Below are 72,089 nucleotides of genomic sequence, written 5' to 3'. Positions count from 1 at the left end.
GTCTTTTGCAGGTACCTCCCTCCATCAAGAGTAGAATCGAACGGCCTCCAAAGTCCAACCGAGCAGTATATGCAACTCAAGCATTGGAAAGCAGGAAGATTACGACAGAAAGGTACGTCTCTCGGTCCTACAAAAATCCCTACCGAAACATTTTGACGCTCACCGTGGGGCCGAGCGGCATTTACACAACATGGGTCATCATCTCTACATGAAATATCATCAACAAGATAAGTTTTTTGAAATATGAATATTTCATATGAAAAATAAGAAATCTGCCTGAATATTATTTTATAGCATTGTTTGAGTCTTATGATAAACTACAGTAAAACCTAAATATCTGATTGATAGTAGATATTATAATAACTATTTTATATAGATATTAAAGATATTAAATAGCGACTTTGATGTCTTATTTATTATATATGATATATTATATATAATATAATATATAACTATAAATATAGTTATCTAATTGTTGTAACCGAAACAAAAACAAAAGAAAATTCAAAAACAAAGCCTAAGAGATGGTTGGTATTGACACGAGTTGCCTTTAATTGATAGGTTGTGTAGAGCTAGTGGGTTGATCACAAGTTCTTATAAGGGAATGTCTGGGTGGTCATGGTATTGCTTGTTATAGTCTTACTATTTGCTTATGTTATTTGATGTTGATGACTGAAGGCTTGAGCGGAATCGGAGGATGACGTGAAATCTGGACTTGATCGAACTGAAGATCCGGGAAGCAACGAAAGAAACAGATTTATTCAAGAACCCTAGGATTTGGAGTCAAATATGAACAGCGATGAACAAACCATAAATTCGAGGTTTGTTCGGTTGAAAACCTAGGGTTTGAAACGGAAGCGGATTTGAACGGTGGAGAAGTGATTTTAATCGGCCAGAGATGTGAAGTTCTGTGATGACAATGTGGCTCGTGGTGGAGGAGCTCTCTCTCGAGAGTGAAGTAGATGGAGACTTAGCGAAATGAAGATGTGATGTGGTGTTGAGGGAAGCTCGCGAGGGAATAAGCTTGCGTGGCAGCGATGGTGTAAGCAATCCACGCGGCTGAGGCAGAGTGGAATAAAAATGATTACATGGATGTAAGAGATATCTGAAGTGTGAATGGAAAATGAAAGATGAAACGTGAATGGAAGGTGGCTAGAGGAGATCCTTTGGGATTCTCTAGCTTGACTTTCAAGGGAATTAAATTCTGGAGTTCTCTCTACAGAAAGTTTAATTCATTATTCTCAAAAGTGTCTTACAAGAGGTGGTGACATGTCTATATATAGGACTAAAAATCTCTCCTATCTAGCACATGCCTAACACCTTTTACACATGCTTTTAATAAAAATAAAGAAATCCTACACTTAACTAATAGGGCTTGGGCCCAAGTCATCATCCCCTCCCCCTTGGAAAGGATTTGTCCTCAAATCTGATGGTGCTTCTGAAGACTTATTTTTGTTAGTATCATAAGGGTTCCTCCTGGGTCAAATATCCATCTGCAATACGCATCAAACATATCTCTAGTTAGTTTTCTTTGACCCAATAAGATATATAAAAGAATATGTGTAGAAGAAGGTTTCCTAATTTTGAAATTTTTAATTTTAATATAACAAAGAAACCTTTCTTCATGTGAAATTTTATTTGTATCTTGAGTTATTGGTAACCATAAAGGTAACCATAACCCAAGTTGGGACTTTGCATGTGTTGAAAGTGATAACATTTTTAAAGATTGAGTGACAATTTCTTTGAAAAAAAAGTGAAATTTGGGAAATTCAAATATAAATGGAGAAAAGTGAGAGGATAGAAAACCTCTCCTTAAGAATCTAGCTTCTAGGATAGGATGAGATGTTGCTATTAGTTGCTTTTTCTTTTCTTCCATTTCCATTCTTTCATCTTCTTCCTTTTCTCTTCTTTCAACTTCTTCCTTTTCTCTTCTTTGTGCTTCTTTTCTCTCTTCCTCTCTTCTTTTCTCTTCTTCTCTTCTTTTTCTTTCTTCCTCGTCTCTTCTCTCTCTTTCTTCTTGCTTTTGTTTTTCTCTTTTTAATCTCTCAATTCTATATTTGCTTGTCTCTTCCCATAGCCTCTTAAGTTTTTCTAGAAACTCACTTTCCCTACGAGAGTACCCACTTATATTTTGAATGAATGACTCACCTTTTCTAATAAGCTCTCTCATAAGTTCTAAGTTTCTTTCAAGTTCTCGAGGCACAAACTTTCTTTTCATACAAGCTTTCAATTCATTCCAATCATGAATGGGATAATTTCTACCTATCTTAACATGATATTGCCTATCATCCCACCACTCTTTTGCATGCTTTTTAAAACTAGAAGTGTAAAGACTAAGAATATAAGATTCATTATCTCTAGAATATTCAGATTTACTTTTGCTCACCATGAATGAATGCATGTCATCAATTTCCTTTTCCCAAGCTAGGTATGTTAATGCACCAATATCATCACCAAAGAATGGAATGTTTTCACTAGCTTGTTTATACAAATCATCTTCAATCCTATCAAATTCATAAGATGAACAAGACTTCCTTCTAGCTTTATCATGTTCTCTTTTGATGCTTTTGTAAGTAAGTTGCTTATCAAAATTAAAATTCCTCTCATAAGTTCTAAGTTTCTTTCAAGTTCTCGAGGCACAAACTTTCTTTTCATACAAGCTTTCAATTCATTCCAATCATGAATGGGATAATTTCTACCTATCTTAACATGATATTGCCTATCATCCCACCACTCTTTTGCATGCTTTTTAAAACTAGAAGTGTAAAGACTAAGAATATAAGATTCATTATCTCTAGAATATTCAGATTTACTTTTGCTCACCATGAATGAATGCATGTCATCAATTTCCTTTTCCCAAGCTAGGTATGTTAATGCACCAATATCATCACCAAAGAATGGAATGTTTTCACTAGCTTGTTTATACAAATCATCTTCAATCCTATCAAATTCATAAGATGAACAAGACTTCCTTCTAGCTTTATCATGTTCTCTTTTGATGCTTTTGTAAGTAAGTTGCTTATCAAAATTAAAATTCCTAGAAGACCTATATGAATAACAAGACATCTTTGTTTCTAAAAGTTTTTCTAGTGTAAAAGATATACAAGATTCACACTTAGACAATTCCCAAGTAAGAGAGGTGAGTCATGAAGACTGCTTAAGTACCAAGTCTTGCCTTGCCAGAAATGTCTTAGGTTACTACTAGTTACCCTTTAAACAAAGATCACTTTTAAAATCAAAGGACACAACTCACAAACAATCACAACAATTAAACACTAAAAGACGAGACTCTTCGGACTCTAATGTGACAAGGTTTAGAGTTTAATCCCTTTTAGCCTAAATCACCCCTAAACGTAAGACACAAAAATTAAACACAAACAAGAAAAGTTTTGCCAAGAGTTGAAAGAGCACCAAGGACTCTTCCAAGACACTTGGACTTTGAATGGCCTTTTACAATGAAATTAAGAAAACTAACAATAGAGCCTATTACAAAACCAGATGAACTTAAATCAATTACAAATAAAGACAGCTGCTACGGTCCTGGTCCACTTCTTGTGCTCAACGAATACACTCTTGTTGTTGTTAACCAGCCTTGGATCTCCTAGCTTTTGTCTACTCTTCCCTTTCACTCGGTCTTTTGCAAATGAGACATTGAATAATTCCTATTTGCTCTCAAACTGTTCCAAGTATTCTGCACAGTTAATTTTCAACCAAAATCAGCAGGATATTCATTCAATATTATCACTTACATCACTTACAAGCTAAAACAGAATATCAATTCACAACAAAGGGTAAGTTAGACAACTTCCCTGTTTGAATGTTTGTTTCTAGCCTGTTCCAAACTCCACACTGAGGTGTTTCTGGACAACTTTGGAGTCTCCTAGCTCTTGGGTTCAACTCTTTCTTGGGCTTGTACACTTGATGCAGAGAAAGGTTCCTATTGACTGTCCATTACAATGTGTTGCACAGAGAAAATCTGCACAGATATTCAGACCAACATCAACAATTCACACATTACAAGTAATTACAAACCATAACAAGAACAGTTTAATCAAAGCAGAAGCCATTTAAGGTCAAAGAAACTCCCTTCAGTTCAAAGCTTCCACATGAAATGCTTAGGTTGTTGTTTTCTCAGTAAACATCTGCTGCAACTAAATTCTCAAACATCAGCTCTGCACACATAAATCTCAACAAAATCCAGCAAGTGCAGATGGACAGTGAATTAAATTCAGATTGGATGTAATTCAATGCAGAAACTAACCACCTAATTAACTCAACCGCCAAGTCAGAACTGGAATTTAGGTGCTTTAATCACTTCTTAAAACTGGAGGATGCATTGGCAATTAAAAACAATTTGATGCACAACTGATTATGACAAGAGCAGCCCTTTCAGCAAATCAATGAATTACACTCGGCAGAAACAATGGACCAAACCAGTCAAGAACAATGTCCTAAACTAATTCAGAAATCAGTGGACCATGCTAATCAAGTCAATGGACAAAGAGTAATGTGAGGCAAATCAGAAATTGGCAGTTTTAAAACAGTGTTGTTGCACTTCCAGAAATGCTCATAAAACAATCAGCACATTATTTGCAAACCCTATGTATCTTATCAAGTTCCCATAGATCTTATCAAATCAGAAACAGCATTCAACATGCCCAATTAAACCATGAAATCAACAATTCATTTTCAAAACAGTGATTACAACAATGAATTCAGCAAGCAATGTTGGAACTAAAATGAATGCAATGACAGTTTAAAGATTCACAAGCACAAATAGCATCTCCAGGAAATCAATAATCAATTAAAACAACATTGATTGCAGTTGCAGTTGCAACAAATCACAGCTGCTCCAATCTAATTACTCCAATTTCTTTTCCTGCACAATGAACACAATCAACAAATGGTAAAATGAAACTGAACTCTCTTGCAAATGCCAAGGAATTTAGGCTAAATTAGCCTTACTAAGCTCACATCACTGAGGTTTCTCTTTAAAAATTTAAAACACTCAAATGAAAAGTTTAAAAGAGAAATTTTCAGTCTAGGCCAGAGAATCTTGTGGATCACCACCACCTAATATGCTACCATTCACACTTACCTTCTTTCAAATCCCAAAAACCAGAATGGAATCAGATTTCTCAAATCAGGAAAAATGGTTAGGCTAAGGCAAAGTGATGGACAAACAGGACAACCACTCAAACAGCAGAGTAGACTCTAACCCAGGAAACTCTAGACCAGATGAAATAAGCAATTAAAAGCTTCAATTAAAGATTGGCAGAATAGATTTCACATGCATTGCAGACAAAACCAGATAACCAACAAAGACAAGCAAGAAACAAAGCTATCAAAAAGGAAAGTACTCAAAAATGAACCTAAGAATTGCTCTAGAAGGGATTAAGAAAGCAAGAAAAACAAGCAAGTTAGGGCAGAAACAGTTAAATGACTCCAGTACTGAATTTTACAAAAGCGTTTGATAAAATGCCCCAACAAAATTAGTTCATAACTGACAATGTTTTCAGTTTCTGATTTTGGAGCTTCACTTATTTGGATTGTACAAGGTCTGAATGCTTTTTAAACTTGTATAGATATTCTTTTTCACCTGTTTTGATTTCATTCAACAGACCCTAGCTCTTACTACAATCCAACTGAATCATAAAGGCACAAATCAAAATTTCAGTACTGCACTATACTTGCTTCATAAAAAAAATTGACTTAAAATGGTGGTTTCAAAGGTGAAAAACGCACAAAGGCTGATATAACTCGAATTAACTATCTCAACATGTTTAAAACATCAAAACAAACTTGTTTTGCATTAAAATTGGATGCAAAACATAGTAATTCGAAAATTGAACTTGCAATAGCCAATTATGCAATCAAACAGGTCAACCACACCACCAGTTTTAAGTTTCATTGAGTCAATTGACAAATTATTGATGAAAATGACTTTTAAACAGCAATTGGAAACTTGAACAAGACACGAGGAAGTTAATGCAAGATTTCCAGCAAGATCTATATGCCAAACAGATTTTAAACACATAAAATGATTCAAACAAAGATAATGCAGATCGGCCAACTGCAATTTGAACTCTGCTGGAGTTTTCTCAGTGCAACCAAGCATTGCCTAAGCAAGTCATTACTTATATGGTATGCACATGGTACTTGCTCAAATGTCTCACAGAGTTCAACTCTCGTTCACTTGCAAATGAACACAAAGGTAATTATAATACTGCAAAATAAATGAAGGCTGAATCTGATGTCATCCATCATGCACTCGAGCTCTAAGTGAGTTTGTCATAGCTCATATGGGGTGCAGATAAGGAACATTCAATCAGATTGTTCAGCTCAATCAAAACACGGTTTCAACCCAGAATTTATGACAAATAAGCAACTGAACATGACTTTGACAAAAACAGAATATGATGCTCAAATAAAATGACTCAAACAACCGATTAAGATGAGGAACAATAATCAAAGTAAAGTTGGCACATACAAATAGACTCAACCAGAACCTACTGTAAGCAGCAATTGATGTACAGAAACCAAACAATGAACAAGACAAAGTAAAATACTCAAGACATTGCACACGGAAAATTTGAAAACAACCAAACGCACAGATTGAATCTCAAGAATAGAGAACAGATCGAGACCGAAAATTGGAGAATCGACGAAGAGTAAAACTCAGATCAGAGAAAAAAAAACGAGATACTTAGCTTTCGAAGCGCGGAAGAACCTGAGCTCTGATTACCACATGATGACTGAAGGCTTGAGCGGAATCAGAGGATGACGTGAAATCTGGACTTGATCGAACTGAAGATCCGGGAAGCAGCGGAAGAAACAGATTTATTCAAGAACCCTAGGATTTGGAGTCAAAGATGAACAGCGATGAACAAACCATAAATTCGAGGTTTGTTCGGTTGAAAACCTAGGGTTTGAAACGGAAGCGGATTTGAACGGTGGAGAAGTGATTTTAATCGGCGAGAGATGTGAAGTTCTGTGATGACAATGTGGCTCGTGGTGGAGGAGCTCTCTCTCGAGAGTGAAGTAGATGGAGACTTAGCGAAATGAAGATGTGATGTGGTGCTGAGGGAAGCTCGCGAGGGAATAAGCTCGCGTGGCAGCGATGGTGTAAGCAATCCACGCGGCTGAGGCAGAGTGGAATAAAAATGATTACATGGATGTAAGAGATATCTGAAGTGTGAATGGAAAATGAAAGATGAAGCGTGAATGGAAGGTGGCTAGAGGAGATCCTTTGGGATTCTCTAGCTTGACTTTCAAGGGAATTAAATTCTGGAGTTCTCTCTACAAAAAGTTTAATTCATTATTCTCAAAAGTGTCTTACAAGAGGTGGTGACATGTCTATATATAGGACTAAAAATCTCTCCTATCTAGCACATGCCTAACACCTTTTACACATGCTTTTAATAAAAGTAAAGAAATCCTACACTTAACTAATAGGGCTTGGGCCCAAGTCATCAGATGTGATAAGATTGTGGTGAGAACTTAACATCTGAGATATAAGTGTTGTATTGGTGTTTTGCTGTTTAATTTGTTAGCTCACCCATACTTGTTTTTTGTGGTGGTTTATTGTTACTGCGATGGAACAAATGTGAATGTAGGGGCTTATGGATCTGAGTTGGCTATGTGAGAAGGGAATTAGCTATGGGGATTTGAAGAAAAAAAGTTTCATGGTTGTATGTTTTAATCAGTGTATTTAACACTTTACATTGCTTTGGATTATGACAAAACTTTTGACTATGAAGGTTATTTGTAATAATTAAATTTTACTTCACAATTTTATTTAAGTTGTTTTCGAAAATTCTTATTTGTTACACTTAAGTGGCTCTCAAAATTGAGGCGTTACATATCAAACTTCTTTGACATTAGTTGATTCTTCGTATTGGAAGAATATTGAAGAATCATTTCTAGAATTTTAGTGTATGTAAAGCTAAGAAACTTGAGAATTGGACTACCTGTATATGACATTAATTCTTAAGGTAACTTATGTAGTAAACATAGTTCATGTCTAATTTTATTCATCATTTATAGTCTGTCTCATTGGTTATGCATGAAAAGAAAATATAGTTATCTATGATTCTTTCAGGATCCCAATAATCAAGAAATGATATATGTCTAACTCAATCCCTTGATTGATGATAAAAAGGTTGTTGCATGAAACATGAATAGATGCCTTTGACATATGTTGTGAAGATAATTTTAAGTTGCATGCAATGCAATGTTATTTTGCACAATAAATTAATTTTCAATATATGAAAACTTGAGTGATTATAATAGAAGAATAGTTATGCATTACATAAATATGAAAAATACATGTTATATACAATTGAAGCATCAACAAAAGACTATGTACAATCAATATTACAAATTTTTTATTTGTAGTCATCAATATCCACTAGTGCAGAACGGGCTATAAACGTCCGTTCTGTGGGCCTTTTGACGTTCGACCTCCAACGGACGTCTATGCGGGTGACATCTATGTAGACGTCCGTTGTGCAAGGTCGGACGTTTATATAAACGTCCGTTGTGTCAGGCCGGACGTCTATATAAACGTCCGCTATGTCAGGTCGGACGTTTATATAGATGTCTGTTGTGTCAGGCCGGACGTCTATATAGACGTCCATATAGACGTCCGGCGCCTCGACCCTTGACGTCTACTTGGCTGTATTGTTAGTGATAGGGGCTGAGGGGTTGGACGTCCGTTTGTGCACTGCCGGAACGGCCTAAGAATGTAGCCCAAAAACAGTCAAAGGGAGGGAAATCGAGGAGGGAACGACATAAAACGTAGCTCAAAAACAGTCAAAGAATCCACCCAAGAACACACAAGAGACTGCAAAAAAACATACCGAAAATGATTTTTAATCGGTTCAAATCAAAGGTATTTCATCACAGAGCAATGTAATAGGATTGAAAGTCAATTTAAACGGTCCAAAAGAGAGAAAACGCACCTGGAAAATCAATGGCGCAGACAGCGTTCGCGGGGGGAAGACGAGCGTAACTGCTCGCGGGTTCGCGTTTGCAATATTAATACTGTTATAGACGTCCGCGCCCTCCCAGGACGGACGTTCAAGTGGCTGACATGGGGAGTTGAAACGTACAGTGTTCAGCCTAGTGAACGTCCGCCCCCCTCCCACGAACGTCTATAATATTATAGACGTCCGCGCCCTCCCAGGACGGATGTTCAAGTGGCTGACATGGGGAGTTGAAACGAGCCAATTCTGCAGTAGTGAACGTCCGCACCCCTCCCACGGACGTCTATAATACTATAAACGTCCGCGCCCTCCCAGGACGGACGTTCAACTGGCTGACATGGGGAGTTGAAACGTTCAGTGTTCAGCCTAGTGAACGTCTGCCCCCCTCCCACGGACGTCTATAATATTATAAACGTCTGCGCCCTCCTAGGACGGACGTTCAGGTGGCTGACATGGGGAGTTGAAACGAGCCAATTCTGCACTAGTGAACGTCCGCCCCCCTCCCACGGACATCTACAATATTATAAACGTCCGCGCCCTCCTAGGACGGACGTTCAAGTGGCTGACATGGGGAGTTCAAAAGGCTGAATCAATCAACTCTTCAACTCCACCAGTCAGCCTCTTGAACGTCCGTCCTGGAGGGGGACGGACGTCTATATATAGTAAACGTCCGGCCCCCTCCAGGACGGACGTTCAAGAGGCTGACAGGTGGAGTTGAAGAGTTGATTGATTCAGCCTTTTGAACGTCCGTGCTGGAGGGGGCCGGACATCTATATATAGTAAACGTCCGGCCCCCTCAAGGACGGACGTTCAAAAGACTGACGGGTTCAATTACCCTGTCAGCCTCTTGAACGTCCGTCCTGGAGGGGGACGGATGTCTATATATAGTAGACGTCCGTCCCCCTCAAGGACGGACGTTTAAAAGACTGACGGGTTCAACTATCCTGTCAGCCTCTTGAACGTCCGTCCTGGAGGGGGACGGACGTCTACTATATATAGACGTCCGTCCTGGAGGGGGACAGACGTCTACTATATATAGACATCCGTCCCCCTCCAGGACGGACGTTCAAGAGGCTGACAGGGTAGTTGAACCCGTCAGTCTTTTGAACGTCCGTCCTTGAGGGGGCCGGACGTTTACTATATATAGACGTCCGGCCCCCTCCAGGACGGACGTTCAAAAGGCTGAATCTTCAACCCTTCCGTCAGCCTTTTGAACGTCCGTTAGAGGGGTCGGACGTCTACTATATTATAGACGTCCGGCCCCCTCCAGGATGGACGTCTCCACACTCAATTATTTTCATTTATGCCACCGGTCAATTATTTACGTTGGGGTTTTGGTGGACGGACGTCTATGGGGTGACGTTAAAGATCAATTCTGCACTAGGGATCATATGTTAAACAAAATATTTAATGGATGTCACGATAATAAAGTTGCACTAACATCACACAATTGTAAAAAATTATATAAATAAATAAAAAACATTAACCATATATTTAAAAAAACACAACAGAAGTTCATTAAAAACTACATTTGGAAGAAACAATCCATTTTTCTTTAATCTTCTTTATTAGAAGTTAAAAAAGGTATTCCTTTAATATTTTCTTCGTTTATTTGGACTCACTGTCTAATTGTAAGTTTGATTCAATCTTTCTTAAACATTAAAGATTGTAAAGAGAATTTTCCCTTCAAATCTATAAATGTATTAATTGAATTATTAAAAATTAAATTAAATTTAAAAATTATTTAAAAAATTGATGTAAATTGTATAATAATTTAACTAAATTGAATTCTATCATGACACGAGTGAACTAAATAAAATTTAGTTAGTAAAATTGAACTAAACTATAACCTAATTTTAAGGTTTGATAATTATGTATCGATCAATGTAAAAATTTGTACAGTATCAACTAAACTAAGATTTACCATTGCAAAAATAATTATTGATATAAGTTTTAAGATATTGTAAAAGGCAACAAACTTATCATAATAAATATATTTCCATCTTTTGTTTATTAATGTTTTGTAAAATTAGTTTATCGTTAAAAATTGTTTAACTTGTAGTTTCTCCGTTTAAGTCATCTTGTATTATGAGATGATATGTTGCATTTCACTATATCCTCAACAATTTATTAATCTAAGAATATATCGATATACCATATGGATTTGTAAAAACATGTCATCCCACTTAAAAATAAAACTATCATTTTTAAAACGAAAAATAAATTCAAAAATTTATTTTAAATTATATTATATATTTTAAAAAATAGAGTGGATGAAAATTAAGTTTTATATTTAAAAATTAAAACATCCACACTATCCACAAAATATAATGAATAAAAAAACATGTTACGTCAAAAAAATTCTCAAGTAAATAGTTCATTCAGTACGATAAATATTGAAATATTTTATTGTTACATAATACCAAATTAAATTGTTACATCTTTTTTTACCTCTCTCAAAGGTGTGTTTATATATGCATGTAAAACCTACAATTTTTTTTATGGCACATAATGAATTGACTTTTGCACCATCAATTACTTAATTGAATGTTCAAAATTTTACCTTTGAATTCCACCGTCTATTCATTATGTTAACAGTGACAAAACCTAGTCAATTAGCCTCAATCAGACGTTTCTTATAAAACCTCTTAATACGTCACATATATATTCAATGCATATGTAACTACCATCTAATTTCATAACATACTTTTCAAATTAACATTCTTCTTTTAAAATATTAAAAACAAAAAAATAACATTTTTTTTATATTAAGATAGTGTATGGAAAAAAAAAACTTTTTCTAAAACCTTTTTCAAACTCGAATCTTAAATTGTACTTCCTAAGACATTTTTGAAAAGTATTTTCTATAAGAGTCTTGGAAGTTATTTTATGAAACTCTTTTTCACTATACTTGTAAAATGATAAAAAAAATCTCATATATATATATATATATATATATATATATATATATATATATATATATATTGTACACACAATATCAATAATTTCATAAAGATATTTCATACAAAGAAAATAAATTAAAACAATGAAATTAAAGAGTAATATTTCACTAGTGCAAAAATAGCGTATAATGTCATGTGTTCAGCGTTTAACTACCAATATTAAAAATGACCGGTGTCATTTTTGTAAATAAATGAAATTGTAGAATGTCGAAGCCTCATTCAATTCGACGTTCTATGGTGGTGTCATTCTCTCTCTTCTTTCAAGAGTCACCTTTTTTATTTTTCTTTTAAACAACAAATAATACGTAGAATTGTGTAAGGGATAACGGGTATTATTTGTCAGTCAGAAGCCAAAAAGTATCATTTTTTAATTCTTTTTTTCTTTTTTCTTTTAAACCACATATAATACATCGACTTTTGTAGGAGCTTCGACGTATTATTTGTCAGCCAAAAGTTTTTCCTTTTTAATTTGAGCGGGAGATTGAAAATTCATTCACTTTATCTTAGCGCGTGAGACCCTCTTCTCTTCTCAAACTTTTCTCGAACGAAGTTTGACGACCATCGCATGTAATTTTTCTTTCATTTGATACAAATGCATGTTAATTAACTACTTTATATATAATTTTCATTTGTTTTGACCGATTATTTTCGTGTTCTTGTCCTTCATAGGCGCATTCTGCTTTCTCTCTCACGGGTGGAAACACTTTATTTCGATGAACCCACCTTTTGAAGGTTAGTTAAAGGTTATTTTTTGTTTTGAAGAACTTATTTGTTGAACTTGTTTGTTGTTCTTTTTTGTTGAACTTTTTTGTTGTTGTTATGTGGTTGAACTTGTTTGTTATTGTTGTTTGATTAAACTTGTTTGTTGTTTCTTATTGTTGTTTGTTGTTGATACTATACTATATGTTCATAGTTCATACTTTATAAAATACCAAAAATTGAAATTTGTTGTATTTCTACTTTTCAGTTCTCGTAAAATTGTAAAAAAAGAATACAATTAATTAAAAAAAATTGTTTAACATCGAATATTAACAAAATTCTATGTCAAGTTGATTAACGTCAAATTTTTTAAATTCGACGTCAATTTAATGTCTTCCGATATGACGTCGACCTCGAATTCGATGTAAAAGGTCAAAAAAGGCATTATACGATATTTTTGTACTAGTGTTTGCCTACTTGTGATAAACTAAAAGAAAATGGTAGAAAAGATTAAGGATATTTTTATAATGTTACTACAATTCGAATATTTATTTTTGTTATCCCTCTATTTGCTTAAAAATTATCTAAACTTAACTCAAATTCAAATTTTCTACTAGATTTTTTATGTTACTCTTATATTGTATTTTTAAAATATATTTTAATATATTAAAAAGTTAAAAAAAAACACATATATCACTTATCTTCATAAATTCATTAAAAAAACAAGATTTGAAAATAAAATATTTTTATGTACTAAAATGACTTCCAAATCTCTCTCTCTCTCTCTTTCTCTCTCTCTCTCTCTAAAAAAAAGGGAGTAAAAATATATTTCGTATATATTATAAATAGGTATAAATATGAAGCTAGAACTAAAACATGTATAAAGGTGAACACTACCAACATTGATAATATTATTTGGTATCATTTTATAGATAGTTTATAATCCACGCCAAAATATTTTATTAGAGATCAATTTAAATTTCAATTTATGATTTAATTCTAACTTTTTATTTATAATAAAAAATATTTTAAATACTAATAAATTTTAGTATATAAATTAATATTAAATTAGTCATTATAATAATTAATTATTTTTTATCTTTAAAACTAGGTGTTAATGCATTATTTATCTCTTTAAATAATTCTAACTAAAATTCATATTGGAGTATACAAATAAAATGAAAATAATTTTGTATAAAAAAAAAGTAGGTTTGGTATTAAATGTACAATAGGTCCAATATTTTCTATAAGATGGTTCTCCTTTTCCAGCAGCCACTAATTATTTCAAAAATAAATTTAACATTTGTAAATAATAAAATTGGTGATAATGGAATATAAAACGTGGCATCTAAGTTCTGACCTATTCCAAGGGATACAAGGCCATTTAATTAAATAGACTTCCCAATACACAGAAGACTGAAATTGAATATGTGACCTAATGAGGTTTTAAGAAGTTTCCTTCGTGAAGACTAGTATGCAGAAATTACTACTATTAGTTTTCTGAATATCAATATTATACTATTCAGTTAGTTCTTAAAATATTATTACTTATAATTAAAGTTTTTATAATAAAATTGTATATATTTTTGTCATATTTAAAAATGAAATATATTAATATTTGTTGAGTAATAATATTATATGGAGAAAAAAAAGTGTTGATAATATGTTTGAATTCCAATTAATATGCATGGCCGAAATTAGTGGTAGATAATTGAAGGAATTTGAAGAGTGAAGAAGTGATTGAAGGGGCTAAAGTCAAATATTTTGTTTGATTGGTAATAAGCACTATGGTGGTGTGCATATAAATAGAGGTTAGGCAAGAGAAAAATATACAAAAGTTGTGTTACAAATTCATTCGTTTCTTGGAACCAACACAAAAATGTCTGCCATATTGGTGTTTCTTCTTCTTGGAATATTATCTTCCATTACAGGTCTGTATGCTCCTCTTTCATGTTTTTCCTCTTTTAAATAAATATTCTTGAGTATATAAATGTAAGTTTAACTAACGTATTAATACAAAATATTAATTAATATTTTTTTTACCAAGAATTCAACCATTATTCACATTGTAATAAATACATTTTAAATTTTAACATAAAATTAAAATTCGTATTTGTCTTAAACTGTGATATATATTCTCAAACTTTTGCAATAAATAAATATATAATTTTCTTAATGCAACTTAGTTAAATTTGCTTAACATATAGCCTTGCCTGTTCAAACTCAAATGTCAAGTAATATCGTTGACTATATATAAAATATTAATATTATATTAAATTAAAATGATTATATCAATTCTTAAATTTGTTAATTTTCTAATTGTGTGAAGTTAAAATTTGTTATTTCTTTTAATTTCATTTAATTATTTTATTTGGTTTTAGAATTTACAATGTTGGCCTTTTATTTTTTTAAATGTCAAATTGAGTTTTCTATCTTAAAATAGTCTCCTATTTTAAAAATAAAAAATAGTAACACTAACATGATTTTTTATATTTTTTGAAATTTTTCCTATAGACTGTTTTAAAAAGATCACAAGAAATAAGATTTTCTTTTTACATATTGTTGCTGTAAATTATGTAAAGTTCCATAATCTTTTAAAAAAAAACTATAAATATGGAAATTTTTCACTATATAATTTTAAATTAACCGCTGAAATTGAGATATTAATTGATAAACTTTTAACGATCTCATAATGTAAGTCATAGCTGATTAAATTATTTATTTCTTTTAAGGTAACTATGATTATTTTAATATTAGAGCGGATAAATTAAAGAACTGAAGTATTGATATAAATCAAATAATAGTTGTCTAAACTAAATTAAAAATTAGTTAAAATAAATTGAACTAAACTATTTTTTATTTTATCAAATTATATTATACTTTGTGTTTTTAAAAACCTTGAAACAAAATATATTCTTTTTATCAATTTTTATATAATAATATGATATTGTTGTATAAAAAGTGATAATAAAATATATTAATTATTTAAAGAATTAGATGAACTAATCCATTTAAAAATAGAAATTTATCGATTAAAAAAAATAATATACAAGATTTATCATTTAATATGTTCCGTGTAGATAAAGTATAAAAGTATAGTAATATTATAAGTTATATACAATACATAACATTCTATTTAATTATTATAAAAAAATCTACAACTGAATGTTCTTATGATATAAATCGCATATTTAGCATATTATATCTATGAATATAAAATCGCATATCAAACTTTATAAACACTATAAATATATGTACGTATATATATTATAAACAGTATAAAATCACCATTAACACCGATTCCAACTTTGTTACATGAATATCTAGCGATGGGGTACCTTCGTTCCAAGAAAACTACGCCATGGTTGTCTTTATCTTCTTCCAATGATTTAACTTTGTTAAACACAATGCAGCTGCAGAATCCATAGGAGTTTGCTATGGAGTACTTGGCGATTCTCTACCATCAAAGCAAGAAGTTGTTGATCTATACGAAAGCAATGGCATAGGTAAAATGCGTATATATTTTCCAGAAGCAGACACACTGGAAGCTCTAAAAGGTTCAGGAATTGAGTTGATCATGGACGTGGCAAGGGAATCTCTTCAATCTCTCACAGACCAAAACGCTGCCATGGATTGGGTGAACACAAACGTGGTACCCTATGCACAAGAAGTCAATATAAAGTACATTTCAGTAGGAAACGAAATTCGTGCAGATTACAACGAGGCTCAGTACATTTTGCCTGCCATGACCAACATTCACAATGCAATTTCATCAGTCAATTTGCAAGGTCAAATCAAAGTCTCCACAGCAATAGACTCAACCCTAATTTCCAACTCCTACCCACCTAATGATGGAGTTTTCAATTCAGAGTCATACATAAAACCCATTGTTGAGTTCTTGAAGAACACCGGAGCCCCACTTCTTGCAAACATTTACCCTTACTTTGCTTACATTGGTGATAAAGAAAACATTCCTCTTGAATATGCTCTTTTCACCCAACAGGGGGAGAACAGTGTTGGGTACCAGAACCTGTTTGATGCAATGCTTGATTCAGTATATGCTGCACTTGAGAAAGCGGGAGCAGGTGATGTGGAGATTGTTGTTTCTGAGAGTGGGTGGCCATCTGCAGGTGGAGATGGAGCTTCAGCAGAAAATGCAGCCACTTACTATGCCAATTTGATTGCTCATGCAAAGAGTGGAAGTGGAACTCCGAAGCGACCAGGTGGGTCTATAGAGACTTACTTGTTTGCAATGTTTGATGAAAGTAACAAGCAGGGTGAGGAATCTGAGAAGCATTTTGGTCTCTTCACTCCTGATAAATCACCTAAATACCAACTCAGTTTCAATTAGTTCAAATTCAGACAGATTTATATACATAATCTTCTTCTTTAGTTTCAATAAGTGTGGGGTCTTCCCATCTACTCAAATGTGTTTCTACCCTTAAATTAACAATGTCAGAGATCATCTTTTGTTTTGTAATATTTTTACTTAGTTTGCTTAAATAAATATCAACCAAATTTATGTTGGTTTATTTCAATCAAAACATACTTTAAGATTTGAATAGTTTATGATGTCATTTTGTTCACTTTTCTTTATATATATATATATATATATATATATATATATATATATATATATATATATATATATATATATATATATATATAGTATTTTGTGTCTTGAGTTTTTTTTTATTATTAATTTAAAATTGGTGATGAATTTTGATGATTTTTAGATGATGGTATAAAGATATCAGTTAGAGTGATAATAATATGATTTTGTGAATGTAGTGTGAATATCATTAATAAAATTAAATATTGAGACTTTATTTATGATTTAAATAACGTAATGAAGAGGTAATTAAGGAAATGAAAAGTCAATAGGGGTTCTTATATATGTAATTTTGTGGAATAAGTGTGTAAGGAATTATACTAATTTAATGTTTACTTTCAATTGGGATAAAAAGAATTGCTTTTTTTTTTTTGCTTTGATGGTAAGTATGTTAGCATGTTAAAAGTATTTAATGTCACAAAAGTTTACTAAAGTTGTGGATGATTTTGTTTGACTTTTAGTGTCTTTCATGATAAAATAAAAAATATATTTATTAACTTTGATGAGACAATGACAGAATATGTTATAAGGTTTCTTATAATTAATAAATTGATTTAATTATAATTTACTTTGTTTATTATATTTTTTTTTACAGTACGTATTAATTGAATGTTGATCACTAAAAGATAATGTTGCACATACAAGTAGGGAATATAACATAATAGATTAATCATTCCATCGCGTATAAATTCATTCTTATTTGATCAGTATGAATTGTTTCATCTTCACTTAAGGATATATATGTACCCGCATTCGTATTTGTCTATTCATTATTTCAAATATAAATAATTTTTTATAAAAAATAACAACAATAAAATTTAAGTATTCAATGTTAAAAAAGACGTATTTTTTTATCTAATGTATAATATCAAGTAATAATAAATTATAATTATATGAATATCAAATAAATGTATCAAATAGATAAATATCTAATAATTATATAAGAGAATAAAAGTGATTAAATATATGTCTTAGAAATAAATTACAAAAAATGAAAAACCAAATAAAAATTAATATAATTTTTTAGATGATCTAATAAATTAAATATAGTGTAGTAACTTAAAATCGAGACAAAATGAGCATTTAATTTTAGTAAATTAAATGTATTTTAGTTACTTAAAATGGAATTTAAAATATTTATAGTAAAGATATTTTCATGTGGTGCACGCTTTTTGTCTTCAAAATTTTTTACTTTGAAATCAAAACAAAATATAGGATTGTCAATGATGAAATTAAATCATTTTTAAGATGGTATTTAAAAATACTTATTCTATTGAGAGATAATAATTATTTTTACCAACTTAGATACTTTTTTCTTGTTAAAGGTATATAAATGAGTTCAAAACTATGAGCGAACTCCATTGATCACGTATATAAATCTAGTTGAGTTGAAAAATTATATTTTTTAAAAATATGATCAAAGTAAACTCAATTCAATTTATTTGTGGATTAAATTGTTCAACCAGATTGGTCATGAGTTAACCCTATAACCTACCAATAATTATCATTTATTATTTTTTTTTCATGAGTTCCCATATTATTGTTTACCACTTTTAATCATATAAGTTGACAATTTAATATCTCTAATAATACTAAAATTTTGTTTAATAATATTTGAATGGTTTAGATACTTAATTAATTTGTTTGCTTAATTATATAATTACACACTTTGATTTTCATTAACTATCTTTAACAATACTCAATGATAAAATAGATGTTTTAATTATTGCTATAAATAAATAAAGTGGGTGAATTCATTTTATTATATTATAGTAAAATATATAAAAGGATAAATTATTAACTCACATTACAAGAAAAATTGTATTTATATACAGAATTTTATATACGGATTTTTATCCGTATATAATGTGAATTTTACATACGGTTTTTTTATATGGATCTGAACAATGGCAGTACATACGGATTTTCCGTATGTAATTGGGGAAAGTTTTATATATGGATTATCCCTTTGTAATATTGGTATGTAATATTGGCGTGTTTAGGCACGAATTTTTCCAAAGATTGATCCGTATATAAGGTCGTATGTAAGTGAAACATAATATTATCTGTTGATTTTAAATACGGATAATGAGTTAATAGTAATTAAAAAAGAACATTTAGTAATTAAAAAATCACTTTTAGTTCAGCATGTGCACTGTGGACTGTTCTCACTCTGGACTCTTCTCAGTCTCGATTCTTCTCACTCTCGGGCCCTAACCTTCTCCCCCTTAATCTTCTCACTCTGGAGCCCTAACATTCTCCATGCACTCTCTTTTTCCCTCACACTCATTCTTCGTGACCTAAATCAGTTTGCAACTCTGTTGGTCCGTGAGCTCACACTCGTTCTCCTTCACTGAAACGGTAACCTTGCAGTCATTCTCCGTCGTGGGACGGGAACCCTCTTTTTCCTTCTGCCGAACCATAGTGTGGCATTGGAGGCATCGTTTTCCCTGAGTCGAACCGTATTTGTCCTCGTACTCGAACCCCAGTAAGTAGTTGAAGCTTTGAGGTTCTTTTTTTTTTTCGTTTTGCTTTGATTGTTGTTACATTGACCTATTTTTGGTCATTGTTGTTTGGAGGTTTGAAATTGCGATTAAGGAAACATAGGTTGGTTTCGTCGATCTAGAAGATATAAGCTTGAGCTGACATTCTCTTCTACACCTGGTAAGTTTCAATTGTTTAGATTTAGGCTTGTCTTAAACCTTGAGTGTTATTGAAAATGGGTGTTCAGGGAGGGGATGGGATGGGATGTTGATGGAGATGAGTTTTTGTGTTGAGGAGGTTGAAAAATGCATGAAAGTGTGTATTCCATTTGTGTGTTTACTTCTGCATCCTGAAATAAGTGGTAATTAAAAGATTTCATAACCGTCACATTGTTTTGAAGTTATCGGTGTTTTCATCCTTTAAGGTGCAAATGTTTGAAAACAACTAGCTTCTTTTGTTATCAGTAATAGGACAAGTGATGAAAATGTAAAATCATTTTCTTTACTAAGCAAACCCTTAATTACTTAAGCATTGTTCTTGTTATCATACAACTCTTGTGCAAGTGTTAGGATAATAATGTTGTAGCCGTTGTAATCTTCTTTCATGTTTTGAAGCTAGAAGATTATTATTTTATCTAGTTGCATGATATTCTTGCAGATTGCAGAATTTGTGTTTGGAATGCATTTGACGGAAGCTTAGTACATTCATTGACTGGGCATACTGAGTCTGTAAGTGTTTAAGGTTGGTTTTGGTTTCTCTTCTTACTTTGGTTTGATATCATTTTCTTCTTTTGTAAATATAATGTATGATGTCAGATTCTGGCTTTTTATGTGATATGTAACTGAAGCATCTTATCTGATGGCAAGTGTTGTGTTTAAGATTTTGTTTAAGAAGTTGGTTAGGATTTAGAGTATAATTTGATTAATGTTTGAAATGATTGATAGAGTCCAACATTAAACCAATACACAAACAACTTGTGGTCCATTTCATGGTAGCAAGTTTGTTTGGTGAGACAGTAGAGTGATCTTCAATTAATGAGTATACTTTTCATACTGCAAATTGCTCTAACTGCAGTTCCATTATGGCATTCAACACGCTTTCATTGCTTTGCAGCAACAAGCATCGTTTTCCACTTAAAAGATGAATCATTAACTAAGTTTTCTCTTTGTATTCTTGTGTTTTCAACTACCAAGAGTTTATAACTGAGTTAGAGTAGGGAAGTTATAATATAGTTTTTGGAGATTTAAAATAACCAAAGCATAAAAAACTAATACGTATTTATTTATAGACTAATAACATAACATGATCATTTAGATCTTCTAATATCTTGCATAATCCTCAATTATCTTATCCAATATTCATCTTTTTTGTCAACAGAGAAAGGTTTCATGGAGGACTAACCATGAAGAAAAGGTAAAAAAAAATTTCCACACCAAAGCATCTCATAGATCATCTGAGATGTTTAATAAAGCTCGAACACAAGGAAAAAAAACCTGATTGGATGGGGGATATTGTTTGGAATGGTCTTCTAGAGAAGTGGAACATGCCACTTTATAGACAAAAGTGTGAAACGACCAAGAAGAGCAAGACATATGACAAGGGTGGTTGTTTGCACATTGGGGATCCATTAGCGTGCATGAGCATGCTATTCGTCTGGTATGATGACATATCAATTTATTTTTACATTTCTACTCAAACTTTACAAATATTTGTTGTTATTAACTTACATCTTCTTTTCTTGCAGTAACAGGAGCTTGGTCGGTCAGTGCATGTCAATGAAATATTTCAGCAGACACATATTCGAGCATCAACAGGAGAATTTGTCGATGAAAGGTCTAGGCGGACACATGTTAGTTTCTACTAATTCTATTATACTCTTTATTAGGTTCTAAATCTTAGGTCTACCTATTTAACGATAATCATGTATTCATTTAACAGGAAGAATTTCAAGCAAGATTTTCTCAAATAAGATCTGAGACTGCATCTGTTGGTGCTTCAGCATGTGCTCCCCTAGACCCTGTAGACGAGGAAAGATTGAGGAACCAATGTTGGTTGGACGTTGCTGGTGGAAGGTACAAGGGATGCGTATACGACATTGGAAATGTCAGTGCTCACGATGACTGTGTCGATAGTTACATACAACAGACACATGCATCTTCTTCTCAGCAACCGATTGTAGAGGACATTTTTAACCTCCAAACACGAGTATCAACCCATGATGACCAACTTCGACAGATGAACTCTCAATTGCAAGGCTTTATTGGCGTCATAATGCAATACCTTCCGCCTCCTGCAGTCGCAATTGCACAACAATTTATTCAATCCCAAAATCAGCCACAAACTAATGTTCAACCACAACAACCACATCAACCACAACAACCACAACAACCCCAACAACCACAACAACCAACAGATCAACCACAAGATGGAAATGTTTATGGAGATTACTAGTTATGTTTTTAGAAGTAGTGTAACATCCCAAATTCTCATATTAATGTAACATCCCAACTTTTCACATTAATGTAACATCCCAAATTTTCACACTTGATAATTAACATTACATTTACGGTAACATTCCGTAATCTCACCCTTTAAAATTTCCTAGTTGATATAAGTCTATACATGTAAAAAGATTCTAATTATATTTCTTCTACTCCTCCCTTTCCTTGGTACTATGTGAGGCGACATTCCTTCATCTGCTCCCGTATAACGAATTATACGATCATCGCACATACCCAAACACAAAACACAAACAAGTAGGGTGAGCTAACATGCAACAAATCATTTATAAGACATGCATAATTACTTCGATACAAACATCATATAATAATTATGTCAAACACCCTCATACCATCGTACCACAATTCCTATTAGACACTCGTCCCACAATACCCAATAAATACCATAATACTCAATAGACATTCATTCCATAATACCCAATAAACACTCATCCCACAATACCCAATAAACACTCATTCCACAATACCCAATAAACACTCATCCCACAATACTTAACACTCATTCCACAATACCCAATAGGCACTTATCCCCACGATATTCAATAGGCACTTATCCCAACGATATTCAATAGGTACTTATCCCAACAATATGTTGATGAGCGATACAACGGAAGGTTTTTCACTTGTGATGTCATTCTTAGTCCCCTCACTATGTCCAAAACCGGCACATAGACCAGGACATTCTGCCCTCCATACCATTCATAAGGTTAGTCCCCTCACTATGTCCTAAACCGGCACATAGACCAGGACATTCTGCCCTCCATACCATTCACAAGGTTAGTCCCCTCACTATGTCCTAAACCGGCACATAGACCAGGACCTCCTGCCCCTCTCACCACATAATTCATCATTCTCTACTTGAGACTGAATGATTATTAGAGTATCAGGATAACCTCCAACTTCATGACCCTCAACATCAACATATACGCACATACCATGTCATTACAGAATCTCTCCACGAAACTCATACAATGCTCACATTCCTTAACTCATATTATACCATTACGAAATCTACCCATAATCCTCATACACATACCATGACATTACAGAATCTCTCCGCGAGACTCATACCATACTCACATTCCTCGACTCATATTATACCCTTACGACATTTCCCCGTAATACTCATACATGTTCAGATGCATAAATTCAAATCAAATAAACTTCAATCATTTCAGAAATCATACAAACTGAATATATTCCTACAAGATATATTACATGATAATTTAACAGTACATAATCTGTACACAAGATTTAAGTTAAAAACCTGTCGAGTAGACTTCCAGGAAAGAGAGGTGCGTCACAATGGACAACTTAAGTACCAAGTCTTTCCTTAGCCAAAGTGTTCCTCAACTAGTTTTTAACAAATTTCTTATTAACAGATTCAAAACAACAGCATATAATATTTACACCGAATATCAATATAGATAAACATACAGTAAGCATTAACAATATTCATACATAATTTCAAGACATGAATAATAATAAAACAGCACTAAATCATAATATAAAAGCTTAGAAAAGTTAGCTCCCCTACCTCTATTCCAGACTTAATCTCCTGCTCCGAATTTGTTTCCCCTGAAACCCTTCAGAACCTCTACTCTTCTTGCAACTAAAAATTTCTCCCTAACTCTCTCTTCTCTATTTCTCAAGCTCTCACTTGATTCCTCTTTTCTTGGTGCCAAATACCCTTCCCTCCCATGGCTATTTATAGTAAAAAAAAATTTACTATTCCTTAATATTTTAATATTATTTATTATTTTAATATTATTTAAAAATAATATTTCAATCACTTTCTCACCAAATCTGATCCTAATTTCTACCTACTACTTTCTTCCATGCTAAGGAATCCAAATGCTGAAAATTTATTTTTACTATTTACTTTTTACTATTTACTATTTACTTTTTACTATTTACTTTTTACTATTTACTATTCACTATTCACTTTTTACTATTCGATTTTCTTAAAAATAAATACTAAATAAGTTATCAAAAATTTTAACCTCTCCTTATAAAATTACTATAATTTTATATCCAAAATTTATATTTTTCTATCCATTAAAATTATTATTACTAATAAAATACTAAAATTTACTATAAATATTTTTCATGGGTCTTACATTCTCCCCAACAACAAAAATTTTCGTCCTCGAAAATTCGAAAATTTGACATAAAAAATAAAGTTATGATTATTTCACCTTATCTTCTAGTTTCCTTGTAAACTCATTTACTCTACTTATTTTGTGCATAAAATTTCTAGCATCTCAAATTGAAATGCACTCACGAAAAATTTAAAATCATAAACCTTCAAAACACTCTTACTTGTCACTTCTAGCCTCGTCAAAACCACCATTAAACATACCCCACTAGTCTCAAAATAATCCATTAATGTTTTAAAAGAACTCATTACTCATAAACTATTAATCACAAAATTCCAGAAAACTTTTTATTCCTACTATAACCAGAAAGTGATTCTCCTTATAGATCCCTATTTAAGACTTTCATGTCCCTGTAAAACTCTAAGAATCATTCTTTTTCTGTAACAACCTTCCATTATATTTTCTCAACACAATTTCTACTCCTAGAAATTGTACACCTCTAAAAGCCACTTATGTTTACCAAAATTATACTAGATTGTTCCACCTTACCCTCTACTTCTATTCTCCGTAAAATTTATAATTACTCTGATGATTTCACGGAGTCCAAAACACTATTACTAAATAATTCATCCTTATGTTTTCTTTTCTATACCCATTTATCAAGAACTTGTCCAAAAGTAATACCTAATTTGAGTATGCTTTATAACATCCATAGAAACCCTTCCACACTTAAGATCATGCATCATTTCCTTCACTCGTCCTTGATGAACTTATCTGACTCTTGGTAATATTGCCTTCACCCTTAACCACACTTAATGTTCAACAATCAACTCACAATTCTTGAAGACCATAAACTTCTAAAAACATATTGGAACATGACCAAACCATCCTTTCGATCATACCCTAAACTATAATATCTATCATTCACTTGCATTGGTCAGATATCCCTAAAATACTGATCCTCATCCTTTATTTAACCTACACTAAATGTTGAACCACTATTTTCTTCACCTGATAAACACTTCCGAAATACTTAACAAAACTAGAATAATCAAACTTCTTTCGAGATTATACTCCAAATTACCTCAACCTTCATGTAATTATTTTCCTAGCAAACATTACTAGCCTGACTTAAAACATTCTTCAAGAATTAACTTATAAACTCTAAATCTTAGGAATATAAACCTTGTCCTCAAAATACCTTCCCACATCCTAAGCTAATATGAATTCACAAATTTAATGTTGTCTCTAATCCAATACCTAACAATTGTATATCTCTGATAAGACTCAACAGATCACTCAATCAACAATGTTATAAATTCTGAAACCACTTATTTTAATCTCAATAAGGTCGAATTTAAAACTAACTAGATTCCTTATCAGTACTGCACCTACTCGTTTAAATAAACCACTTATGCCACATAAGTTAAATGATCTAGAGAGATTATCAAGGCAATCAACCACAACCAACCTCAATTATAACATGCTTCCCTAGATCAAAACCATATCCCCAGGATATTTAGTGTTAACTAAATCTAAATTTTTTATCTTATGCGAACTAAAAGTAAGTATCAACAAGTTCACTCACACACATCACTGGATAGAGATCAAGGTGCGACATATAAATCTTTACCCATCCTTTACATCACCATTGAGGTTTGAATACTACCATATAACTATGCCTGATGAAATTGCTCCAATCACAACCTACAACTTCTTAATTATTCCTAATTCCCTAATCACATTAGTATTGCAACCCTCCTTTTTATCTATTTCCAAACTCTTCTTCTTCCTTATCTTGCCATATTCATAATATTAATTCAACTTACACTACCTCTACTAACTTTAATATTCCAAAATCAATAAAATTTTCAACCATAAATCATGACTCTTTAATCCTCCCATAAAAATACCAAAACTTTGCATAAGCTGAAAGCCAAAATTTTCGTACCTGGATTTTCTCTACCACTCATCATACCAAAATCACATACTCTCAAATTTTATCTCTAATACATTTACTGGAAAAATCTAACCATCTCTTTTTGATCATCCATTTAGCTTAGAATTCATTCAATACTTCATTCTTCTCTAAAGACCTCGTGTTCTCTTAACTTACAAATTTCTCCTCCTATTAAACTTTCTCTCAATCCTCTTTATGCCTTATACCACTTCTCTTCTACTCTTCTTCGTCTAATATTTGATTTATCCTTAATCTACTTTAGTATTCCTATCCCTTTTTATTTTAAACTTTATCTTCAAATCTTCCACCATTTTCTTTCTTCAGATTCCAACCATCACTGATACATCGATCCATGTTACCAATCTCACACAATGCCACTCTGTTTCTCACCAACACTTCCCTCTCTTCTGACTTCTAACATTACTGATATACTAAACCAAACTGATTTCTCAAACCTTGCTACATTCATGCTTATCCAAAGCTTCTCTTAATCTAGCCTTTGAACTTAACTCCTTTTTGTGAAACGTAAGATATCTAATCTCCTGATTTTGTCCTGCAAACATCTTAAAACATAACTTCTAAACACCAACATCTTCACTTATCCTTTGAAACTCAAATTCTAGTATTATATCTCCCTATGAAGGCTTTAACTAATTCTAATATCTTTCATAAACCTTGAGAATTAAGAAAGGAAAATCATCTCTCGTAAAAGTCATGAGTAGTTAGACACAATAATCTACTATCTAGACTTGGAGAAAATGGTAAGTATACCATTTAGACTCAATTCTTCATAGAGAAGACACGACAGACCTACGACACAAAGGTCATCCTAAGGACGAACTGCTCTGATACCATTAATGTAACATCCCAAATTCTCATATTAATGTAACATCCCAACTTTTCACATTAATGTAACATCCCAAATTTTCACACTTGATAATTAACATTACATTTACGGTAACATTCCGTAATCTCACCCTTTAAAATTTCCTAGTTGATATAAGTCTATACATGTAAAAAGATTCTAATTATATTTCTTCTACTCCTCCCTTTCCTTGGTACTATGTGAGGCGACATTCCTTCATCTGCTCCCGTATAACGAATTATACGATCATCGCACATACCCAAACACAAAACACAAACAAGTAGGGTGAGCTAACATGCAACAAATCATTTATAAGACATGCATAATTACTTCGATACAAACATCATATAATAATTATGTCAAACACCCTTATACCATCGTACCACAATTCCTATTAGACACTCGTCCCACAATACCCAATAAATACCATAATACTCAATAGACATTCATTCCATAATACCCAATAAACACTCATCCCACAATACCCAATAAACACTCATTCCACAATACCCAATAAACACTCATCCCACAATACTTAACACTCATTCCACAATACCCAATAGGCACTTATCCCCACGATATTCAATAGGCACTTATCCCAACGATATTCAATAGGTACTTATCCCAACGATATGTTGATGAGCGATACAACGGAAGGTTTTTCACTTGTGATGTCATTCTTAGTCCCCTCACTATGTCCAAAACCGGCACATAGACCAGGACATTCTGCCCTCCATACCATTCATAAGGTTAGTCCCCTCACTATGTCCTAAACCGGCACATAGACCAGGACATTCTGTCCTCCATACCATTCACAAGGTTAGTCCCCTCACTATGTCCTAAACCGGCACATAGACCAGGACCTCCTGCCCCTCTCACCACATAATTCATCATTCTCTACTTGAGACTGAATGATTATTAGAGTATCAGGATAACCTCCAACTTCATGACCCTCAACATCAACATATACGCACATACCATGTCATTACAGAATCTCTCCACGAAACTCATACAATGCTCACATTCCTTAACTCATATTATAACATTACGAAATCTACCCATAATCCTCATACACATACCATGACATTACAGAATCTCTCCGCGAGACTCATACCATACTCACATTCCTCGACTCATATTATACCCTTACGACATTTCCCCGTAATACTCATACATGTTCAGATGCATAAATTCAAATCAAATAAACTTCAATCATTTCAGAAATCATACAAACTGAATATATTCCTACAAGATATATTACATGATAATTTAACAGTACATAATCTGTACACAAGATTTAAGTTAAAAACCTGTCGAGTAGACTTCCAGGAAAGAGAGGTGCGTCACAATGGACAACTTAAGTACCAAGTCTTTCCTTAGCCAAAGTGTTCCTCAACTAGTTTTTAACAAATTTCTTATTAACAGATTCAAAACAACAGCATATAATATTTACACCGAATATCAATATAGATAAACATACAGTAAGCATTAACAATATTCATACATAATTTCAAGACATGAATAATAATAAAACAGCACTAAATCATAATATAAAAGCTTAGAAAAGTTAGCTCCCCTACCTCTATTCCAGACTTAATCTCCTGCTCCGAATTTGTTTCCCCCGAAACCCTTCAGAACCTCTACTCTTCTTGCAACTAAAAATTTCTCCCTAACTCTCTCTTCTCTATTTCTCAAGCTCTCACTTGATTCCTCTTTTCTTGGTGCCAAATACCCTTCCCTCCCATGGCTATTTATAGTAAAAAAAAATTTACTATTCCTTAATATTTTAATATTATTTATTATTTTAATATTATTTAAAAATAATATTTCAATCACTTTCTCACCAAATCTGATCCTAATTTCTACCTACTACTTTCTTCCATGCTAAGGAATCCAAATGCTGAAAATTTATTTTTACTATTTACTTTTTACTATTTACTATTTACTTTTTACTATTTACTATTCACTATTCACTTTTTACTATTCGATTTTCTTAAAAAAAATACTAAATAAGTTATCAAAAATTTTAACCTCTCCTTATAAAATTACTATAATTTTATATCCAAAATTTATATTTTTCTATCCATTAAAATTATTATTACTAATAAAATACTAAAATTTACTATAAATATTTTTCATGGGTCTTACAAGTAGGGCATCTATGACTCAAACTTATTCCCTCAAGAACTTATTTCATGTTATTTGAACTTATTATAATTAACAATTATGTAAACTTTCCTATTATGATTAATGTTAAATGCTTGTTTGTAGGTTTTAAAACTTAATTTATATGTCAAATGTTTGAATGGATATAATGGGCAGGTCTTGTGAATTGTTTGTTTGGATATAGGCAGGTCTTATGAATTGTCTGTTTGGATATGAGCAAGTATGGTATTCACGTGAATTGGTAAAAAACTGTATAACACTTATATACGGATAATCTGTATATAAGTTATATATGGATAATCCGTATATAAGTTATATACGGATATCCGTATATAAGTTATATATGGATATCCATATATAAGTTATATACGAATTATCCCTATATAACTTATATACATATTATCCGTATATAATGTTATCTACACTATATTTATATACAAATTTTTTGCCGTATGTAATCCGTATATAATACCACTTTTTATACAGATTTTGGAGGTTATATACGAATTTCAGCTGTATAATTGCGATTTTCTTGTAGTGTCAATACAACAAGTATTAACATATTTTACTTTTAATACAATAAGAAAAAAAATTACATATTAGTATAAAAAATTTAATTTCTTTAATTTTGTTTGAACTCTATTAATAATTGAGGTACTAGAAGATATATTTTGTCTTTAGTAATTTTCACATGTGTTTATTAAAGGAAAAAGAAGTAAATTATGTTTTTAAACTCTAATGGGAAATTAGAATTTGTCTTACCTTCATACTTTAATACAATTTGATTTTCAAACTTTTAAAATGAATAGATATAATTTTCTTAACTTAATTGCATCAATTTCTTTTGTCATGTCAAGTGAAATTTCGAACTGACGTTTAAAATTGTTTAACATATTTTAGTTCAAATGTTAGTTTGAAAAGTCATTTAACACATAAAAAAAAGTTAATATTATTAGGTTAAAATGATTATATTTATTAATTTTTAATGTTTGGGACAAAGATATATCAAAATTATGGACATAAATAAATTTTAATTTTGTGTTCAAGTTTAGGAATTAAAAACATATTTAACAAAAGAAAAAATTAACATTATTGTACAATTATCGTTGGAAGGATTATTATTCTTTGCTTTTTGCATAAATTTAAAATTCTTAGTAGTTAATTCAAAGTTAATTATATATTAACATTAATTTTTCCTTTAATAAACACATTTAACACCTATTCAAAAGAAACGTGTATTCAACTCCATTAACAATTAATGAAGATTAAAAAAAATATAAGTTATTGTAATAATACTATAGTATTTTTATTGTAAAAAAATTAAATATGTCAATATACTTGTTGCATTGAACTCATTATTTATGCAACATAAAATAAGTAGGAAGAACAAAATATGTTTAAGTAATTCAATCCACCTAACATATATTCATGATGAATTGTATTGAGTTGTAAAATTTTTGACTTACAAAAAATGATTAGGTTAAATTGACTCATTTTTAATTCAGTTCATAATGAGTCAGCATGTGGAAACGAAATTAACTCACTTTAACACTTTTATTTTTTATCCATACAAAGCTTTACATCGATTAAGAAACATGATTCTCATTGAATAATATTCTTCAATTAGAAAAGAATTATCAATTTTGTAACTAACTTATTTCAAAAAAGTATTTTTAAGATGGTATTTTAAAATTATTGATAAATGATAATTTATCATCAACATGATACTTATTATCCATACATTGCTTAAGATTGTTTAGCTAAGAATATTCATAAAAATAGTGTTTTTTTAATTTATTTCATTTTCCAATTTTTTTCTACATATAGTACTCATTTGACCTTTATTTTCGTTACACCATATTGTTTATTAGATTGTTTTTTTTCCTCACTTTCTACACTAAAAAATTGACTACCTCTAAGAGTTTTACATTGTTCATAAGTGATCTTATAAGTCTAGATAGGGTAAAACACGGATGTTAAAAAAGTTTCATGTTTTTTATAATAAAATATGCAATAGATGTTAAACGAATACTTTTAATGGATACATGTAATACAAATACAAGTATTTGTGCACAAATATCATGATATTTAATTTATGGATACATATTATCCATGGTTAATTATTTTTATTTTGTTTTTTTTTAAATCAACTTACAAAATAAAGTTAATAATAAGAGAAACATTAACCTGTAAAACTTAATTTAGTATTAAATTCTACAAATTTATGTTTTTTTTTAATAATGAAACTAAAGTTGTTTATGTAAGACCCATATTTTTGGGACATGGTGGGGACATGGTGGTTACCCACCTTTTTCATTATTGGAAACAATTATTGGAGGTGCATTTACGGGGAAGCTTAGCAAGGGAGGCTTTCATTTTTGGCATGTGAGAAAGAGAGAGAGAGAGAGAGAGAGAGAGCAGCATGAACCCTTCCTTCCTTCCATTTCCAGCCGTCCAAGAGCACCCATGGCAAGCTGTACCAACTTCAGAAGGGCTGAGAGGTGGATCTGGGTTGGGCATCTGGTGAGAGGAGAGTCCTTGCAGCAAGATCTGGGAGAGGAAGTGAAGAATTGTTGAGGTTGCAAGGAGATCTGGATCTACACATCTAGGAGTAGATAGATCCCAAAATTTACAAGGAAGTCTTCAAGAGGTAAGGGGAGTTTGATTTATTTCATTAATTGTTGAAATAATTTGTATTTGATACAAATTTGGGGAAAAAGGGGTTGAAAATGGGGTTTATCTGGAAGCTGGTGCGATTCTGCAGAATGCGCGTACGTCCAATTTTGGTGAGTCAAAATTGGACGTTCGTTCCAACGGTGCTTAACCATGGAGTTCTTATGGGCTAGGCTACCGAAAAGCAAATGCATTTTGGTGATATGAGTAGTCAAATCAATTCCTTTAAGCTATCCTTCAACTGTATAGTCCCATACCTACACAGTCTCCAGATCCCTCTCATTCCGGTGTATGTCTGATTCGTCCATGTACCCCTTCCACCCGAAGCTGCCAGGAGCCGCTCCTTGTCTGTGCCCCCTGCACCATGCTTCTTGCACCGGCGTCACTCCCCGCCCTCGTCTTCGTGCCCGGGTGTCACATGCCCACCAGCTTTTGCTCTGGTTCGTCCTCGAACCACACCGTACTGGGAGAGGCTAGGCTCTGATACCATCTGTAACGCCCCGGCAACTCACAGGGACCATCGACTGCCCCCACAGATCACCACCAGGCTTTCCAGTGTGCTTTGTCCTCACTCGCACACTTTCCGGGAAAACTTCCCAGAAGGTCACCCATCCCAGAATTGCTCCAAGCTAAGCACGCTTAACCATGGAGTTCTTATGGGCTAGGCTACCGAAAAGCAAATGCATTTTGGTGATATGAGTAGCCAAATCAATTCCTTTAAGCTATCCTTCAACTGTATAGTCCCATACCTACACAGTCTCTAGATCCCTCTCATTCCGGTGTATGTCCGATTCGTCCATGTACCCCTTCCACCCGAAGCTGCCAGGAGCCGCTCCTTGTCTGTGCCCCCTCCACCACGCTTCTTGCACCGGCGTCACTCCCCGCCCTCGTCTCCGTGCCCGGGTGTCACATTCTGTAACGCCCCGGCAACTCACAGGGACCATCGACTGCCCCCACAGATCACCACCAGGCTTTCCAGTGTGCTTTGTCCTCACTCGCACACTTTCTGGGAAAACTTCCCAGAAGGTCACCCATCCCAGAATTACTCCAAGTTAAGCACGCTGCTTAACTATGGAGTTCTTATGAGTCAGGCTACCGAAAAGCAAATGCATTTTGGTGATATATAGTCCCATACCTATACAGTCTCCAGATCCCTCTCATTCCGGTGTATGTTTGATTCGTCCATGTACCCCTTCCACCCGAAGCTGCCAGGAGCCGCTCCTTGTCTGTGCCCCCTGCACCATGCTTCTTGCACCGGCGTCACTCCCCGCCCTCGTCTCCGTGCCCGGGTGTCACATGCCCACCAGCTTTTGCTCTGGTTCGTCGTCGAACCACACCGTACTGGGAGAGGCTAGGCTCTGATACCATCTGTAACGTCCCGGCAACTCACAGGGACCATCGACTGCCCCCACAAATCACCACCAGGCTTTCCAGTGTGCTTTGTCCTCACTCGCACACTTTCCGGGAAAACTTCCCAGAAGGTCTCCCATCCCAGAATTACTCCAAGTTAAGCACGCTTAACTATGGAGTTCTTATGAGTCAGGCTACCGAAAAGCAAATGCATTTTGGTGATATGAGTAGTCAAATCAATTCCTTTAAGATATCCTTCAACTGTATAGTCCCATACCTATACAGTCTCCAGATCCCTCTCATTCCGGTGTATGTTCGATTCGTCCATGTACCCCTTCCACCCGAAGCTGCCAGGAGCCGCTCCTTGTCTGTGCCCCCTGCACCATGCTTCTTGCACCGGCGTCACTCCCCGCCCTCGTCTCCGTGCCCGGGTGTCACATAGTGTAAGGGTATAGTCAATGCAGGTGTGCAGGTGTGCAGGTGTGCAGGTGTGCAGGTGTGCAGGTGTGCAGTGTGCAGTGTGCAGTGTGCAGTGTGCAGTGTGCAGTGTGCAGTGTGCAGTGTGCAGTGTGCAAGGTGCAGGGAGCAGGGAGCAGGGTGCAGGGTGCAGGGTGCAGGGAGCAGGGAGCAGGGTGCAGGAATGGATGTTTGGTTATAGGAGGAAAATGCAGTCAATTGGGTACAAAAGGTTTTAAGAAACAAAATTTATTAAATAACCAAGTAATTTAATTAAGGGTATATTAAGAAATTTGAGGTGCAGATGAAATAATTGGAGGTGAAGCATGAAACCCTCTCATTCCCGTTTTTTGGATGGGACTTTGGTTCAGCCCAAACGAAAACAGTTGGCTCAACATCACTGCGCGATCGTAAGCAGCTTCAATTCAACGTCTGAAATTCTCGCTCAGTTACTGCAACTGTAAAGTTGACCGAAAAAGTAGAGGAGAGAAGAATGTCAGGGTTAAAGGAATTGCTTAAGAAAGGGTTAGGTTTAGGAGACATGGCGTTCAACGCCGGCGGAGGAGCTATCAACTGGTTCCCTGGCCACATGGCCGCCGCCAGACGAGCCATCCGCCAACGTCTCAAACTCTCCAACCTCGTCATCGAAGTCCGAGATGCTTGACTTTCTCTCTCCTCCGCCAACGTCGATCTCCAACCACACCTCTCCGCAAAACGACGTGTCGTCGCACTCAAAAAAGATCTTGCCAACCCTAACATCATGCATGTAAAATCATCACCATCGTCAGTATCCTGGTCATTGTCGTTTACCGTTAAGTTATTCACGCGGCGTGTTGTTACTGTAGAAATGGGCGCATTATTTCGAAACTTGCAAGTAGGATTACATTGCAATAAACGCTCACAGTCAGAGTTCCGTGAGGAAGCTTCTGGAGTTAGTGGAGTTCAAGCTGAAAGAAGTAATTTTCCGGGAACCGACGCTACTTGTGATGGTGGTCGGTGTTCCCAACGTTAGCAAGTCTGCTTTGATTAACTTTATTCATCAGACTGCAAAGTCTCGCTTTCCTGGTATTAATTTCGCTAATTCGTGAAACCATTGATTTGAATGAATTGGATGAGTTTTTTTTTTTTGCTTGTTTGGAATTGAAGTGGTGTTCTTTGATAGCGCAGGAGAAGCTGAAGCGTGCTGCTGCGGGTCCGTTACCTGGTGTTACTCAAGACATAGCAGGATTTAAGGTCTGGTTGACAAACATAAACATGAACATAAAATTAAACCAAATGTTCAAGTTATAATGGTGAAAAAATATATTATTATGTCCTATTTAGATAAATTTATTCAATAAGAAAATAAGATACAACGAACTTCTCGTGTAAGCTAAAATGAACATATGTAATTCACTTTTATATTGTCTGTCTCATTAAACTTTCTCAAAAGCTGAGACAAATAAGTAGATTGTGCCTTCGTTTTTTCTTTTCTTATTCCTTGCATATTAATACTTAAGGAGAATTTTATGTAATGAGGACCTTAAGGTTGTTGTTTTGATATAGGCTGCGCAGGTTCAACCACTTCAAATGAAATAAAAGATAGCAGATCTTTATTTCCCAAGTGACTAAGTATTAGTATTATGCGTACTTTGTATATCTCTAGTTGTTGCTTTAGGTTTAAAACTTAATTTCTACAAATGATATAAATGATTATTGTTTTTCTTGTCTCTAGTTTCTAGTTCTGTTGCCTCCACGTGCAAACATATTATTTTATCTGCTGCAGACTACAATTCTTTTTTATTCCACTGTGATTCGTCGGAATCAAGGCATAGGTTTATGTTAGAGACAATGCTTCCCTCGTTCTGTTTCATGTATTAATGCTTTTCCTTGAGTGTGTGTTTTTGAATAGCATATTTGAAGGGTTTTACTTTGTGTTTTTTGGAAGCTCCTTGAGAAAAACAGATGATTATCTTCAAAAATAAATTGAAACAGACATCATTGAGTTACATGAATCAAATTTAGATTCATGTGTCTATTAACAATATTTTCATTCATTTTGTTAGAATTATTACATCTATGTATCATCATTAAGCCTAAGTAGGATGTAGTGTGCTAGATAATTTATTAGTTGTACCTATAGTCGTACCTAGTTTTGCACTGAAGTGTCTAGTATAGTCCCTTAATTTTCCATGTACTCTTGTATCAGTTTTTCATTATAAATAGAAGATTAGGAGAGGGATCTCTCAAGCCCTCCAAAATATATTTCTCTGTTTTGAATCTCAAGTCATTTGAATCATGGATTCTTGTTGTAGTGGTTGTTATTTTAGTACACATTCATATTTTGAAGTGAAGTACTGGTTTTGTTCTCACCTATAGCATCCGATGTTCCAACTATTATCTAATTGTGTACTTTTGCAATCTAGATCAATAGGGTAAACATTCCTAATTGTTGCAAGGGGCAACATGGTCCCTGTAAGACAAGTGAAGAGGGATCATGGAAGAAAATAGTATGAAAGGCAAGCAATACGTTATTGCCTAGGCTGAAGCTTTTGGAATAGTCAACAAAAACGTGCTGGGGAGAAAAGGGGATGATAAACAACTTTATGAAATATTGTTTTAATCTTTGGTTGATAAAATGAAAGAAAATGTGATATTTTCCATGTTTTTTGTGATCGAAGAAGTGGTAAGAGTCCCCAAATTAGATGCACTAATGATTTGAATCAGTTTCAGAACACAATTAATTATTTTCTTTCTCACACACAAAACATGAAAGCTTAAAGAAGTAAATCTAGGAATTTCAAGAGTATATATGATTTGGACAATTTTTTTTAGGAAAAGAAATTTATATTAGTGAGCCATACGATCAAAATATCGTACCTACAAAGTATACCCTTATGTACTGCATATATAGTGTGTATTGTACTACATATTGGTTAGTTACCCTTCCTTGAAAATATTGGAAACCTGCTAACTGTTTCAGAAATAGGTTTTATTTTTTGTTTTGTCAAGATATTTTTGAGAGATTATTATTCTCTTTCATTCCTAATTCCTGAAAGTTTTTAATGTTGGCTTGATTATTTATTATTTGCCATATAAACGAAGAAAGTATTTGCAAACGAAAAGGTAGAAGGAAATCAATGCATATTCTATTTTTCTCTTGCATTTTGTTTTATTATCTGTCACTGATTCTATTTTTAGTTGGTGGTTCCATAATTAAACAATGACTTTGACCCAATGTTTCAGATAGCACATAAACCAAGTATATATGTCTTGGATTCCCCTGGGGTACTGGTTCCGAGTATCTCGGACATAAAGACAGGGTTAAAGCTGGCTCTGGCAGGTACTATGTCTTTTAAAATTTATCTTAAATATTTCTGTCATTCGTAAAATTTTACATTATTATCGGTGGTAAAATTTGACATATTATTTATATCGGAGCATGACTTTGTTGACTAAAACTATGTTCTGAAATTACATTTGTTTATCCCCAACATGTTTGATTCCTGTGGATTTATTCAAAGCCTTTTCTGGGAACTATGTTTGCTTACAGGAATATGAATAAAAGCTTTAATTTGATTTTTTTTTCTTCCTGCCAGTTTTCATTGTGTCTACAAGTTAGATTGCAAATTGTAAAAGCGGGAAATTACCTTGTGGAGTTATACTAGGACGGTTTTGTTGTGAAGAAACTTGTAATTGTTGCTGTTATTTCTATACATAGAATACAAACAAGACTTCTTACTGATGTTTTGGTTAGCCAATTGTTTTAAAGTAAAATAAGGAGAGTGTTTAAATTTATAAACAGCAGTCTTCTTTTATATGATTCAGTGTCTATGTGGTCTCTTATATTCTTATGTTTTACTTGCAAACCACATTGCATGTTTATTATTTTATTGCATTTAATCAATTGAAGTGGATGCCTTGGTGGGACAGTAGCAGAGGACAAATTAGTGATTTGTTTTGTCTATTTATTGGGTTGAATTTAATTTTCAGTACAATCCTTTAATTTTACGGGCCTATAATTTTGAATCTTCTTGTCCCTTCAATGGTCAAGATCCTATCTCTTATTATCTCATTCCTTAGTTATTAGCAATTCTTAGAATTGCAAAGCTGTCAGTATTCCATCAGGGCAATCATTTGCGTTAGTTTGAGAACATGCTCTGTCAAGGATGGGTATGCTTCTCTTGATTCACTATGGGTTATAAGGAGGATTCTTAGTATTCCTGTGATTAGGTCTCACATTAAGGCACGTAAGATAACCTTGCTAGTTTTAATTTGAATTTGACGTTAAATTTGATTAATTTGATTCCATTACTTTTTATAGTGATGATCTATTCCCATTTATGTGGAATTGATTTTGAAGTTGTGGTTGATGTTTTCAAGTAGATACTTTAGGCAGGATATTAAAGTCATTTGTTGATTGATGAACTCTTGTTGTATCCCATTTTTTATTGATTGTGTTTAAACTACCTTTGCATCAAACAATCAATTTCCTTGTTACATATTTGGTTAAAAAACTTAGAGAGAGAGTAAAAAAATCTTAGAGAAAAATGTTTTAGAGAGATGATTTGTTTTTAGATAATAAAATTTATTTATAAAAAAATTATTTATACATTAAACTTTTAAAATTAAAATTACTTAATCTCATTATTTAGAACACACTATCAAGACATGATTTTTTAAACTCTTACAAAATACAAAGACAAAAAAATTGAATATATAAAACTAGACTTACTTTCATGGAATATGCTTATATTGAAAAATACGAATAAATATTATATTTTTAAGATTCAAATCAATAAACGAATAGTAACCCCAAGATAGTTATTAATATGGAAATTGCAATTATTAAACACTATTTGTGTGTACGCATATCAAAATAAATAGGTGTAAATTGTCATAAAGTATACACGAATTTGATATATTATTTTTCTCTCTTATGTCCATATATATATATATATATATATATATATATATATATATATATATATATATTCTTTTGGCAACTTTTAATACAGTGCACGGGAGAGATTATATAGAATAAAAGATGATATCTTCTCACCAAAATATGTGCTTTGCAAGAACGTAGTGTATGAAGACTTCTATCAATATTATTTGTATGATTGGTTAGATTTTATTGAACTTGTCACCTAATCTCATTAAAATAGTTTGAGATGGATAAGTTTTATTTTTCTTTATCAAGTATCAATTAGATTAACTCAATCAATAATATTATGTTTAGTTTGATTGAGACAAAAAATAAAAGTTGGTGTAATTTAAAGTATACTATATTGTCTTTATTACTATGTTATGATTTTTGAGTATTTTTATTGTATTTGTATTTTGATTAAATAATGCTTTTGAATAAATTAAATCAAATTTTAAATTTGAAAAATAAAATTAATACAAAGGGGAAAAAAAGGATCATCTTTGCATTCAAAGTTCACTTTGTTAGAAGTTATTTTTAGTGACCTTTGCTAAAAATAAAGAGTTGTTTATGTAAGTATTGCTTAAAAAAATACTTTTCCATATCTTAAGAAAACCATAAATCAGAAATGAATATATAAAGTAAATAGCCATTTTAGATACAAAAAAAAAATTATTTTAGATATTTGACAATTTTAAACAACTCATCTTAATCTAAAACCCAAAATTTTCTTTTTATATATAGAATAAATACCATCGAGAAAGTTAATATAAGAAACAAGAAAATACACAGTAATTCAATAATAATAGTTATATATACCAGTGAAAACTAGTGTAAGTTTTCTTTTATTATAGTAATTTTTTTATTAAACTATAAAATGATTTTAATTATTTAAATAAAAATATTAATAAATTATAGAATAACTTTTATAAAACATAATTAAAAATAATAATTTTATAATTTTATTATAAGTAATTTTTTTTGTGTAAATGGTTTTTTTATTATGACTAACTATTTAAATTCATAAAGGTAGTTATTAAAAAATAAAAGTAAAAAATGTTTTTTTTTTGTTTTGAATAATTATTTAAATTTTAAAAAGTAGTTATTACAAGAGTAAAATTGAAAGAAAATTAGGTAAAAAAAATCCTATATATATTATAGAATAATAATTTTTTAAATTTTATAATAAGTATATCTTACAACTCATATATATTATAAATCTTGATCTGCTGATAACACAAATTTTTAGATAAACATTAAATTCAAGTGTATTATATTTTAAGTAAAGAACAATATATAAAAGATAGTAGATCGACAACATGATGATGCACCTCCATTTTAGTGGGGTATAAAGCAAAACTTTAGTTAACTTCTAGAATGAGATTTTGATTTTGTATGAAAAGCTCATATTATCGTCCTTGAATACACTACAATCTTAATTAAATGATGCTGAGTTAGATGTTTGGTTGCTTCAAACATCATTGTTATAGGTTAACGTTCTTCGTCTTTAGTTGTAATTGCGTAGTTGTGTACCTTTAACAATGAGATATACTGCTGTTGAATTTTAACTCACTAACTACTAAGAAACTAATCAATAAAGTAAATTTCTTTTTTTAAAGGTGTCTGTCAGTCATTACTCTGTGGTTTAAAAATAATTTAGAAACTTTCCTTCGGCTTAAAAAAAAAGGAAATAATTTATCTAATAAACATAATTTAAATAAAAATTTAGTGAAAGAATGTAAAAAAATATCAATACTTTCATTTCAATTTCATTAGAATATTAATTTTGTATCAGTATTAAAAATAAACTAATTTTATATATTTAATTTATAAAATAAACTAAAAATAAGAAATTTTTGTTGAATAATAAAATTTTTAAAAATGCATAATACAAATTTTAATCGTAAATTTAATAAAAAATTTATATTTGTTATAAAGGCGAGTTGTTTATTTATGCTTGTGTGTGAACTTAATCAATGGTGTAGGAGTTGGTCTTAACCCATTATTTAAAAAGTTCCTTATGTAATTTTATTATATTTAAAATAATATTTTAATTATGTTATTAAATAAAATATATAGTATATAATTTAATATTGTTATTGACTATTATCTATTTATTAATTTTATCAATTTTTTTTAAAAAAAAACATAATATATGAGAATATTTGATTAATTTTAATAAAACATAATATATTGTGATAAAGTATGAAACATGACATAATAAACACGAAGTCTATCTAAAATATGAGAATATTTGATTAATTTTAATAAAATTCAAATTAAATTTTTTTATAATTACTAAATATTTATTTTATATATATATATATATATATATATATATATATATATATATATATATATATATATATTATAATAAAAATAAATCATTGGTAAAATTTAATTATAAATTCAAGTCATATATTGAAAAAAGAAAAAAAATAAACAATATATAATAAAAAAATTCATAAACTTATTATTTATAATTTATTATTTTAAACTTTTAAATTAAGATGTCGTATTTAGTTTTGATTTAGATATAGATGATTTTTTTGCACAACAAAATTAAATGATTATCTTATATATTTTAAAAATATGTTTGAGGTTGTAGAAGTAGAGATGTAGGACTTAAAATAACCTTGAGAGCTGTTGTCCAAACTTGTAGGCCTCCGAGTCTCACATCCTTTAGTTTTCTCCACCTATTTCATCTCCTAGTATTATATAAGCAACCTAAGGTCTCCTTTGTACATACAACTTGAACACCTTCAAATTTGAATATAAGAAGTGTTTTGCATTCAATTGCATTACTTCTTTCAAATAGAATTTTGTCTCTTAGTCTAAATTTGGGTATTATCTTGTGAACAAGTGGCGATCCTCCTTAGCATTTATCTTGGATTCTTCCAAGTGACATGTTTTCAAATCATAAATTTCCTCTCCTTTCTCTCTTACATTTTTAGTTTTTTAATTCCATTTATTAATTATTTTTGTTTAGTTCTTGGCTTTATTTCTATATAAGCATGTTGTTCCATATCATGTGGTATCTAGAGCAAGTGGTTGCAACAACATGAATTGCATGTACTCTCCTTCATCTGTGAGGAGAGGCAGTGTGTTTGATTCCAGTTCTTAGTGTTGCAATTGGTGATGATGGCATTGAAGTAGAGGATAAAGAATCATCAAAGGACTCAACCAAAAGGCTTAATGCTCTCCTTCTAGTGGATGTAGTGGTAATAGCCTTGCCTTTCTTAGATGCAGGCATGTCATGTATTACTTTGCGCTTAGTTGCCATATGCAAAACAATCACCAAGTGTCCTCCTTTATATAGTTAACCTGAAAAAGAAAAAAAGAGCAATCTCGATATTCTAAATAACTAACGCTTGAGAGGAGCATAAATATAAAAATAATAACAAACAAACTAAAGACACATATGAATCTTTTTTCTTTCACCAGCAGTTTTTAATCAAAATTGAGGGCCTTCAAGGCCTAAAAAGCTCTATGCTCAAGCTCTACTCTGGCAAGTGGTAAGCTTCCCATATACTAGCTATAATTGAAGGGTGTAGTGGGTTTTAAATGAAAGTGCTTACATAAGGTATCAATTTCAAAGTTTTTAAAATTTTTAAACATATAGTAAGTTACCCATGAGTGGTGGCTCAACAAAAGCTATGTTTTGTGCTTAATTTCCACACAGTATCATTTTTCTTTCAATTCCTCCATAATTTCTTAAACCTTTTTTATTGTCCTAAATGAATCCTACCTATGCATGAAGCATCAATGCAATGAAACCAATAAAGTAAGTATTTATTTAAGTTGGGTTGCCTCCCAATATCACTTGTTTAGCATTTTTAGCTCGATGCATTATTTTTCATGAGTCATTCAACATTATTCTTGTGGTGAGACTTGCAAGATCAACACCTTGATATTCCTTCAATCTTTGTCCATTCATAAGCCAACTTCTTTTTGTTTTAGGATCTTTAATTTGAATTGTTACATATGACTTCACTTATTTGACAATGAATGGTTCATATCACTTGGACTTCAATTTCCTTCGAAATAACCTTAATCTGGAATTGAAAAGCAAGACCAATTAGTTTGGTTTAAATTTTTGTTTTAAGATATTCTTGTCATGGTAGGCCTTCATCTTTTTGAGGATCCTTTTAAGTTTTCTGTTTGAAACTTCAACTTGACTACTGATATGAGGGTGATAAGTTGTGGGCTACTTTATGTCTTACATTGTAGTGCTCCAACACATGCTTAAGCTATTCATTGCAAAAATGACTACCTTCGTCAGTAATAAGCATTCTAGGAGTACTAAATATGTAGAAAACATTTCTCTTAAGGAATTTTATAATTGTTCTTGCATTTGCCTTCAATACAACAAATGCCTCCCTTCATTTAGACACATAATCCACTTCAACAAGTATGTATTCGTATGAATGTGACATAGGCAATGGACCAACAAAGTCCATACCCCAATAATAAAAAATTTCCACTTCAATTATTCCTTGTAGAGGTAATTCATCATGCCTTTACAGTCCTTTGACACTTGTCATTATTTCTGTAGTGTTCATAAGCATCTTTAGACAATGTAGGCCAATAAAAACATTATTGTAATACTTTTGTAGTTGTTTTGTCTCTGTTGAAGTGGCCTTCATAAGGTGAATTCTGATAGTGCCATAGGATGCCTTTGATCTCTGTTCCAAATATACCTCTTCACAGTAAACCATCTACATCAATTTTAAACAAATGGGGATCATCCCCTATAAATTACTTACCTTCCCAGATCAATTTTTTCTTCTAATGGCACATGAATTTCTTAAAAATAAATCTAGCGGCCTTGTAGTTTTCTATATCAGCAACCCAAGGTTTTTCTTTCACCACGAACAGTCTTTCATATGGATAAATGATCAGTCACATGGTTCTCATTACCCTTCTTGTTCTTGATTACCAAGTCAAATTCTTCTAAGAGCAAGATCCATTTGATTAATCTTGATTTTAAATTTTGTTTCTTCATCAAATACTTGATAACTGCATGGTTTGTATAAATTATAATTTCAGAGCCAATTATATAAGGTCTGAACTTCTCCAATCCATAAACAATTTCTTGAAGTTCCTTTTCAGTTATGGTATAATTGACTTGGGTTTCATTGAAAACCTTACTTGCATAATGAATAACATGAAATTTTTTCTGCTTTCTTTGCCCCAGTACAACACTTACAACATGATCATTAGCATCACACATCATTTTAAAGTTGAAATTCCAAATTGGTTGGGTGATGACTAACGCTAAGCTTAGCTTGCATTTATGTTGCTCATAAGCTTCATGACAATCTTGATCAAATTTAAACTTAACATCCTTAACCAATCGATTTCTCAAGGGTTTGGCAATCCTTGTACAGTGTTTTATGAACCTACGGTAAAATCCAGTATGACCTTAGAAACTCCTTATTCCCTTAACATTGACTAGTGAAGGAAGTTTGGAAATAGCCTCTACCTTGGTTGGATTTACCTCAATCCCTTTTCCATAAATCTTGTGGTCTAAAACAATGTCTTCATTTACCATGAAATGACATTTTTTCGAATTGACTACTAGGTTGGTCTCCATACATCTTTTGAATTCAGAAATACCTTTCCAAATAAAGATTTTGAAAAACAATAAAGAAGTTCTGAAACGATTGTTCGAGGTGGTATTTTCGAATATAGTTTTGGAACACTTGTTCCACATTTTGTTTTAAATACTCCAAACAACTTCTTCTACATAGTTCTTTTCCAAATTTTCTTTCTCCTTCGGTTCTTCACCACCTATCACATAATTACCATCCATCTTCTTCTTTTGAACCTTTTCTCTCGATATAGTCAAGTGGTTAAGGGTGAGGAATATGAAGAGTGGTGCGTAGTGGAGAGGAGAAGAAATATGATGATTATAGTGGAAGAGTCATCCTTGCTTATATTCTATTCCTTTTTCTTTTCTCCAATATCTACGTTGGCATGGAGGATAGGGTGTCATAGTAGAGAAAAACGAAGAAGTGATGTGCATTTTAGTTCGTGACGCTGAAAAGGAAAGGAGAAAAAAAATTAGAATTTTTAATAAAGGATTAAATATAATTTTAGTCTCATGTAAAATTAGAATGTATAATTCCATGCAGCAATAGCTCAATGATGCACTTAAATCATCGCTGGCCCATCTGAATTTGGACCATTTCAGCACTTAGAGACTTCAGCCTCTGCCAGCGGATTGTAGCACATCACACTTGTTTTCTTTTCCGCACAACATCATTCGATTCTAACAGGCAAAGGCCCAAAAAAATCTTCATTCCTGTTAGGTTCTTTTATGCATAGAACCGTAAGAGATGATTCTCCCCTCTCACAACACTCAAACAATAACAAAGAAATGAATGTATGAGTATTTCATTAATTCTGTAAAGTATGTCAAACTGAATGACAAGTAGGAATCCCAAGGAAGCCTCCCTTCCTCCACTGGAAAATGTCCAGTCTAATTTCCCAAGAGTAAAATCTCTGATAAAAAAACCCCTCTCCACTTATTCTACTACTATTTATACTATCTTGCCCCTCTAACAAACTTCTAACAGACTTTCCCTCTTAGCTTCCTTTCCCGCCTTTATTTCTCCTAACATACACTTTTATTCCTCTATCAATACCCCCCTCCATCTCAGCAACCTTGTCCTCAAGGTTGAAATTCGAAAACTGGTGCTTGATGTACCGTTCCTCTTCCCAAGTTGCTCCTTCTACTCCACCCTCCTGCCACTGGATCAGAACTTGGGACACCTTTTCTCCTTGTTGATCTATGTCTCGCCTCTGCAATACCTTCAAAGGTTTGTATAGTGGACCTTGCACCTGTAATTCTTCCGGCAATTCTCCTTCCACCTTATTCTCCCCTGCAGCTTTCTTCAATTGTGAGACATGAAAGATCGGGTGTATTCTGGCTGTTTCTGGCAGCTGCAATTTAAAAGCCACTGGACCCACTTGTTTTTCAACCAAGAAAGGTCCGTAATAACGAGCAGACAGTTTGGGATGCAACTTGGTTGGCATTGACACTTGTCTATGGGGCCTTATCTTAAGGAAGACCCAATCTCCTTCTTTCACACTAGACTCCTTCCTCTTTCTATTCACATACTGCACCATCCGTTCTTGCGCTCTAGCCAAATGATGTTGCAATTGCTTGAGAGCTTCATCTCTCGTTTGTAAATCCTGTGCCACCGCTTCTACCACCGTTTCTCCTGGAATGAATCTGTTTAATGTGGGTGGGGCTCTGCCATAAACCGTCTCAAAAGGAGTGCATTTTGCTGCTCCTTGATAGCTGGTATTATACCAGTATTCAGCCCATGCTAACACGGTGTTCCATGCCTTCGGTTGTTCTGAACAGAAACACCGTAAATAGGTCTCCAATATCCTATTCAATACCTCAGTTTGGCCATCCGTTTCTGGATGGTAGGCAGTACTCATTCTCAATTTGGTGCCCTGAATTCGAAACAGCTCCTTCCAAAAGATGCTAATGAAGAGAGGATCCTGGTCACTAACAATTGATACGGGTATCCCGTGCAGTCGCACCACCTCTCTTACGAAAATTTCTGCAATTACCTTTGCTGTATAAGGGTGCTTGATGGGGATAAAATGCCCATATTTACTCAACCTGTCCACCACCACCAGTATCGTGTCGAACCCCTGGGATTTTGGCAATTTAACCACAAAATCCATACTTACTTCTTCCCATATTGCCTTGGGAATTGGCAATGGTTATAGAAGCCCCTGGGGAGATGATGCCATATATTTGTGTTGCTGACAGATCAAACAAGCAGCTACATAATCGGTTACCCTCTTCTTCATACCCCTCCAGTGAAAAGCCTGAGCGAGTCTCCTATATGTCCGATATACCCCTGAATGGCCTCCTATAGTCGAGTCATGGAATTCTGCTAAAAGCTTGAGTATCCATTCAGACTTCTCTGAAAGCACGAGCCGTCCTTTAAAATGTAATCTCTCGTTCTCCATGGTGTAAGCGGGATGGGAATCGGGATATTGTTTGATCTCTTCCACTATTTTTTTCAGTCCTTCATCATTCTCTACTTCCTCCAAAAGCTCTTGAAAATCAGGCCAATATGGCCTGGATATCTTGGCCTGGATATCCCTTGCAGCAACTTATCCCCTTCTCCCCCATCTTCACCTTTTCTAGATAATCCATCGGCCACTCTGTTTGAAGCTCCCGTTCTATAATAGATATCAAACTCATACCCCATGAGTTTTGCTAACCAGTTCTGTTGGTTTTGAGTAGTTATGCGTTGCTCCAACAAATGTTTCAGGCTTTTCTGGTCTGTAAATACACTGAAACGTCTTCCCAGTAAATACGGACGCCAGTGTTGAATGGCTAGCACCAGTGCCATCAACTCCTTCTCATACACCGACTTGCCCAATGAACCTTCTGACAACGCCTTGCTGTAATAAGCTATGGGCTTCTTGTTTTGTGACAATACCGCTCCTATTCCTTTCCCGGAAGCATCACATTCTACTTGAAACGCCTGTGAAAAATCAGGCAGAGCTAGTACAGGAGCAGTAGTGACTGCCTTCTTCAATGCTTGCATGGCTGCCTCCCCCATTTCCGTCCACTCAAACTTTCCTTTTTTTAAGAGATCTGTGAGAGGCCTCGCGATCTTCCCATAATCTTTTACAAATCTTCTATAGTAACCGGTGAGTCCTAAGAAACCTCTCAGCTCTTTGATACCTCTGGGCGCTGGCCAATCAGTCACCGCTGACACCTTCTCGCCATCCATCTCAACTCCTTGCTTTGATATCAGATGACCCAAATAGCGAATCTGTCTCTTACCAAATTCGCATTTTTTCTTGTTTGCAAATAGCCTATGTTGCCGCAGCAACTCCATCACTTGTCTGAGGTGATCTTCATGAGCTTCCCACGATTTGCTGTACACAAGGATGTCGTCAAAAAAGACCAACACACTCTTCCTCAAGAAAGGTCGCAACAGTGAATTCATCATATCCTGGAAAGTGGCCGGAGCGTTCGTGAGGAACGCTCCGGCCGAAGGGCATTACGAGGAATTCGTAATGTCCCACATGAGTCCGAAACGCTGTTTTTGGGACATCTTCTTCCTTCATCCGTATTTGGTGGTACCCCGATTTAAGGTCCACTTTGGAAAAAAAATCTGCTCCATGAAGTTCATCTAATAATTCTTCAATCACGGGTATGGGATATTTGTTTGGGATGGTAACTTTGTTTAGAGCTCTGTAATCAATACAGAAACGCCAGCTCCCATTTTTTTTTTAACTAAAATAACCGGGCTAGAATATGGGCTATTACTGGGCCTGATAATGCCCAATCCCATCATCTCCTATACCTGTTTTTCTATTTCAGTTTTCATCAGATGAGGATATCTATATGGTCTTACGTTTACAGGTTCGGTGCCCTCTTTAAGGGTTATCTGGTGATCAACCCGCCTGGTAGGAGGAAGTCCCTGCACTTCCTCGAACACTACCTCGAATTCCTGCAAAATTTCCTCTAAATTTTGTTTTTGCATGATGGTTAAGTCTTCTTCCCTTAGCTGTCCCTCTGCTGTTTCAGCTTTATTCAGACTCCATACCACCGCCACTGTCTCTATCTCAGCTTCCTTTTGCAACATTTCAGGGGTAATTAATTTTTTCATTAATGTGTTGTCCCCCCTTATCACCACCTCAGCATCTGCTGACCCATACTTCAATGTCATCTTCTTCCAATCCACCCTTATCTCTCCCAATTTTGCCAACCACGCCACTCCCAACACTACATCCACTCCACCTAAATCAAATATGTAGAAATCCTCTCGCACTTCCGCTCCCTCCAACGCCACCGACAGCCCTTTGCAACACCCTTGTGTCTCCTTTCTCTGGCCATCTCCCAAACATACCCGATAGGGTGGCGTCTCCTCTTTCTCTAATCTGAGTTCATCGACCAAGTGAGCTGAGATAAAATTATGACTCGCCCCGCTGTCGATTAATACGATGATCCTCCGCTCTCGAACCCATCCGGCCAGCTTCATGGTGTTGGATTGCGTCACCCCCTCGGCTGAATAGACCGACAGCTCCATGCAACACTGTTCTGCCTCTTCCATCGTCTCCGCATCCTCCTCGTCGTCATCGGCTCCCATAATCATCACCTTAAAACTCCTCTCTGCGCAGCGATGCCCGGGACTATACGGTCCGCCATAGTGAAAGCAACGGCCCTCCTCCCTCCTTTTGAGATATTTCGAATATGGCAGTGTTCGCACTCCGCAATTCAACCCGCCACCACCGGACGTACTTTCGATTTTCGAACCGGCGGTTCTGGTCGTTGCCTCTTTCTTCTGACCCATACCTCCATTGCTGCTTGTGCGTCCCCCCGATGGCCCCCGATAGATCTCCGTGCTAGCTACTGTTCCCCCACTTACAGCGTATTTCCCCCACGTTGGTCCTCCTTTACTCCCCGCGCCTCCTTTGATCACCCTCGATACCAGCCCCGATTGCTCCACGTCTCGTGCCCTTTCCATTGCGGTTAACAAATCGCGAGGGTCGTATGGTCGGACAAGATCCCTTAATTCCTCTTGGAGTCCTGCAAAGAAATACCCCAACAACTGTTCCTCCGTCACGCCATCCGCCTGAGCCACCAGGATTTCGAACTCCCGAACATATTCCGCCACCGATTCCCGTTGTCTCACTGCCGCTAATTTTTCGAAGATCGTTCCCCGGTGTCTACCTCCAAATCTCCTGACCATCGCCTCCGTTAATGTCGCCCAGGTATTTAACTTTTCTTCGCCAAAAGCGAAACCAGTAGTTCGCTTCTCCCTCCATACAAATATACACCAGCTTCATCTTCTCCTTTTCGGTTACACTCTGTATTTCAAAAAACTTCTCTGCTCTTGCGATCCATCCCGTCGGATCGATCCCTTCGAAAGTGGGTAATTCCACTCTCTTCATCCAACTCTTCTGTACATCCGCCCTTTCTTCCTCCGCTTCCTCCTCCTCTGTCTCTCGACTTCCATTAACCGAATGACTGCCCTCCGAACTCCTTCCCTGGTTCCTTCTTCTCTCGTGTTTCACCAATCTTCTTCCACGGTCGCGATTCCCGTCTCGAGCCCTTCCTCTCATCTCCTCTCGAATCTCTTCCAACATGGCTTCCATGGACTCGAACTTTCCTTCCCACCTTTCCTCCAGTGCATTCATCTTGTTCTCCATCGTGCAACTCCTCCGATCTGGATCCGGCAGGTCGGACCAAATCTGTTAGGTTCTTTTATGCATAGAACCGTAACAGATGATTCTCCCCTCTCACAACACTCAAACAATAACAAAGAAATGAATGTATGAGTATTTCATTAATTTTGTAAAGTATGTCAAACAGAATGACAAGTAGGAATCCCAAGGAAGCCTCCCTTCCTCCACTGGAAAATGTCCAGTCTAATTTCCCAAGAGTAAAATCTCTTGATAAAAAAACCCCTCTCCACTTATTCTACTACTATTTATACTATCTTGCCCCTCTAACAAACTTCTAACAGACTTTCCCTCTTAACTTTCTTTCCAGCCTTTATTTCTCCTAACATACACTTTTATTCCTCTATCAATTCCATTCCCTCACAGCAGCCTCGCGGGCTTGTGGCAGCTACTACAGCCCAGCCATCATCACAATGGTGCAAATCTGCTCTCCAATCAGTGCTGGCCCATTAGTGACCTGGCCCAATATATTTTCTTCAGCATCAGCTCACTTTTATTAATTCCTGCAACAAAGAAAAAGAATGTGTTAAAAAATATAACCTATTCTAAAATATATTTTTACTTTGTTTTCTAAAATATTTTTCTAAAAAGAATCTAATTACTTAAAAACCTATTTTATTTGCCTAAAAAGAGAAAATTAACCAAATTTTTTTTAAAAGCTATTTTTACCATTTTACACTAAACTATTATATTTCTAAAAAATTAAAAGCTAAAAACCTTAAGAAAAGAGTTTTTAACCTAGAAAAATATGCAAATACTGGAGAGTTAACACACCCCCACACTTAAGGAACTATCCTCCTGGGCAGGGGAAAAGAAAAAGAAGAAAATAAACACAATGAAAAAAAGACAAAACCAATTTACAAAACAGAAAACACCTAGACAAATCCTACTGTATCACTAAAAATCCTGAAAATTTAAAGCTAACAAAACATAATTAAGACAACCAAGCATATTAGGAATTGCTAAAATAAGGCAACTATGCAGCAAAATTTGAAAGAACCAACTTCTAGACTTAACTTGACCTCACAGGTAAGTGTCTGCACTCAACTCTCGTGTTTTCAGCATTGGTATTTTCAGCACTCAACACACCAGGCTAAGCAACATTACCATAGGCTTTTACACAATCTAATCTCCGCTGCTAAACATATGCACATTCAAGATCATCAGGACTTTGTTAAAGCTTGTAATGAGGCTAGGGTGGAGGGTAGGTTGAATGAAATGGAAAACAAGGCTAACAATGCGTAGTGAAGTGTGGAAGTGTTGGGGAAAAAATTTGAATCTGTAGTGTAGGGGTTATTCCAGACCAAACCACTTCCTTTTTCTTCTCTTTTCTTATTTCTCAACTCTCTTGTGCCAAATTTTTCTTTTCTTTTTCTGCCACCAACCAACCAGACTTGAACTTTCCACTTTTTTTTTTTTTCAATCCAGACTTTCTTTTTATGTTTTTCTGCTTCCTTTTTACCTTTTTGACCAAACATCCCCATGCCCTACAATTTCTAAGACTTCCCTCTTCTAAAACAACTTCCCACATCTCCCTAATTGGGTATCTTTTTGGTTTTTCAGATTCAAATGGGCTTATAAGCTGCTAAAACACAAAGAACAGGCTAAAAGGCTCAAAATCAAGGTACAATGGGAAAAGAAATGGGGGGATAGGCTATTTGGATAGGAGGCTTAAAAACAAGAAGGCCTGAATCACATCAAAAATGTCTCACTGTTCAACTATATCAAAGAGAAAATGCACAAGTTCTAGAATGTCACTAACCTAGGTGTAAACACACTACAAAGAATTAAAGCTCAAGACTCACTGGGTAATAATATCTGCTAAGTTGATTCCAGAGTTGGTTTCTCAAAACTCTAAGCACTTCTACCTTACTTTAACTTATCCTAATTAAGCTAGTTTTCCTTAACTATGCATGCAACTCAAACTTTCAAAGAAATTCAGCAAAACAACAAAATTAACCTAGGCTATTCAGTTTGCAATAAGGATTTAAAAACTAAACGAAACAGAACCTAAAAACAAGGGAAGCTACTTCTAAAAACAAAGCAATTATGTAAAAAAAAAATGGAACAAAGCAAGGCTATCTACCCTACCTACAACATATTTACAGTCAATCAAAGCATCTACAACTAAAACAGATCTAAAACTAAAACATACCTACTCCAAAAAAAAAAATTATCACACTTTTATACTAGAAACAAAGACATAACAACTATATACAGGGTAAAAACAAAAAAATTAAACCTATATTATACTATACCCTCTCACCCCAACACTTAAGAGGCACATTGCCCTCAATGTGAGTGAGGAAGGTTTTCTAACAACAACAGACAACAACAGATATGTACAAGACATAATTATGCTAAACAGAATTGAAAAAGAATTAAAATTGAGCAAGAAAACGTATATAACAAAAGCAAGAAAACTAAACCCAAAAGAACACAACATATACAAGACAGAGCTAGAAAAAGAAAACTAAAACTATAAAGCTACAAGAAAAAAAAATATTTATTCAAATGACATATTTTCTACTCTACCTACTAGAAAATATCTAAAACTATGCAAAAGAAAAGAAAGGAAAGAGCTTATCAGTTTTGTCCTTATGCATTCAACCACTCCTTGCATTAACTCCCTGGCTGCACCAATCTGCTTCTGTAGAGAACTTGGTTGGAGCAGCACTGCCCTCTCATCCAAAGCAAGATGTTGCTTCTCTCTTCTCCAAGCAAACTGCTGCAGCAGCAGCTCTCCTTCCACTGACAGCTCTTGAGTGTATGGCACTGGGATAAAAACCTCTGGCTTACTTCAAACAGTAGCAATGCAATCTTCTTCATCAACCATGGATTCATTATTGACTTCAGCACCTGCATTATCATTTAATTCTGCAACCTGGCCATCAAACTCACAGTTAAGTCTGTTATAAGGTTGGAATCTGGTTGTATCACATCATCAATTTCAATACAAATAGAGCAAGAATCAGCTTCGCAACTACATTTAAAGTTTTCAGAGCACTGTGAAAAATGAAAGTTTAATTCTAAATCTAAAACATCTTCAGTTTTCACAGTTTCTATATCAAAATCAACACTAACATGTGAATCTGCAGCAGAATCAAGACTCAATTCAAAGATACTATCATGCAAAAGTTCATTCACATCAAAGCAATCATCTATATTCATGGTTGAGTAAAAAATAACAGCATTCATATTCACAGGTTCAATGGCTAAAACTGAATCAAGAAATTTGGGATGATCAATCAAAACTACATCAGTTTCAGCCAAAGACTTTATAGAATTAATGTGCAGCAAATCACAGGTATTTAAATGTATAGGCAAATCAGGTAAAGTATTTGGAATCTCAAGTTCAAAATAAACCTCTTTTTGCTCATTGAAAATTATGTTACCAATCTCCAAGTCATCAGCTGCATCATCAAGTCTATCATAGAAATCAAAATCAGTGCAAGGATGGTGAACATCAGGTATGTCAATGTGCTCTATAAAACATAATGAATTTAAAACATGAGTGTGTACAGACATATCAATAACAAAATCCAAAGCAGGCTTTACAGGTTCAATCTTTAACATATCAAAAACATCAAAACCAGTTTGAATTTCAGGCAAATTAATAGGAATGATCAGTTCAGAGAAAACCTTTACTGGTTGCAACTCAGAACCTGTGCTCTCAGCAGATTCACTAGCTTCATCATGAAACCCACTCAACTTGGCTATCAAAGTCCTGGCTTCAAAAACTGTCTTATCCATAATAGACCCTCCAGCAGCAGCAGCATCATCTCTCCTTCATGCTCAGTCCATCACAGAAGTACAGGATGAGAAGGTGCTCACTGATTTGATGATCTGGACATGAGGCACACAGCTGGTTGAATTTGTCCCAGTACTCCCTCAGTGTCTCTCCTTGCAGTTGTATAATGGAGCTAATTTCTCTTTGCTTGGAGACTGTTGTTGAGGCTGGGAAGAACTTTTCCAGAAAGCTTCTCTGCATCTCAGCCCAGGCAGCAAATGGTGATGAATATGTCTTGTAATACAACCAGTCCTTGGCTGCATCTTGAAGGGAGAAGGGGAATGCCTTCAACTTGACCCACTCTTCAGGAACTTCTGCTGGTTTAAAAGTTGAGCAGACCACTTGGAACTCCTTCAAATGCAGGTGTGGATCTTCTCCAGCCACTCCATGGTACTAAGGCAGCCTTTTTATAAGCTTGTACGGCCAATCCTGAGAGTTTCTCATCTCCTGGTACCGAACCTGTTCTTGACTACACTTCAAAAGGAGATTATACCAGGCACACAGACAAACAAGGAAAAGAACCTAAAAATAACAGCTTCCAGAAATAAAATCAAAAATCAAACACACAGAAATAAGAACCACTACTCACAAATGCTACAACTTCAGAAACAGAAACCAAAGCACACTAAAAAGAAATATGCAAAAAGAAACAAACCTAAACAAGACCACCTAAACACCCTAAGACTTAACTCGCCGAGTCACCGACAACGGCGCCATTTGTTTAACTAAATTTGGTCGCACAGAACAAACTAAGTAAAGCTGAATTTTACTTAGCTCGAAGGAATACTTCTGCCTCAATTGAATGTCTCGAGCAAAGACCGCTAAAGGCAGCAGCAAACTCAGCACCAAAACACTGCGTTTCAATTATGCTCAGTCCATGCAGCAATAGCTCAATGATGCAATTAAATCATCGCTGGCCCAAATTTTGAATAGCATATTTGAAGTGTTTTACTTTATGTTTTTTGGAAGCTCCTTAAGAACAACAAATGATTATCTTCAAAAGTAAATTGAAACAAACATCATTGAGTCACATGAATCAAATTTAGATTCATGTGTCTAATAACAATGTTTTCATTCATTTTGTTAGAATAATTACATCTATGTATCATCATTAAGCCTAAGTAGGATGTAGTGTGCTAGATAATTTATTAGTTGTACCTATAGTCGTGCCTTCGGTAGATAAAAAGAAAGAAAGTGATATTTTCCATGTTTTTCGTGATCGAAGTAGTGGTAAGAGTCCCAAGATTAGATGCACTAATGATTTGAATCAGTTTCAAAAACAATTACTTATTTTCTCTCCCACGCGCAAAACATGAGAGCTTAATGAAGCTTGCCATTTTATTAGGAAATTCTTTAAAAAATACAAGTGTAAATAAATGTAAGAATTTCATGAGTATATATCATTTGGACCTTTTTGTTTGAGGAAAAGAAATTTATATTAGTGAGTTATACCGATCAAAATATCATACCTACAAAGTATATCCTTATGTGCTACATATGTAGTTGTGTATTACAGTACTACATACAGTTACCCTTTCTTGAATATATTGAAAATCTGCTAACTGTTTCAGAAATAGGTTTTAATTTTGGTTTTGTCAAGATATTTTTCAGAGATTATTATTCTTTTCCATTCCTAATTCCTAAAAGTTTTTACTGCTGGCTTGATTATTTATGATTTGGCATATAAACGAAGAAAGTATTTGCAAACGAAAAGATAGAAGGAAATTAGTGCATATTCTATTTTTCTCCTGCATTTTGTTTTATAATTTGTCTGTAAATTGATTCTATTTTTAGTTGGTGGTTCCATAATTAAACAATGACTTTGACCTGATGCTTCAGATAGCACATAAACCAAGTATATATGTCCTGGATTCCCCTGGGGTACTGGTTTCGAGTATCTCGGACATAGAGACAGGGTTAAAGCTTGCTCTTGTAGGTACTACGTCTTTTAAAATTTATCTAAAATATTTGTCATTCGTAAAATTTGACATTGTTATCGTGGTAAAATTTGACATATTATTATCGAAGCATGACTATATTGACTAAAACTATGTTCTGAAATTACATTCGTTTATCCCCAACATGTTTGATTACTGTGGATTTATTCAAAGTCTTTCCTAGGAGCTATGTTTGTTTACTACAATATGAATAAAAGATTTAATTTGATTTTTTCTTCCTGCCAGTTTTCATTATGTCTAAAAGCTGGACAAATTAGTAATTTTAATGCATTTAATCAATTGAAGTAGATGCCTTGGTGGGACAGTAGCAGAGGACAAATTAGTGATTTGTTTTGTCTATTTACTAGGTTGAATTTTATTTTTAGTAGAATCCTTTAATTTATTACGGGCCGTAATTTTGAATCTTCTTGTCCCTTCAATGGTCAAGACCATATCTCTTATTATCGCATTCCTTAGTTATTAGCAATTCTTAGAATTGGAAAACTGTCAGTATTTCATTAGGGCATTCATTTGCGTTAATCTGAGAACATGCTCTCTCAAGGATGAGTATGCTTCTCTCGATTCACTATGGGTTATAAGGAGGATTCTTAGTATTCCTGTTATTAGGTCTCACATTAAGATTAAGGCACGTAAGATAACCTAGCTAGTTTTAATTTGAATTTGACGTTAAATTTGATTCCATTACTTTTTAAAGTGATGATCTATTCCCAATTATGTGGATTTGATTTTGAAGTTGATGTTTTCAAGTAGATACTTTTGGTAGTATATAAAAGTCATTTGTTGATTGTTGAACTCTTGTTGTAGTCCCATTTTTTTATTGATTGTGTTTAAACTACCTGTGCATCAAACAATCACTTTCCTTGTTATATATTTTCTGTTTTCTTTAGTGGACAAAGTAATAAGGTGACTTTTGTCTAATTTCACAATTGGTGCTTTATATACTCTAAATATAAAATAATGAACATTTATTTTATACTTTAATAACTTTTGAGGATCTAATCTATTTTGTCATGATTGCATAAGCAAAAGGGTTGCTTTAGTATGTGAATAGGCCTTATGGGGCACCAAGGGCAATGAAAATGTAGAGGTGCCATTTTTCAATGGGTGAAAAACTGTTAGAAAAGACAAAAATATTTAGTTTGAAATCGTTATGAGTAATTTAAAGAATTTCGTGATTGTTTCCTTTTCCGTACTAATGTTCATGGGCTAACTAAGTTAAGTATTTTTTCAGTGTTGCAGAATTTTGTCATTTTTAAGCCAGCTATCTCTATTTTCAAGCCGTCATTGTAGATAGAAGTTCTTAATTTTTGCCCTACATCTTACGCATTCTTTAGTTATTTTCCCAGACCAGTTTTAGGAATTGAATATCTCATTTTCTTACGAGTTCCACTTTGAGTATGGGAAAAATGGGAGTAGGTAGGGCATCTACAGCCGTTGGGTTTCTGAATATGTATCCTTTGTAGCACGTGTCCTGATATATTATGTCATGCAAACATGGTTGATGAATTGACAAGGTCAGTCAAAGATTCAGTAGTGGGTGAGGAGCGTATTGCTCAGTACTTATTGGCAGTTTTGGATACCCGGGGGACTCCACTTCACTGGAAGCACCTAAATAATAGGAGACTGGATGGGATTGAATACGAAGCAAAGGCGAATCGTGAATATAGTCTAAAAAATCTTAAGCCAAAGAAAGAAATCCGCTAAATAGATCTGATTTGGTGTATGTTGAGGTAACAAGTAGGGGTGGGCAAAGTGTACTATACTGCACTATAAAATTTTATAATTATTTATAAAACAACTTAGGAAAACTGAACTGCACGAAAAAATAGTTCGGAGTAACTATACTGAACTATTTTTTAGTTCACTTATAGTATAGTGCAATTTAGTAAACTATTTTTTAGTTTACTATAGTACACTTCAGTTACCTATAGTTCAGTTTGATGCAAAACAAATCCAGTTATAAATGCATCTTGCTTTTCAAAATTCTTAGTTCAAAGGTGGTGCAGAAGCAACTAAAATCTATCCAAAAAAAAGTACAACAATGATTAAATAAAATATTTATCCAAGCTTCTTTCAAACTAGTAAGTTATGCTATGATCTCATACATACCCAGATGTAGAATAAACACATTTTCCATGGCCCAAAGAGAAAAGAAAAACAGAAGTTGAGGATAATTTCTCTTTCAACATCATTATGAACAACATTATCAGCAATACACTAATATTAAAATTCCGCTCAGAAGAACATTTTATATCTTATACATCACTTTCATCTCAAAGTTTTTACTTACTTGTCATCAACCTCTCTCTATTTATCAATCAATCTAGAACTCTATAGGTTACAGAATCTGCCCTTATCCAAAAACAGCAAATAAAATCAAATCTTCTAAAAAATTAAAACTCCAACAAATTCCAAAAGAAAATCAATTGTTACCCCATTGGGTTCATCCCAGATGAATACACCCTTATGTGCATTGCTTTCCAATTTCATTTATCCCTTTTAAAAGTGAAAGGAAAAACATTTGTACCTTTGGTTGCAGAGTTTCATACTTTTGTTTGACGATGGTGGTAGAGCCTTCAGACAGTTCATCGATATCAGAGTGCGACAAAGCCTTTGACAACAACGAGCTTTCAATAGCGACGAACCTTCAACGGCAACGAGCCTTCCACGGCGGCGAGCCTTCAACCGTAGCAGTGGCGAATTGGAAAGGAATGTAACGAGGCAGGGAAAAAATTTAGATAACAAATATGAAACCTAAACCACAATACAGTACAATTATCTGTGTTAAATAAAATAAGTTCAGTATATTTAAATTGAACTATTTAACAGTTAACTAGGCTTCAGTAAAAGAAGTTTAAGTTTTGTTAAGTACAAAAGAGTAATAGTATACAGTTTTTAAGTAAATTGTGTCCAGCCCTAGGTTCAACCTCTAAAATTAACGCTCACTCCAACTGCGAAGTTGACTGAAAGAGCAGAGAACAATGTCAGGGTTAAAGGAATTTCTTAAGAAAGAGTTAGGTTTAGGAGACATGGCATTCAACGCCAGCGGAGGAGCTATCAAATATTTCCCTAGCTACATGGCCGCCGCCAGACGAGCGATCCGCCGTCTCAAACTCTCTGACCTTGTCATCGAAGTCTGAGATGCTCGACTTCCTCTCACCTCCGCCAACGCCGATCTCCAGCCACACCCCTTCGCAAAAAGTCACGTTGTCGCACTAAACAAAAAAGACTTTGCCAACCCTAACATCATGCATGTAAAATCATCACCATCATCAATATCCTTGTCATTGCCGTTTACCTGTTAAGTTATTCACGCGACGTGTTGTTACTGCAGAAATAGGCGCATTATTTCGAAACGTGCAAGCAGGATTGCATTGCAATAAACGCTAAGAGTCAAAGTTCCTTGAGGAAGCTTCTAGATCTGGTCGGAGTTCAAGCTCAAAGAAGTCATTTGTCGAGAACCGACGCTACTTGTGATGGTGGTCGGTGTTCCCAACTATGGCAAGTCTGCTTTGATTAACTCCATTCATCAGATTGCAAAGTCTCGCTTTCCTGGTAATAGTTTCGCAGATTCGCGAAACCATTGATTTTAATGAATTGGATGAGTTTTTTTGTAGAATTGAAGTGGTTTTCTTTGATCGCGCAAGAGAAGATGAAGCGTGTCGCTGTGGGTCCGTTACCTGGTGTTACTCAAGATATAGCAGGATTTAAGGTCTGGTTGACAAACATAAACATGAACATAAAATTAAACCAGATGTTCAAGTCATAATAGAGAAAAAACATACTATTATGTCCTGTTTAGATAAATTCATTCAATAAGAAAATAAGATACAACAAACTTCTCATGGAAACTAAAATGAACATATGTAATTAACTTTTATATTGTCTGTCTCATCAAACTTTCTCAAAAGCTGAGACAAATAAGTAGATTGAGCCTTCATTTTTTCTTTTCTTATTCCTTGCATACTAATATTTATAGAGAATTTTATTTAATAAGGACCTTAAGGTTGTTGTTTATATATAGGTTGTGCAGGGTTCAACCACTTCAAATAAAATAAAAGATAGCATACCTTTATTTCCCCCTAAGTATTAGTATTATGCGTACTTTGTATTTCTCTAGTTGTTGCTTTAGATTTAAAAGTTAATTTCTGCAAATGATATAAATTACTGTTTTTTTTCTCTAGTTTCTAGTTTGTTGTCTTGCCTCTGCGGTACAAACACATTATTTTGTGCAGCAGAACTACAATTCTTTTTTATTCCATTGTGATTCGTTGGAATCAAGGAATAGGTTTATGCTAGAGACAATGTTTCCCTCGTTCTGTTTCATGTATTAATGTTCTTACTTGAGCGTGTGTTTTTGAATAACATATTTGAAGAGTTTTACTTTATGTTTTTTTGAAACTCCTTGAGAAAAACAGATGATTATCATCAAAAATAAATTGAAATAGACATCATTGAGTCACATGAATCAAATTTAGATTCATGTGTCTAATAGCAATGTTTTCATTCATTTTGTTAGAATAATTACATCTATGTATCATCATTAAGCTAAGTAGGATGTAGTGTGCTAGATAATTTATTAGTTGTACCTAGTTTTACAAAGTGTCTAGTATAGTCCCTTAATTTTCCATGTACTCTTATATCATATTTTCCTTATAAATAGAAGATTATGAGAGGGATCTCTCAAGCCCTCCAAAATATATTTATCTGTTTTTAATTTTAAGTCATTTGAATCAAGGATTCTTCTTGTAGTGGTTGTTATTTTAGTACACATTCATATTTTGGAGTGAAGTGCTGGTTTTGTTCTCACCTATAACATTCGACGTTCCAACTATTATCTAATGGTCTACTTTTGCAATCTAGATCAATAGGGTAAACATTCCTAATTGTTGCAAGACGCAACATGGTCCTGTAAGACAAGTGAAGAGGGATCATGGAAGAAAATAGTATGAAAGGCAAGCAATACGTTATTGCCTAGGCTGAAGCTTTTGGAATAGTCAACAAAAACGTGCTGGGGAGAAAAGGGGATGATAAACAACTTTATGAAATATTGTTTTAACCTTTGGTTGATAAAATGAAAGAAAATGTGATATTTTCTATGTTTTTCGTGATCGAAATAGTGGTAAGAGTCCCAAGATTAGATGCACTAATGATTTGAATCAGTTTCAAAACACAATTAATTATTTTCTTTCACACAAAACATGAGTTTAACGAAGTTTACCATTTTAGTAGGACAATCTTCAAAAAATACAAGTGTAAGTATATCTAGGAATTTCAAGAGTATATATGATTTGGACTTTTTTGTTTGAGGAAAAGAAATTATATCAGTGAGTCATACTGATCAAAATATCATACCTTTCTTTAGGGATTCTATTTGAAAACAGTATAATGCCACATCTGACTCACTTCTTATTCCTTTTCTTCTTCATGTGCAAAAGCCCTTCCATTATACTATATGCAAGCACTTTTCTTGCTGTAGAAAGTATAAAGTATCGCAAGTAAGGCAGCAAGAAGAAGAGTAGGCTCCACCATTAACAGTTGCGTTAGAATTGCCTCTCCATCTGCCGCTGAAGAGAGAATCTCACCCTTATGTTGTCCCTACTATTTGACATTTCCTGAAGGAGTCAATCAGTGAGGGAGGGGAGATTCAAGACTGAACAGCCTTCCAACTTCATTCTCTATCCTCTAAATCAACGTTAATGTATAACCTTTGAAAAGCTTCCATTGGAACTTCCGCTTTCCCGATCAATCAATAGGCTGTTAGGGATTTAGTCCCAAGAACCCGATGCCCATTCAATAGAAGTTGTTCTACCTTAGTTAGTTATGAGATTCGTTAAGTATGATATTTTGATCGGGTATGACTCACTAATATAAATTTCTTTTCCTCAAACAAAAAAGTCCAAATCATATATACTCTTGAAATTCCTAGATTTACTTACACTTGTAATTTTTGAAGATTTTCCTACTAAAATGGCAAGCCTCGTTAAGCTTTCATGTTTTGTGTGTGAGAGAGAAAATAATTAATTGTGTTTTGAAACTGATTCAAATCATTATTCTTTTCCATTCCTAATTCCTAAAAGTTTTTACTGCTGGCTTGATTATTTATGATTTGGCATATAAACGAAGAAAGTATTTGCAAACGAAAAGATAGAAGGAAATTAGTGCATATTCTAATAGTGATTTAGCGTGTTCCAAGTTAATTATGTTCCAAATTAATTACTACGTAACAACCTTTCACTTTTGGTACCATGGTGATTTAAAGTGTAATAATGAATAACAGTACTTATGTGATTGATGAATATAAATATATAAATATGAATACATTTACATATGATGAATAATGTCAAAGATTTATGGAACTTTTTGCCTGAGAATGTTGTGAGGTGTTGAAAAGACAAGTGCTTAACTTAAGCAACTGCAATTCCATCCAATCAAACCATTTACTTTTTGTATGTGTGCTTTCATTTTATGCAGTTGCATTAATCTAGTTCCTTTAAACTTTAAGATCAAATTAATTTGTTTTTTTAAAAAACTGCTACAGGTTTTTGTAACTATGAGATGTGATATTCGTTTAGAAGATACCAAAACACTTATTTTTGAATAAGCAATTATGTTGAGTTGGTATATATAGTATATATATAGTAAAGTAGCTTCCTACTTTGGATTATATTCCTGATGTCATCATAATGAGTACATGTTACGTAGTATTTACATAATGCTTTACAGAATGCTTTCGAAAAATTAAGTGTAGAATATTTGAATGTTGAAACATTAAAAATTTTGAAATGAGCGGAATTTTAATATTAGTGTATGCTGATAATGTTGTTCATAATGATGTTGAAAGAGAAATCATCCTGAACTTTTATTTTTCTTTTCTCTTTAGACCATGAAAAATGTGTTTATTCTACATCTAAGTATGTATGAGATCATGGCATAACTTACTAGTTTGAAAGAAGCTTGTATAAATATTTTATTTAATAATTGTTTATATCATTGTTGTACTTTTTTTGGACAGATTTTAGTTGTGTCTGCCTCACCTTTGAACTAAGGATTTTGAAAAAACAAGATGCATTTGCAACTGGATTTGCTTTGCATCAAACTGAACTATAGGTAACTAAATTGTACAATAGTAAACTAAAAAATAGTTTACTAAATTGCACTGTACTATAAGTGAACTCAAAAATAGTTCAGTTCAGTTACTTCGAACTATTTTTTAATTCAGTTCAGCTTTCCTAAATTGTTTTATAGTTAACTAAAAATTTGTATACTGCAGTGCAGTATAGTGCACTTTGCCTACCCCTGCTTGTTACCTCAACATACACCAAATCAGATCTATTTGGCGAATTTCTTCTCTTTGGCTTAAGATTTTTCAGACTATATTCATGATTCGTCTCCGCTTCATATTCAGTCCCATCCAGTCTCCTATTATATAGGTGCTTCCAGTGAAGTGGAGTCTCCCAGGTATCCAAAACTGTCAATAAGTACTGAGCAATACGTTCCTCACCCATTATAAAAATTTGTAGTTAACTACAAAACAATTTAGGAAAACTTAACTGAATTAGATCTATTTGACGGATTTCTTTTCTTTGGCTTAAGATTTTTCAGTCTATATTCATGACTCGCCTCCACTTCGTATTCAGTGTCATCCAGTCTCCTATTATTTAGGTGCTTCCAGTGAGGTGGAGTCCCCCGAGTATCCAAAACTGCCAATAAGTACTGAACAATACGCTCCTCACCCACTACTGAATCTTTGACTGACACGTGCTTCAAAGGATACATATTCAGAAACCCAACCGCTGTAGATGCACTACCTAGTCCCATTTTTCTCCATACTCAAAGTGAACTCGTAAGAAAATGAGATATTCAATTGACAAAACTGATCTGGGAAAATAACTAAAGAATGTGTAAGATGTAGGGCAAAAAAAAAGAACTTCTATTTACAATGACGGCTTGAAAACAGAGAAAGTTAGCTTAAAAATGACAAAAATATGCCACATGAAAATATACCTAATTTAGTTAGCCCATGAACATTAGTATGGAAAAGGAAACAATCACGAAAGTCTTTAAATTACTCGTAGCGATTTCAAACTACATAATTTTGTTTTTTCTAACAAAGTTTTCCACCCACTGAAAAATGCCACCTCCACATTTTCATTGCCCTTGGGTGCCACATAATGCCTATTCACAGACTAAAACCAGCCCTTTTGCTTATGCTATCACGATAAAATTGATTAGATCCTCAAAAGTTATTAGAGTATGAAATAAATGTTCACTATTCCATATTTAGAGTATATAAACCACCAGCTGTGAAATAAGACAAAAATCACCTTCTATTACTTTGTCCACTAAAGAAAACAGAAAATACATAACAAGGAAATTGATTGTTTGATGCAAAGGTAGTTTAAACACAATCAATAAAAAAAATGGGACTACAACAAAAGTTGAGCAATCAACTGACTTTTATATCCAGCCTAAAGTATCTACTTGATTGGCTTAATCGAACACTGACAGCTTTCCAATTTCAAGAATTGCTAATAACTAAGGAATGAGATAATAAGAGATAAGATTCTTGACCATTGAAGGGACAAGAAGATTCAAAATTACAGGCCTGTAATAAAGTAAAGGATTCTACTGAAAATTAAATTCAACCTAGTAAATAGACAAAACAATTCACTAATTTGTCCTCTCCTACTGTCCCACCAAGGCATCCACTTCAATTGATTAAATGCAATAAAATAATAAACAAGCAATGTGGTTTGCAAGTAAAACATAAGAATATAAGAGACAACGCAGACACTGAATCATATCATATAAAAGAAGACTGTTGTTTATAAATTTAAACACTCTCCTTATTTTACTTTAAAACAATTGGCTAGCCAAGACATCAGTAAGAAGTCTTGTTTGTATTCTATGTATAGAAATAACAGCAGCAATTACAGTTGCAATCTAGCTTGTAGGCACAATGAAAACTGGCAGGAAGAAAAAAATCAAATTAAATCTTTTATTCATATTCTAGTAAACAAACATAGCTCCCAGAAAAGGCTTTGAATAAATACACAGGAATCAAACATGTTGGGGATAAATAAATGTAATTTCAGAACATAGTTTTAGTCAACATAGCCATGCTCCAATAATAATATGTCAAATATTACCACGATAACAATGTCAAATTTTACGAATGACAGAAATATTTACGATAAATTTTAAAAGACGTGGTACCTGCCAGAGCCAGCTTTAATCTTGTCTCTATGTCCGAGATACTTGGAACCAGTACCCCAGCCCAAGGGAATCCAGAACATATATACTTGGTTTATGTGCTATATGAAACATCAGGTCAAAGTCATTGTTTAATTATGGAACCACCAACTAAAAATAAAATCAGTTGACAGACAGATTATAAAACAAAATGAAGGAGAAAAATAGAATATGCACTGATTTCATTCTACCTTGTCGTTTGCAAATACTTTTTTCATTTATATGCCAAATCATAAATAATCAAGCCAATAATAAAAACTTTCAGGAATTAAGAATGCAAAAGAATAATAATTTCTGAAAAATATCTCGACAAAACAAAAATTAAAACCTATTTCTGAAACAGTTAGTAGGTTTCCAATATTTTCAAGAAAGGGTAACTAACTAGCATGTAGTACTACAATACACAACTATATGTAGTACATAAGGGTATACTTTGTAGGTATGATATTATGATAAGTATAGCTTGCTAATATAAATTTCTTTTCCTCAAATAAAAAGGTTCAAATCATATATACTCGTGAAATTCTTACATTTCTTTACACTTGTATTTTTTAAAGAATTTCCTACTAAAATGGCAAGCTTCGTTTTACATGTGAGAGAGAAAATAATTAATTGTGTTTTGAAACTGATTCAAATCATTAGTGCATCTAGTCTTGCGTATGATTTTACATGCATGATGTTAGGGATGACAAGGTCTTTTTTATATTGCATGATGTTAGGGATGGCAAGGTCTTTTTTATTGAGTGCTACGAAGCGTCATTTTGCAGAGAGGTGTGGCTAGAGATCGCTGTTGGCGGAGGAGAGAGGAAGTCGAGCATTTCGGACTTCGATGACGAGGTCAGAGAGTTTGAGACGTTGGCGGATTGCGCGTCTGGTAGCGGCCATGTAGCTAGGGAAACAGTTGATAGCTCCTTAAACGAAACTGAGTTGAACTATTCTTTAGTTCAGTTACACTGCAATACAGTTCAATAAACTGTTTTTTAATTCATAGTTCAGTTAACTATTTATTGTGCAGTTCAAAGTTCAGTAAATATACTTGCTTCTGCATTGTGAAAACAGTTTAGAATTAAAGTTAAAGCAATTACACGCAATTACATCATGTAACATGTATCCATTTATCAAGCTATGATATCTTCCCCTTGGGAACTTCAAGGCCTCGGCCATACGTAGGCAAGGGTTCAAAAACATCCTAATGAGATGGATCCTAAACAAGTAATACCAGCATGTAAAAACCGAAACCCAGATAAAAACACACCCCGTATCTAAACATGAACCATCACTACAAGCAAAGGATCAACAGAAAAAGGCAGGACAATCAAAAGTCTTCAAAAACTCTGTAAATAGAAAAATGAATTAATCACGTAAAATTTTCTTTTCTTGTATTCTAATGATTGTAGATATTTTACTTTGACAATAATCTTTTCGAATGACATATCAATGACAGAAGAGAAGCAGTAAGAGAGAAAGTAACCTTTTTTAAGATTTCTAATAATCTCAGAGATAGCTGCAACCTCAATTTTGTTGATCAAACTATGATCACTGTTAGACTGTTCTTTACCCTTTGAAATGTTTATAAAAGAATATGAAGCATACATTTTCCCATCAAGATAACTTTTATCATAGCTTACTCCTTTGACAAGTCGAGCATCAGAAAGTTGCTGATCGTATAAGTATTATAAGTATTCAAGGTTACCGAAGGTGTAGTCTATAAGTATTGAAGACTCACTTGGTGAACCAATGAAGAAGATGAAGAGGTATATATATCAATAATGGATGTGAACCACACAGTGAAAAAATAATTATGAAGACTACGCAGGAGAATCAAGGACAAGATATTAAATAGAGAACTTACATCAGTGCTTCTTTCTTGATCTTCAATCATCCAAATTAATAGGAGACCGGTTAACAACACTGGTTAACAATTACATGTATTAATTAAAACAAACATATAAACAAACCAGAGAAGAAAAACAAGTATATAACACCTCTATGTTTATAGGAGTTTCTGCTGCATGCACACGACAACTTTCACAAAAGTATTGTCACTGTCATTACAATGGTCTCACAACCCAAGCAATATTAGCATACACTTATAATTTTTAAAGGCAGTCCATTATAAATTATCAAGTAGATCACTGGAAATTAAGCTACATAAAAAGGTTGAATGCAAAGGGAAGACCACCTTTTCAGCATCTAATTGATCAAACAAACAAATAAGAATATCAAATAGAAAGTGATAATTTCTTATTCAGGATCCAGAATTACCGTGGCTCTTCAATAACAGTGGAGGATTTTCTTCTTCAATAGCTTGGAAATCAGGATTAGATGGTGGATAATATTGAAATCCACTGCTTTTGATTTATCATCATCAAAAGTCACCTGGAAATTAAGAGAGTTGTTAGATATAATTAAAATTTCCCATATATTGATCTTGAGACTTCTTTTTTCTATAAAATATTTCTTTAAAGCTTTTCAGTGCTAGGAAGGAAGAATAAATAAGTTAATTGGAAGTATCTAAGGACTGTTAAGAACTGTGTGAAGAAGAATACTTTCCAATTTTGGTCAAAAGTGTTGCAGCAGGGAATTTTAAGTATAATTAACTATAATTCAGTACAGTACAATTACTTTTGCCCAGCCCTAGTTGAAATGTTGCACAGTTTGTCATTTATGTTACAGTCTCCCATATTTGCATGTTGACATAGAGGTCTCATAAATTTAGGCCATGTTCTCGTCAATAATGGCTTCAGCTAATAATAAGAATAAATTGATGGAAGTATTTTTATATCACGTTCAAAGCAAAGAAGGAAAATTCAGGGGAACAAAAAGCTGTTTTAAATTATGTAGTAATTCTAATTATAATAATAATATAGTAAAAAGGAAAGAACCCCTCTTTCGTTCATTCCACTGATTGAACTGCAAACTGAAATTGGTTCGAAGAAAATATAAAAGAAGCATATTATAGATCATTGTTAAGACTAGTAAAACATATGAAAACGTGACAACCTCTCATCCTTTATTTTTTGGCTGAAGAAAGAACAAAGCCAGAACTTTTCATATTATCATTGTTTCATCTCATTACTCCCCTTTGACTTCATTTAATTCTGCAGAGAGCTGCACTAATTGTAATATGCTCTATTATATATGAAATAACTCTCAGCAAACAACCAAATGCACATTCAAATCTCTGTGCTTCTACTATTTTCAGTTAATTATAATACTTCTAAATATTACTTCATAAATGAAAATGTCTGCAAATATAAGAAAAACAGAGAGAAAAGCATTGAAGTACTAATGTAACTTTATTGTTTTTAAACAAAGTCAATGCAACAGTTAAGTTAAGAAACTTTTATCCTATAAGATTTATTTGAACTTGTTTTATACCAATTTAAAAGCTTGGCAGTCACAATATAATCCCAGAATTTAAGCCCATTTTTTTCCTTCAAAGCCCAATTACTTAGCCTAGCTCACTCCATTGCCTAAAAACCATCAGTAACCCCATACAAATCAATGCCTAAAAACTGTGGAGTCATGACTGCCTCTCTTCTATAAATAAAAAATGTTGTGTATACTGCTCTCCATTGGCCAAAATATGCTGCCAATGCTACTCTCCCTTTACCAAAAAAAACAAAAAATTTTGCTCTCCCTTTGGCTATTTAATATCACTTCTACTCACTCCCATTCCATTCCATCTTTCTCCTCCTTTCTTTATTACCACTGAACTGTAGCATACCACTCTGCTCTTCCTTTACCAATTGATGAAGCAGTTATTAATCACACACAAAATATCTCCAAAATTTAGATAAAACGTGGAATACTACTATGTCTGAAACCCAACTCATCATTCACAAATCCAGATTCGCGAAATATATGAGGAACTATATCTTTTAGTAATATTCTCTAGTTAACTGTAGAAAGGTATGTAATGCATCTCAACCAAATACACCATTCAGAATCTACCATTATTCAAAAAAAGCAAATAAAATCATATTTTTTTAAACAATTAATCCTCCCACAAAATGTAAAAGAAAATTAACTGTTACCACCACTGGATCATCAGATGAATTGCATAGCTTTCCACTTTTATTTATCCGGGAAAACATTCGTACCTTTGGGTTGGAGAATGATATATGCCTTTGATTCTCTTTGGAGCTAAAGAAGGAGTGTTCTTACAACCTTCTAGATAAAGAAGAAGTGTTCTTACACTATTTGACGGTGGTAGAGCCTTCGAAAGTTCGGCGACGGCAGAGTGCGACAAAACCTTCGATAGTTTGGCGACGAGTGCGGCAAAACCTACGACAGCAGCGAGCCTTCGACGGCGGTGAACCTTCGACGGCGGCTTCGAAGGCAACAAGACTTCAAAGGCGGCGAGTCGTCAAAAGAAATGAGCCTTTGACACAATGAAAAAGGAATATAACTGGAATAAAAAAACCTAAACCTAAACCACAGTTGTAGTTAACTCGTAACTGTAGTACAAATAAAATAAATTGAGTTTATTTAAACTGAAATGTTCCACAGGTTTTAGTAAAACTAGTTTAAATTTTTTAAAGTAAATTGTGTCGAGTCCTCCTAATCCTTTCTTAACAATTCCTTTAAGTATGATATATGCTCTTTCAGTTAAGCGAGAATTTTAGAGATTAGAATCGTGCAGTAATGTTGTACTAAACCCAAAGTTTCATCTGGAAAATGGGAATGAATATGTATTACTTCTTTCTTCATCTTCTTTTTTTCTTCGACATCCCAAATATTACAATATTCTCATTTTATCCTTTAATTGTATTTCTCAAATATTACAATATTCTCATTTTATTCTTTAATTGTATTTTTAGTAAGTGAAGTTAGAGGCAAAATTAAAATTTATCTATATTTTAAATTTTGATATATTATAGTCTTTAAAATTTAAAAATAAATGAATATAATCTTTTTTAATTTAATAACGATATTTTTCTTGGATTTATTAAACGATGTTTCAAACTCACATTTGAACTACATTGGTTAAAATAGTATAAACGACTCAAACATGATCCTAAAACACGTTTTTAATGTTAAAAAGTGTTAATGTAGTTGGATTACAAAGACTATATTAATTCATTTATAAAGTTCGAGAACCAAAGTGTATAAAAGCTCAAGACATTTGATATAGAGACGAATTCTAATTTTTCATTCAAGTTCAGCGACTAAAAACATATTTAGCCCTTTATTAAAAATATATTAAAAATTCTAAATTTTTTCATCCTTTCCTTTTCAGCATTACAAATTAACATGCACATCCCTTCATCGTTTTTCTCTATTATTACACTCCATGTGCCAACGTCAATTTTAAAGAAAAAAAAGTAAAAGAATAAAAGCAAGGATGACTCTTCCATTATAGTCATCATATTTCTTCTCCTTTCCCATTACACACCATTTTTCATAATCCTCACCTTTAACCACCTAACCATATCAAGAGAAGAGGTACAAGAAGAATATGAATGGTAATTGTTTGATGAGTGGTGAAGGATTAAAGAATAAAGAAAATTTGGAAAAGAACATGAAGAAGAAGTTGTTTGGGGTATTTAAAACAAAATGTGAAAAAGTGTTCCAAAACCATATTCGAAAATACCTCTCGAACACTCATTTTGAATATTCTATTTTTTTTTTCTAAATTTTCATTTTGATAAATATTTCTTCAAATTAAAACAAATTTTATTATTTATATAAATTTTATACTGATATTTTTTTTTAAAAATAAACTTTTAACATACATTATTATATATTATTAACATTTTTTTTGTTAGTCACGATTTTAATATAAATATTTACATAACAATTATACAAATAAATTTGATTCTAATTAAAAAAATACTAAATTTGTAAGAGCCGAAAATAATAAGGCTATTGGGCCTTATGTTGAGGTAGTCAGCCCATAAGCTAAGGACCTATGACCTTAGGAAGGGGTTTTCTAAAAATCAGAATTCCTTCATTTTGCCAACTTTCTTTCTCTCTCTAAAACCCTTGCCCTAAAATTCTCTCTGCCTTCTCTCTAGATTTTCTCTTCACTGAACCAATCAAATTTTGATTTGAAGGTGTTTCTGCGTTTGCTGCACCAAGGGCTTTAGTTTGAACCGAACGTTTTTCCATTCCGACCAGTAAGTGTTTTTTTTTCCTTTTCTTTGAACCTAAGCCATGCAACTGGTTTCCTGTTACTGGTAGCTTTTCCTTTACTCTGTCCCTTCCAACTCTAAGAAATGTGTTCTGCACCAATTTTTGGTGGCTTATAGGTGCTGTTAAACTCGCCTCTGTGAGGAGGTACTGCTAGAGCGTTCCTAGGTTCCTAGGAGTGGTACTGTTAAGCTTTCCAGGGGGAGCTTTAATTATATAAATATAGTTTGTTTGAATTTTTATGGTTTGATTGGAGTTTATACTATGGTATGTTAAACTATTTTTGTGAATGAATGAATCTATTGTTGTCTTTCGCATGAGAGGTGTAACTGTAGTAATTTTTGGTGCATATATATATATATATATATATTAGTGGTGATATGAGATTCTGAAAATACTAAATTCTGATGTATCGTGATTTCGAATGTTAAGGTCATATTTGGGGAAGATGACAGTATGTATATTTGGACTTGTTTTGATTTGGATTGGGTGTTGATATGGATATGTGGTGCTCTTAAGTATTATGGTATGTTTTGGAATGGTTTAAAATTGACTTCCTGTATTTGGTGATATAAATTTAATGGGCGAGTATTGGTTTTGGATATACTGAGGTACATTTTGTGTTACTGGGAATTCCAGTTATGTTGTCGATTTGGTGAAGGGGACTTGGGCTATGTAGTATTTAAGTCTGTGAGTGGAAGTGAGGTACTGGTTTAAGGGAAGGGAGGTCTAGAAAACAGTACAGTAATCATAATACCTTAAGAAAGCCAAACTTAGAGTGTTAGTATACCTTCTCTAGTAGGATAGAGGGAACCTAAAAACCAGAGCTGGCACGTCACTGATCATAAAGCAGCCCTGGCCTGGTGCAGTACGTTGTGACTAGTCATACGTGTTGGTGATGAAGGTGAGTCCGCTACGGTGGACCTCTGTTCCCACTCCGTTGACCAATTGGGGTATGAGAAGGTCGGAGAGAG

At 33.6% G+C, this 72,089-nt stretch overlaps 2 protein-coding genes and 1 pseudogene across 28 annotated transcripts; 2 read left to right on the top strand and 1 right to left on the bottom strand.

Annotated features, from left to right (window-relative positions):
* The first annotated feature begins 14,465 nt into the window (after positions 1 to 14,465).
* On the top strand, positions 14,466 to 17,199 carry LOC108319140 (glucan endo-1,3-beta-glucosidase). The gene is made up of 2 exons (XM_017550170.2): positions 14,466 to 14,580; positions 16,063 to 17,199. The coding sequence occupies exons 1-2, from the start codon at positions 14,529 to 14,531 to the stop codon at positions 16,998 to 17,000; spliced, it is 990 nt and encodes a 329-aa protein (XP_017405659.1). The 5' UTR covers positions 14,466 to 14,528; the 3' UTR covers positions 17,001 to 17,199.
* Positions 17,200 to 21,246: 4,047 nt separating this feature from the next.
* LOC128193395 (uncharacterized) lies at positions 21,247 to 58,439 on the top strand (annotated as a pseudogene).
* Positions 47,904 to 69,463, bottom strand: LOC108321488 (uncharacterized). 27 transcript variants are annotated; one of them, XM_052877990.1, is made up of 7 exons: positions 67,603 to 69,455; positions 67,243 to 67,356; positions 66,830 to 66,888; positions 63,277 to 65,930; positions 53,617 to 63,193; positions 53,341 to 53,401; positions 47,904 to 52,858 (listed from the first exon to the last, which is right to left on the bottom strand). In XM_052877990.1, exon 7 carries the CDS (start codon positions 49,479 to 49,481, stop codon positions 48,087 to 48,089), a length of 1,395 nt encoding a protein of 464 aa, XP_052733950.1. In that variant the 5' UTR covers positions 49,482 to 52,858; positions 53,341 to 53,401; positions 53,617 to 63,193; positions 63,277 to 65,930; positions 66,830 to 66,888; positions 67,243 to 67,356; positions 67,603 to 69,455; the 3' UTR covers positions 47,904 to 48,086. The 27 variants fall into 27 exon arrangements, with proteins under 27 accessions (XP_052733950.1, XP_052733941.1, XP_052733952.1 ...); XM_052877981.1 differs by having other exon boundaries at positions 47,904 to 63,193; positions 63,277 to 63,615; positions 64,942 to 65,930; positions 69,179 to 69,463; XM_052877992.1 differs by having other exon boundaries at positions 47,904 to 63,193; positions 67,603 to 67,724; positions 69,084 to 69,461.
* Between the last annotated feature and the right edge of the window lie 2,626 nt (positions 69,464 to 72,089).

This window comes from Vigna angularis, chromosome 5 (assembly GCF_016808095.1).
Source record: "Vigna angularis cultivar LongXiaoDou No.4 chromosome 5, ASM1680809v1, whole genome shotgun sequence".
Lineage (NCBI taxonomy): Eukaryota > Viridiplantae > Streptophyta > Magnoliopsida > Fabales > Fabaceae > Vigna > Vigna angularis.
Note: the sequence above shows the minus strand (reverse complement) of the source record. Positions and strands in the feature narration are given on the sequence as shown.

Excerpts from the sequence above, each read along its gene's own strand:
- LOC108321488 (XM_052877981.1), bottom strand. The coding sequence starts at position 49,481 with ATGGTCAGGAGATTTGGAGGTAGACACCGGGGAACGATCTTCGAAAAA.
- LOC108319140 (XM_017550170.2), top strand. The coding sequence starts at position 14,529 with ATGTCTGCCATATTGGTGTTTCTTCTTCTTGGAATATTATCTTCCATT. Across the intron at positions 14,581-16,062 it reads AATATTATCTTCCATTACAG|CTGCAGAATCCATAGGAGTT; the intron begins GTCTGTATGCTC and ends AACACAATGCAG.